The sequence below is a fragment of the Chionomys nivalis genome, chromosome 22, assembly GCF_950005125.1.
Source record: "Chionomys nivalis chromosome 22, mChiNiv1.1, whole genome shotgun sequence".
In the NCBI taxonomy this organism is placed as follows: Eukaryota; Metazoa; Chordata; class Mammalia; order Rodentia; family Cricetidae; genus Chionomys; species Chionomys nivalis.
Window position 1 is genome coordinate 46,447,513 of NC_080107.1, and position 50,900 is coordinate 46,498,412.

At 53.4% G+C, this 50,900-nt stretch overlaps 1 protein-coding gene across 1 annotated transcript; it reads left to right on the forward strand.

Annotated features, from left to right (window-relative positions):
* The first annotated feature begins 915 nt into the window (after positions 1-915).
* Ass1 (argininosuccinate synthase 1) lies at positions 916-50,498 on the forward strand. Its single transcript, XM_057755274.1, has 16 exons — positions 916-982; positions 6,258-6,323; positions 8,044-8,153; positions 9,730-9,798; positions 11,971-12,159; positions 17,748-17,804; positions 19,533-19,607; positions 22,900-22,970; positions 23,622-23,652; positions 28,490-28,580; positions 31,084-31,168; positions 31,750-31,814; positions 39,501-39,632; positions 44,279-44,435; positions 48,784-48,849; positions 50,222-50,498. Exons 3-16 carry the CDS (start codon positions 8,049-8,051, stop codon positions 50,265-50,267), a joined length of 1,239 nt encoding a protein of 412 aa, XP_057611257.1. The 5' UTR covers positions 916-982; positions 6,258-6,323; positions 8,044-8,048; the 3' UTR covers positions 50,268-50,498.
* Positions 50,499-50,900: the final 402 nt, after the last annotated feature.

Genomic DNA, 50,900 nt, shown 5'->3' on the forward strand with positions numbered 1-50,900 from the left:
GGAGACAGAGTAAAGGGTTGGGATGAATTCCAGGGGCACCCAGAGTCAAAGGCTGATGCAATAAGCTGGGCAAGGCATGGGTGTGGGGCGGGCTGAGGGTTAGAAACTAGGCCTACCTGTGGGGTAGTGACCTTGGCCATGGTCCTGGTGTTGGGGTTCACTGGGGCAGGAGCTATTCTGCGGGCTGCATGGCTCAGGTCAAACTGGAAAGCCTCCGGCCAGACTTCTGGCTCACATGGGTCACACAACCACCCCCCCCCCCCAGTTTCATTTTACAAGCCAGCAGCTTCACCTCTGAGAACCTCCACCTTCCCCATCTTCTGACGGGTCAGCAGACAGACGAGCTTTGATTCACCAATTTACTGCGAGCTCAGGGCAATCTGGTCAGGTGCCAGGCTGAGGGGAGACAGTTGGGACCTGAAGCAGGCAACACAGGTCTTCCTCGGCCAACTCCTTTGGGTTTTCTCCGGTGAACCTTGGCTCTGACCTGGGGGCTAGGGAAAGCGAGGGGCTCCGAGGGCAGACGCTTGTCATTAAATTAATCGGGTACACAGCCTCCGAACCTAAGCAACTTCACTTAAAGCGCTTTTGAGGTTTTTTGTTTTTTTTTTTCAAGACGGCTGCTATCAGCCTGCTGGTCACGCAGGTCCCAGCCTCTACCGCCCTCCGAGGCGCCACTAGCCGGCCAGAATCTGGGGACCCAAGCTGCAAGCGCCCACGCCCGTGCGCCCCCGGGAGGCTGTGCTGGCGCCGAGAGAAGTGGGAGGGGCCAGCAGGCCGAGAACGGCGGGCCACGCCCACCCGCAGGTGGCCGCGAGCTCTGAGAGGCTGCTGGCGGGGGCCGGGCCCGTGGGCGGGGCCTGTCGCGCGCCCGTTCCCACGTGTCCCAGGTTCCTGCCCCACAGGCCCTGTGCTTATAACCCAGGATGCGCGCCTGTCCCAGCCCTGCTCCGCCGTCTGCCACTGCTGCCTGGATTCACTGGTAAGAAGTTTCGGGCCTCCGCCGTTATCCTAGGTCCCGTCCCAGGAATCCGAGACAGAGACAGAGACAGAGAGAGAGAGAGAGAGAGAGAGAGAGAGAGAGAGAGAGAGAGAGAGAGAGAGAGAGAGAGAGAGAGAGAGAGAGAGAGAGAGAGAGAGAGAGAGAGAGCGCAGCTGCAAGGGGTGGGCACAGGGAGGCCCCCGAGTGACCGCGCAGTCGGTGGAAAGATTGAGGCTGATGCCCGGGCTCCTGTGACGCACATGTTTCTGCTGCCTAAGGAACCCAGCGGAGGGCACAAGTCATAGAATCTGAGAAGCAGGGGGAGTATCGAGGTCCCGTCTGATTTTCTTTCTTGGATTCTATGTGCTGCGAAGGCACCAAGTAGAGACCCAAGGAGAGTCCAGAGGGTTGGGGGAGAGTAGGCACCAAGGAGAGTCCAGAGGACTGGGGGCTCCGAGTCACTCTCCCTGGATCGGACTCTCTGTTTATCCCCAGGCCTGTTTCTCAAAGTGAGGCAAGAGGTCCAGTCCCTCCTTTCCCTTAGGGTCTTGGGCATGTGGCTTTCTCCCTAGTCTGAGGGTGCCCTGCTCACGTGGACGTGCGGACCCTGCCTACCGGCCTTGTTCTAGGCTGTGACTGGTGTCCCTTCCTGGTGGGGTGCAGTGCGAAGCTCAGTTTGGGTGGGGCTTCTCCTAGCCAGGTTTCCTGCTGGCTGCCTGGCTGGTTCTTTGGGAGGAGCCCCTCCACAGGAAATGTCTGTTTCTGGGTTGTTACCGCCTTGGGCCCCCTCCAGGGAGGCAGGATCACTCTGCTGTGGAGGGAAATCTCCAGGAGAGCCAACTGCAGTCTCAGTATTCCACTCTGTAAAATGGGAATGTCAGACTGTCTGCAAGCTCAGTGGCAGGAGCAGACCTGCCTTCTCCCCAGGGGTAGATCAGGAAAATCCTTCCTTTTGATCCCTTCCCTTGTATATCCTCCACCTGGCCGGTGACCTGGCAGGTGATGTCTGACGTCACCTGCGGGTCTCCCGAGCTGCCAGCCTTGTTCTGGGACTCGTGCCGTCCTAGAGTCGAGTAAACTGCAGAGAGCTATGTGGCCTGGGTCTGCTCAGTTGCTCACTGGGTCTGGAATGCAGACCTGGAAAGACATTCCCCCCCGCCGCTCCCTGGGACTAGACCTTCAGAAGGCGGGGGAAGACAGTGGAGGGAGCCAAGAACTGGGCTGGACAGAGACTGGAATAGTTCCTTTTTAACACCGCTCCCCCCCTCCCCCGCCGGCCACGTTCTCGCTAGGGTCTTCCATCACATTCCAACAAAGGCTGAGAAGCTTCGCCAATGACCTCAAGGGCTTCCCAAGGGATTCTGGCTCTGTCCTGTGTCAGTGGACTCCAAAAATGGAGGGTGACTTCCGTCCACCACCTCCCCAACCTCTATGCAGGGGCCAAGCACAGGAAGCCCCCAGTCTTAACCCTGGGGTATACATGCCCCTCCCCTGCCCCACATGCCTGCCTGCTCTGGGCTATGGAAGCCATGCATTCCCCCCCCCCCCCATCAGTCGAGCCCACCTGCTGCACCAGCATTTTCTCGTGGCCCCTAAGCCAGCCAAATGCCTTCGTCCGGCTGTGAACACTCAGCTCCCGGAGTGAGTGGCTTGCTCGTGGGCACCCATGTAGAAAGAGATGCCTTGCTGAACTCTGGATCTGAGGCACTGATTTTTTCTGAAGGCTTTGGGCAGAGTGGGTTTCCCAGGACCAGGCTCCCTGCCTCCTTTGAGGCTGGTTCCTCCCTAGACCTGAGGAAAGGCCAGGCGCCCAGGGACTCTTTGTTGGTGGCGCTAATGAGTGGGTCAATGTGCTCTTCCAGTGCCTGGAGCTGTCAGCCTTAGAGCTGCCCCTGAAAAGCTGAGCTCTGCCGACTTTCCCCATAAGCTAGTTAAAGAGACAGCAAATAGTAAAAGGTGAGTCAGGCGTGGTGGGCGCGCCTTTAGTCCCAGAACCGGAGAGCAGAGATCGAGGCCAGCCTGGTCTACAGAGCGAGTTCCAGGACAGCTAGGACTACACAGAGAAATCCTGTCTCTCAGAAAACAAAACCAAAGGTAGTAAAAGGTAGACCCTAGAGATCTGCTCAATGTAGACACTGGGAGAGAAACAGAGGTCCAGTGACCACCCCCCAAATCCATCTGACACAGGCTCAGGTTTAAACAGGGCAAGAGGCATTGCATACTGAGCAACTCTGTTCAAGGTGTGGCCGGGCCATCATCACCCAAGCTCTAGTCAGAACTGAGTGACATTGTATCTCCATTCTTTATTTATTTTTGAGACAAAGTCTCACTGTGTGGCCCTGGCTGTTCTGGAACCAGGCTGACCTCAAGCCCACAGAGATCCCCTTGCCTCTGCCTTCCAAGTGCTGAGATTAAAGGTGTGCACCACCGTGCCTGGCCTCTTGGGAGAAAGGTTCTTCTCTGGCTCTCACGGGTGCTTCAGTTTTTCCATTCCTCCAGAATTTCCTGGGAAATTCGATCCTTTCAGTAGTCTGAGAGTCAAAGGAAGGGATACCAGTGTCTAGACGCCCGCCAGGACAGTTACACTAGATAAGAGTTTGAATGCCATTTCACAGTGTTCTCACCCTTCCTGATGCTGCGACCCTTTAATACGCTTCTCATGCTGTGGCGACCCCCAACTATAAAATTATTTCCTTGCTACTTCATAACTGTAATTTTGCTACTGTTATGAATTGTAATGCAAATATCTGATGTGACCTCTGTGAAAGGGTCATTCGACCCACTCCAAAATGGGTGACAACCCCCACCCAGGTTGAGAACCACTGCCATAGGAGGTTGGTGCGCCTCCTGCTGGTCAGTATTGGTATTGCAGGCTAGCTTTATCAGACATAAAGCGGGAGAGGTGAGCCTATGGGGGGCCAGGTACAGTTAGGGTTTTATTAGGAAAGTAATGGCAAACCAATTTGAACTTAATAAGGATGTCATCAGTTGGAGAGGGGATGGAGGAATAGCCCAGGTAGCTGTTGTCTGGTGACAAGTTGTCAGAACAGGAAGTGAAGAGCAAAATGTCCTAGGAGCCAGGGAGTGGAGGGCAGTCTGGGCTTGAAGCCACAAGCCTGTGAGCTGGGCTCATCCCATCTTGGTCGCCGTCTGAATGGGTGGCGGTGGCAGCCTGTGCCTGAAAACAGCATCATGTGACCCATGCTCTTGTCACTCAAATGCTGTTGTTTTAAAGCCATACAAGCTTCCTGGGTGTTGAGGAACAGCCTGGCTGGCCTGATATGTGTTTCCTGGGCACTGGCCACTTGACTTTGGCTGAGGACACAGAGAGTGTCCCCTTCCTTGCCAACTTACACAAGCTGGCAGCCAATTTGATGTGTGGTCATTTGTCCTCTGGCCTGTGTCTATCATGGCAAAGGCTGCCTGCCCTGGCCTTGAGAGCTTGGGAGTTGGGAATGTGGGTTCTGCACTTTTTCTTGGTTCAGCCAGCCTTGGCCACATGCTTTTCCTGGGAAGGAATCTCCGTGTCCTGAGCCCCCAGAGTCAGGGGCAAACTGAGGTTATTATCTTCAGAAGTGGTGTGGGGTGTTTGGGAGGCCCCACACTGGAATCCCATCTCCAGCATGCCCTTGAGCCCTCGAATCCAATGTGAGGGATAAGATGTTCTCACTCCTGCCTGACAGATGAGTGGCCATGGTTGGGGTGCTAAAACAACTCCAGCCCACATCCAGAGTACTCCTTCCCCTCTGCCTCTTCCTATCTCCTCCCCAAGTCAAGGCTATAGCTTCATTTAGCTTTTGATACTGCAGTCTCCTTAACCAAAGGTCCTGACTAGTTTCTAGGCATGTATGTATGAGTGTACACACTTGTACACACACACATACTCGGGTCCGTACCCCTCAAGTGCACGGAGATAATTTCTCAGATACCCAACCTCAGATGCACTAAGATACACACACAAATGCAGCACACACACCGCAAGCCCGCATGTGAGCTTCGAGGCACACGGTCCTTGCTGGGCACACCCTTCACACTACACAGCCCCCAATGTAGGCTCCCACAACCACAGCCTGGCAGATGGAGGTAGACATAGAAGCCCACATTTCAGGGCATCCTAGTTCCTCCTCCCCACCCCCCAACGAGGAGCTGACCGCCAAAGAGTATATCCACTCTGAAGTGCTAAATGCCCGCCGTAGGCACTGGGAGATGACCTCTGCTCCGAGCACAGAAGCAGATCAGAATTCAGTGCCCTGTTGGGAGGGAGTGTTCCACGGGGCCACTGAGAGTGCACAGTACAGATGTTTGGTCTGTCTCTATGGAGACCTACTCCCTTTTCACCCTTTTTGGCGCCAGGTGTCCTTGGAAGGGAAGGAGGAAGTCACCATTAAGAACTGAATGAATTCTCAGGCAACAACCATTCCCCGTGGTACCCTACTCCCTTACCACCTTTTGCCTAGCTCTTCCCTCTGACATCCCCAGAGAGCGTGTCAGCTTCTTATGGGTGTGGTGTTTTAACTGCCTGTATAGTCCCACATGTGAGCATTGCTCTCAGAGGCCAGAAGAGGGCGCCAAATCCTCCGGAACTGGAGTTAACAGATAGGTGTGAGCCTCTGTGTGGGTGCTGGGAATCGAATCCAGATCCTCCCCTGTGCTCTTCACTGTGGAGCCGCCTCTCCAGCCTCCTCCCCACCTTGCTTCAGTCTCCCACTGAATCCAGACCTTACAGATTTGACTAGACTGACTGACCAGTGAGTTCCAGGAATCTTCCTATCTCTGCCTCTGGGGTTATAGTGCACACCACTATACCGGCTTTTATCAGAGACTTTTTTTTTTTTTTTGGTTTTTTCGAGACAGGGTTTCTCTGTAGTTTTGGAGCCTGTCCTGGAACTAGCTCTTGTAGACCAGGCTGGTCTCGAACTCACAGAGATCCTCCTGCCTCTGCCTCCCGAGTGCTTATACCGGCTTTTAAAATGGTTGCCAGGGATCTGAACTCAGGTCTCAGGCTTCTGCCGCAGGCATTTTGCCATTAAGTTACTTCTTCAGCTCCTGTTTATCGTTTGGATTGTGACAGAGGCTTCCAGGGTGATACATACAAAACTTAACGAACTGGATGATTTACATCCGTGCAGCTAAGGGGTAGAGTGCCTGCTTAGCAGACACACGACTCTAGATGTCATCCTTGACACCATGTCTCCTGTCTCAGTCGGGCCACTCATAGCATCAAGTGGCCACAGAAGCCGGATTCGGGATCTCAACATCACATTTGCTTCTACAGAGTGGTTCACCGGACCAGGGAGACAGACCGCGGACTCCATCCAGGAACCTGTACCTGCAATCGCAGGTATTTTCCACCTTGATCCTTCTCCCTCCTTCCCTTCATCCTCTATGGCCAGTTGCCTAGCTGCAGTTGCCATGGGCACCAAGGTCAGGGCCTGCTGAGTCACTGACTGCCTAGGTCCAGGGCAGCTGGCTGGGCATAGGCAGACAGTTGCTGCCTGCTAGAGACTGCAGGAAGCAGGGAGAATCGGCCCTTGCACCATCCACCTTGTTCCTGAGGTGTTTGCCTCCTGAAGTCCAAAGGGCATCAGGGCCTTCAAGAGACCCGCTGGGGCTGACTAGAGAGTGGGCCTGGCGGAGTGTGAGGACCTCCATAGTCTTGGCTCAAGCTCCAAAGTCCACGTGCAGCATGGCACTGGATGGCCTGGGAAAGCCACTGGAACCCAAGGGACAGCACTCAACAGTCTCCATGGTAGTGGTGGCAACCAGGTGACCCTGCTGAATTCCTGAGGCTTGTGGAGGGCTGTCCATCACCCTTCCCAGCAACATCTAACAAGGACCCTAGGTGCCTCTGCCCTAAGGCAGGAGTTCTCCACGGCCTAACACTGCAACCCTTAATAATACAGTTCCTCGTGTTGTGCTGACCCCCCGACCATAAAATTATTTTCGTCGCTACCTCGTCACTGTAGTTTTGCTACTGTTCTGAATCATAATGTACATGTCTGCTATGCGACCCCTGGTTGAGAACCACTGCCCTCGTGAAACTGTGAGACACGGAGGCCTGGGTCCACATCTGGCCCTGCTGCCCACTGACAGATTATAATCACCGAGTTTCAGACTCTGAGTTTCCTCTTCAGCGTGGTGGGCACTCAAGGAGTCGTCTAGACAGAAGAAACAGCTGCAATGGCCAAGAGACAACTGTAGTACTTTCTGGAAGTTTCTGTTAGTTGAAGAAGGGGTTGTATTGTGGTAGGGCTTCTGGGAAACCCAGACTACGGAAAGGTGTTCTGCCTGTCCTCTCTCCGTACCCCTTTCTCAGTCTACATACAAGACACTGCGCCCTTGTGGGTTTGAATTGACAGATACTAGGGGGGTCTCTTGGGGTCCCTTGAAAACAGGGTGTCAAGCTCCTTTGAATTCCAGTGAGGGAAGGAGGGAGAGGTGCCCAGGACCAGGTGGCCGATCCTGTGGCTTTTTCTCCCAAAGGCGGGAGGCGACATCACTTATCCGGCAAAAAGCCAAGTTCCAAAGCCAGGCTTTCTCTTTGCCCTTGAACTGTTTGTTCTGTGACCTTGACCGTTGACCTTCCTGTGCACCGTCCACCTACTTCTGGGATCCTTGTGAAGACTCGGGGTGCCCAGGGCCCTATCTGACGCATCTTGCTTGGCAAGGAACAGTTCTAAGGGGGCATATCAGCTGCCTGCAGCTCCAGCTCAGGCCCCCTCCCAGCCTCCTGATACACACATCCCTCATGCTGGCTTTGGTCCAGCCCTCAGCCTCTGTCTAGCTGGTGGGGACTGGTTCCCAGACTGACCTCCTTATCACTGGCCCCGACCCCTGCCATGAGCATTCTTGGATCCCGTGTGGAATGTGTTCAGAACAGTCAGGTCAGGGTCTCCCAGGAAGGGTAGATGCAGGAAGGTGGACATTCTGTTCCCAGTGCTTTACTGTCCCAGGGATAAAGCTGCCCAAGGCCTCCCCCGCCCCCCCCCCCGTGGGCCCCAGCCAGGAGGGACTTTGCAGGGTTGGACTGTTACACTCACCATTCCTTCCCGCTCCCCCAGACAAGATGTCCAGCAAGGGCTCCGTGGTTCTGGCCTACAGTGGTGGCCTGGACACCTCCTGCATCCTTGTGTGGCTGAAGGAACAAGGCTATGATGTCATCGCTTACCTGGTAAGGAGGTGCCCGGCATGCCTGCCATCTGTTGCTCTCTGTCCCTGCTGCCCATGGGTCACTGTCCCTCCACCAAGTCTCGCTTTTCTCTCTCTACAACTGTCCCGAGACAGAAAGGGAAATGGCCTCTCACTTCCTGAGCTGCCTCCATTTCTTTGGCCTTGAGACGCCCCTCAGAACCAGAGAAGGGGACAGGATGAAGGGAACAGGGGCGTGCCTTTAGCTATGCCTCTGTTATCTCTGTGCTTCGACGTGGCACACAGTCTTGACTTCTCCTCTCCCTCTAAGTGGTCTTTAGTTCTAGGGCGGCAAATGGATCATCAGAGAGAGGTTGTGCTTTGTGCTACTTCTGCACCCAGGGCCTAGCACAGACATCACTAATTGAACTGGCTGCCCTCAGGATCCTCAGCAGCCTAGGAATCCAGTCCACAGCTGTGCTCGTCAAGACTCTGGGTTAGAAACCCTTCAGCTCCAGCCTAGAGCAGCTGAAGGCAAAACAGAGCAAAAATCGAAAAGCAGTTCTTGCCTCTCATAGCGATGTCCAGGAGTAGGGCAGCTCCGGACACGGCTAGATCAAGGTGCTGTCGGGAGCTGTGCTTCCTTGGCTTCATTCCTGGTCTCTCCACAGCAAGCAAAATCCTAACCCAGCTGTGTCAGGCTCACACACTGGTAGTAGAACCCAAGGCCCCTCCCATTGGCTGGAGTCAGGCCTTCCAGGCATTTTTCTCTGTGGCTCCACCTTAGGAACATGGGTCTGTCGTGCAGGTGTGGGTGGGGGGTGGAATAATAGTTCCCACCATCCCCGGGCGGGGCGGGGGTGAGGGATATCCTCTCAGGGAAATGAGCTGAAAAATCCTCTGAAGAATTTGGAATTTGTTGGCGGTCTCTGAATAGTCAGCTGACCTGCTACACAGGACTGGGATTATGGAGGGAGGTGGGGAGGGGGGAGCCCTTTGCTCAAAGCCACCTGGTGAGTGGCAGCTGCGTGTGTGTCAGGCAGGGTGGTCCTAGCTCTACAGACCCCAGATTTGACATCTGGCAGATTGAAAGCTGGGTAATCTCAGACAGGAACCTACAGTAGCTGGGCCTTAGGAGAGCAGAACCCACCTGTGGGTTCAGGTGGGGACAGGCAGTGGGCTCAAGTCCACAGGCAGAACTTTATGTGTGCAAGCTGAATGCCTCTGACCTGCGGCCTGCAGCCCACTAGGGCACTCGGATAAGCTGGTCCCTGCCTCTGGCCAGGGTGATGGTGCAGGGCAGGCCTCAGAGGAAGCCTCAGCTTTGTGGATGATTACGACACATCTGTGTCCCGACGACTCGGGCGCCAGGAGCAGCTTTGCTACCCTCTCAGCCCAGGGGAACCAGTGCCATGCACACCCAGCCACACGGGGCCAAGTGTGAGCTGCTGGGGAGCCCCAGCCTCCAAGTCCCCCTGCAGGCCCCATCCTTCCTTCTGCCACCTCGTCATCATGAGGCACCGCTTCTGTGATGACTGCCTGGGTTCACCCAGGGGCCTCGCAATCCTCTCGCGCCCTCTCCGCCCCTCGGCTTACTGGCCTCTGTTTCTGCTCCACAGGCCAACATCGGCCAGAAGGAAGACTTTGAGGAAGCCAGGAAGAAGGCCCTGAAGCTTGGAGCCAAAAAGGTACGTGTAAGAGGTCAGGCTCGGGGCTGGAGTGGAGCTGTGGCTGGAGGGGCAGCAGAGCTCCTGTCTCCCATGCCCATCCCTTCCAGTTTGCCCTCTTGCTTCCAGGGGGGGTGAGATCAAATGTGCTGCTTTCAGATATATGAACACCACCATCATCTGTCCATCTTCCTATCCACACATCCATCCATGCACCTACTTACCCACTAACCTACCTATCCACACATCCATCCATGCACCTACTTACCTACTAACCTATCTATCCACTTATCTATCCATGCACCTACTTACCTACTAACCTACCTATCTACTTATCTATCCATGCACCTACTTACCTACTAACCCACCTATCCACCTATCCATACATGCACCTACTTACCTACTAACCTACCTATCCACTTTCCATCCACGCACCTACTTACCCACTAACCTACCTATCCACACATCCATCCATGCACCTACTTACCTACTAACCTATCTATCCACTTATGCATCCATGCACCTACTTACCTACTAACCTACCTATCCACTTATCTATCCACGCACCTACTTACTCACTAACCTACCTATCCACTTATGCATCCATGCACCTACTTACCTACTAACCTACCTGTCCACTTATCTATCCATGCACCTACTTACCTACTAACCCACCTATCCACCTATCCATACATGCACCTACTTACCTACTAACCTACCTATCCACTTTCCATCCACGCACCTACTTACCCACTAACCTATCTATCTGTCCATCTATTGGTCCATCCACTCTGTCATCCAATCATCCAACTCCCCATTTGTCCTTTGGTTTGTCCACCCCTCTTTTATCTCTGTTCCATCCACTCCTCCATCATCTACCTGCCCATCCCGCTGTCTGTCCATCTGCTTATCCTTCCATCCTTTTCCATCCCCAGGAAACTCCAGCTGGACTCAGTGCTGGCTGCATCTCTAACCTTTGACAGAGATGCCTATGTTGGGTGGCCCCACTCAGTGCCACCCACAAACTGCTCCTAGTGGAGTAACCTTGCCACTTGAACCCTTTTGCTTGGGGATTGGATAGGAGACATTCCAGCCCACTGCCTGGTCAGAACTGATCCCTTTGTAGGATACTTTTTCAGTTGCTTGTCCCTGCGGGACTCCACAGGTCAGAAAGAGCACTCAGGAATCCAGTCTCACAAACGCAAGGCACCCTGTGGCCAAAGCCTGGAGTGAGACTCTATTCAGGGCTGCCTAGAGGAGGGGAGGAGACGGGAGGGCAGGGCTGCCTTATCCTTATCTAGGCAGAAGGAAAAGCACTGAAGACTTCAGCCAGTTTCTGCACAGGGACTGGTGTGTGGTGCCCTCAGTTCCCCTGGTCTCAGCACCCCTCTGTGTTCCTCTATGGAGTTGGCTTGCTTGAAACATTTGGGTTTGTTCAGCCATCATTACTTTTGTGTTGCCAGTATGAAAGCTACCTTAACAAAACCAGCAACCAGCACTTCAGTACGTGATGTAATGTGTATATATTTAAAATTTTATCATGTGTATGGGTGCATGTATGTCTGTACCACGTGTGTACCTGATGCCTGCAGACATCAGAAGAAGGTGTTGGATCCACCATGTGGGTGCTAGGAATCAAACCTAGGTCCTACAAGATCAGGGGGGTCCTCTTAGCAGCTGAGCCATTTCTTCAGCCCCAATCAATTGTTTTCACTGGTCTTCCTAGACGGTCTTCATTCCTCAGAACTAGGGTGTCAGTAGTTCACACATGGCTACTTGGCCTGGACATTTGGAATGTGGCAGATCCTTGGCTTCATTTACTAGCTGTTCCAAGCTCTGTCCCCTCACCTATTTCAGCAATTGTGACAACTGACAATATCTCCAGGGATTGCCAGGTTCCTTCTAGAGAAGCTCACCTGGTTGATAACTTCTGTTCCAGATCCTAGGGAACAACAGAGGTCTGTTCTGTTGAGAAAGATGCTGGATGGTATATTGGAATTGATTAGTAATGTCTGCCATTTGTGCAGAAAGGGGACTGATAGTATGGTTGGCTGGAACTGATTAGTGTTGTGTATTACAGGGCAGAAAGGAAGGCTATAGCCTGCTCTGATCTTGTATGGACTTCCAGGGCTCTGGGTTCATGTTGGGCCCCAATCCTTGCTAAGCTCCCTCTCACAACTGCCCTCCCTTTAGGTGTTCATTGAAGATGTGAGCAAGGAGTTTGTGGAAGAGTTCATCTGGCCTGCTGTCCAGTCCAGTGCGCTCTATGAAGACCGCTATCTCCTGGGTACCTCTCTGGCCAGGCCTTGCATAGCCCGCAAACAGGTGGAAATTGCCCAGCGCGAGGGGGCCAAGTATGTGTCTCACGGCGCCACGGGAAAGGTAAGGCTAGAGATGGGTGGATGAGTCTAGTGGCAGGAAGGAGGGCTACTGAGGATTTCAGAGGTGGCCAGGGTGAAGGGCTGGGCTGCCTGAGCAGCAGTGGTCATCCCTTCGGTCTGTGTGCTCAGCCTCCCAGGGAAGCCTTGTCACCCTCGGTAGGCCTGACACAGCCCCAGATAAAGTCACAGCAAATGTCATCACGGGATGTCACAGAAAGGGCTAGAAAGAACTGGAGAGCAGGGTGGGTTCTGAAGGCCAGAACTTCAATGACACAGTGTAAGGACCTGCTCCTTCCTAAGGCCCAGAGAAGGACTATGTTTGAGATCACCCCTATCCCCAGAACCCAGGCATTCAGTCCTTGCCTCATAGAGACCTCAGTTGTGTTCCCATCATTGTGAGATATCTGTTTGTCTCCTTTCTATGGGGGCGGGGGGCTGGTCTTCCTGGACACCCTAATAGCCTCATCAAAACCCAGCTACTCTGTGAAGACCAAACAAGGTCACATCTGGGGATTTAGACCTGGCACCTGGCTGTTTTGTTTTTGTTCGTTCTTGTTATTCCAAACAGGGTTTCTCTACCTGCCTCTGCCTCCTCCCCAGTGCTGGGGTTAAAGGGATGTGCATCAACACCTGGCTATGGCACCTGGCTTTGAGGGACGCTTTGCCTGCATGTATAACACAGACTAGAAAGGACCCCCGGGGGCAGTTCCCAGCTTCTATCCCCAGATGGCCACACTCAACAATATTGATGGCTCCTAAGACCAGAGCTCTCTCTGGGTGAGGTGGTGCACGTCTTTAATTCTAACACTCGGGAAGCAGAGGCAGGAGGATCTCTGTGAGTTCAAGGCCAGCCTGGTCTACAGAGCTAGTTCTAAGACAGCCAGGGCTACACAGAGAAACCCTGTCTCGAAAAACAAAGAAACAAAAAGACACAGACTCTCAAACAGTGTACGGCATGGCAATAGTCTAGGACAGGGCACAGCTGTCAAATTTGTCTGCTGTCTGTAACCCACGAGGCTTGCCACCTTGCTGACATGGGGCTGTGATGTTGGGGGTACAGGAGACATGCAGCTAAGGCAGACCTGGTGGTGGCCCTGGAAACACCAACCACCAGGGTAACACTGGTGTGAAAGCTTGGCTGCTCCTTTGTTGTCTTGGATACTGCTCAGCTAGCTGTGTCTGACATGCCAAGGGTGGGCACCTGCTGGGTGGCAGACGCAGTTGAGTCCTTCAAGGCTATTGGCTGTCCTTAGGAAACCCGAGGCTGCTGAAGGTCAGGGGTCAAGGGCCTTGGGTCAAGGGTCAGGAGGAAGACCGCTTCCTGTCTTCATGACATCTGTACTCTGGCTATGAGCACAGGAAGACACATTGCAGAACCAAGGAGCAGTGTGTCCCTGAGACCAGAGACTGTGATAACAAATGTCCCGACTGGGGACACAGAGAAACTATGGAAGAGGTAGCAGGGTCTGACCCCGGCTCAGACAATTCTCCAGAGGATATTGGAGAACAACTCTCCTGGGTAGTAGCCATGAAGGGGAGCAGACTGGTCGGCAGTCTTCACACCCAAGAGGGTCCCACTTTTCACTGGTACCCAGTCTGCTTAGCTGGATTTTAGGGTACCAATGAGGAGAGGTGGGTGCTATGGGCTATCTGGGCAGTCCGTAAGTACCATCTTCCCTAAGAGCCACGTTGGGAAGTCAGACCCAGGGATCAGAGCTGCACACTTGGCTCAGATTGAGCACCATGGTCTCCACGTTGTTCACTTTCCCTTGGGGGTCTTTGCTTCACCATCTACAGATGGGTGTGAAGGTAGCACCCAGCTCCTGAGCCATTTACAGAGATGAGTGAGGATAGGCAAAGGTCTCAGTGCAGAATAAAGCCCCCCGAGCCACTGAACCTTCCCATATGAAATGAGCAAGCAATGAACCTCCCCATCCTGGGAAGCTTGCAGACTGAAGCCGAGATCAGGGCTCTGAAGGTCCATTCTATGGGGAATCAACTACTCAGGCTACTAGAGCAAGAAACTGCATCTCCTTCTGGTTCATTCTTGAGATTGACCACATGCTGTGCTATATGCATATGGCCACCAGAGGGCACCAGAGGCTTAGGTTTGAGGATGCTATGGTCTCAGGGTGTAGACAGGGAGAGCGACCCAGGGTTTGAGTTCACTGCCAAGGTTTTTCAGGGCTTCACCAGCAGGGCTCTAGATCTTTCCACATGGGCCCTTACAGCTACTTTGATTGGGCTTGGGGCTCTCTCCACTGTTCACAGGGAAGATGGTCCAATTTGAAGCATCTCAGGGTCCCTGATACCAGCAGCCAGAAGGCCAGTGAGACGCTGGGGAGCCAGAGCCGCTCTGTCTCTGCTCTCCCTGGTCTGGGTGTTCTCCACATGTGTACAGCACCTCACCTCCTCCCCCAGCACATGGCCCTCGCTGACAACTTCCAAGAGCTGGAGAGTGGAGAGGTCCTGGGATCAGCTGGGGCTTAGCACTGGGTTGCAGTATCGGCCTCTCTGGAACATACCGGTGACTGCACATCTCAGGAAGCGGTTGTCCCGGGAGAATGGTGGACAGGGTGATCAAGAGGCAGAGCCACACTGCCACACTGGGTTATAACAGGTTATTGGCAGAGTTCCGCTAAAGATGTAGGGGTCCATGGCCAAGGTATGAGCAGGCTGCTGGTACCCCAGACCAGAGAGGTCCCTGGGTAACCTCAAGAGTGAATCTCTGAGGAGCCAGGCTCCTTGCTGTTGTTAGTAGTCTCTCTATATATCCCAGGCTGGTCTTGAACTTGTTATTCTTCTGCCTTAGCACCGATCTCTAAGAGTTGGTACAATAGTTTAATTTTTTACTTATGTGTTTGTGCATGCACCACACAGGTGAATTAACCCACAGGGGTCAGAATAAGGCATTGGATCCCTTGGAACTAGGGTTACGTTACGTGTGGTTGTGAGCCACCAAGTATGTGCTGGCAACCTAACCCATGCTTTCTGTTTCTGCCAGAGCAACGAGTGCTGAGCCATCTCACCATGCTTCCTAGGCAGTAGCTCTGTACAACCAGATGGGGGCGCTGTGGGACTGAGACACGAAGCCAGCAGGAACAGTGGCAGGATGCGTTCAGATAGCCTAGAAGGGCAAGAGTTAGCCAGAGACATTGAATGAAGCTCAGCCCTGGCTGTAGGCGTGGCCTGTGCTAAAAACCCACACACACACACACCACCCCCCCCACCCCCCCACCCCCCCCCCGTCCCCCCCACCCCGGTCAAGGTGACTCTCCTACCGGCAGTCCAAACCAAAGAGTGTCATTTCAGAGTGTCATTGTTTCTTATCCTTGGTTGCTGCAAGAGTGAACTCCCACCCACCCAGAGAGCTCGAGCCCCTAGATTTCAAAGAAAAGCCAGGAAATATGAGCCTAAGACTCTGGGGGTGCAGGGGTAGTTTTGTAAAAGGCACCATCTGCAAGGCTACCCCCGGGCAGATGGGAGGCACTCCCCCTTCCTTGCCCTTCCATTCCCATGGGCACTCACAATGTACACGCATGTGCACACGCACCAGTATATGGGCGACATGTGTGTGATATGACTCTGTCCCCCGCCTCCATCTCCCACTTAGGGACGCTACTAGGAGCTGCTCCAGCACCGGGAGCCCGAGGGTCAGTAAAGAAAATGCAAGGCCCTAGACTCTTGCCTAGGACAGATTTTGAATCAAGAAAGCCTGTTTGTCCAGCTTTTCCAAGGCTCTCGACTTTTGAACAGATGGGTATCCATCCCCCTGCCATGTCTGGGTCAGCAGACACCAGCCTAGCCGGGCCTGGCTCGGGAGGCACAGGCTGCCTTTTGTGTCGGTGAAACATGAAGCCTCAGGGAAAGAGTGGCCAGGCTAGGTAGCACTTGGCCATGCATGGTGCAAATCTAAGATGAGGCATGGTTGTGCTAGAGCGTCTGGCCTCCTAAGGGTGCTGCCTCACCTTGCCTCAGTGTCCTCACATCCTCCCCCACCCCATGGGGTGGCTTGTATGGAACCCATGGTCTCAGGATGGATGTGTGGCCTTTGTGACCCTGATCACTGGTTCCGCATCTCTGGCCTTCGTGTCTTCCATCTCTCAAGCATGGCTAAAGGGCCCTCTCGCCCCTGGAACTGTCCCTGCGACAGAAGTAGTAGGCGCCAGTGTGGGACCGAATGGAGACGGAGGGGCTGGCTGTGGGGCCCGGTGTCCAAGAGGCTCAGCAGCCACTCTTTTCTGTGGGGAGGGGCTGGAAGCAGGCTTTCCGCACCACCTGACAAGACTCCGGAAAATAACATGTTATTCCCACTGCTGCCTGGCTGCGCCCGTGCAGTTTTCACAGTAGGCGAAAGGGGCCTCTATTATTTCTCAGTGCCTGAGCCTCCCTCTCTGTGAGTGGCAGAGCAGACAACACAGAGACAGCATCCCCAGTAGCCTGTGCCTGCCCTACCCCTCTTCCTCCTGACTCACGGAGTGGTCAGGATGACCGTCTACAGGCTGTGAGGCATGCGGGCCCGGGGTTGGGGGTCTGTCTCTGCCCCAGGAGGACATGTATCTGTTCGTTTTACAGTACTGTGCCCCTTCTGGGCCTCAGTTTCCCTCTCTGTGCAGAAAGAGGCTGAAAGCAGAAGGCCTTCCCAGGTCAGTTAGTTCTATTCCCCACTCCAAATAACCACTAGGAACTGGGGAAACTGAGACTTGGGGAGTGACAGGAATCACCAGTTCGTGAGTGTGAAAGATCAAAGCGTGAGGCTGGGCCCCTTGGGGGCCCGTGTTTTCCTGCTTGGAGTTTCTGGGATCCAGGTCTCCAGCCCCTAAGGAGCAGCACGTTCCTACAGGACCCTCTAGACTACATCCATGCACACACACATGTATTCTTCCAGACCTCCACCATGTTCTCAACAGTGCACATACTCACAGATGTCTCCGTGTGCCCATGCTCTGCCCTCAGCTTGAACATGGTACAGCTGTGTGCTGTCCTTTGTGTGCTCACCCTTCAGCCGTGCACACACGGTACAGCTGTATGCTGCCCAGTGTGCACTCACCCTTCAGCTGTGCACATACGGTACATCTGTGTGCTGTCCAGGGTGCGGTCTCCCTTCAGCTGTGCACACACGGTACATCTGTGTGCTGTGCAGTATGCACTCACCCTTCAGCCGTGCACACACGGTACAGCTGTGTGCTGTGCGGTGTGCACTCACCCTTCAGCTGTGCACACACGGTACATCTGTGTGCTGTGCAGTATGCACTCACCCTTCAGCCGTGCACATACGGTACAGCTGTGTGCTGCCCAGTGTGCGGTCTCCCTTCAGCCGTACACACACGGTACAGCTGTGTGCTATACCCTTCAGCTAGCTGTACACATGCTTACCCAAGCCTTGCATCTCGTGCATGCCATGTGAAAGCCCTGAGGTCCAGTCGTGGCCCCTCGCATGGAGCAACATCTGCTTCTTTGGTCCCTGGCCTTAAAACAGGCTAGCAATGTCACAGGCTGGCACTGCTGAGAAGGGAGCCCTCTGCCATTTTGTCTTCCATCCCCAGATGCCATCCTGTGGCACTCATAATGTCTTGCTCTCTGTTCCAGGGGAACGACCAGGTCCGCTTTGAGCTTACCTGCTACTCCTTGGCACCTCAGATTAAGGTAAGATGTTGCTCCTCCCCCTAGGGAGTGGACAGTGAGGTCCAGGAGGTGACAAGGGTGGAGTCCTTCTGCTGCTAATGTCTCTGTGTCACTCCATGGTGCCCCTGAGTCCTGTAAAGATCACCAGTAGACAGGAGGTGGCAGTCTCTGGGAAGAGTGCCATCTTCCCAGCCATTCTCTCTCTTCCTGGAGGTGCAGTCTGGGTATGGAGGGGCATTGATATCTCTGGTCATGGGTCAGAGTAGTCTCTTCCTGCTACGTTCTGACCCCTTTCTGGATATTTGTGACTGACCCCCTCCATGTCTCAGAGCCTTCCCCAGGGAACTTTGGCATGTCACCTGGGGTATATACATAAGCATGGAGCAGACTGTTCCCTTCGGTTACCCTTGTCCCTCCAGCCTGACTGACCTGGGCCTCTGTCTACTTACCCCTCCACCCCTTCGCCCAGTCATCCCTGGGTATTTGCTGGGCATTAGTATGATGTGGGCCACATCCTCTAGTTGTTTCAGTTTAAAAAGGTTAAAATCCAGGCCTAGCACTCGGGAGGTAGAGGAAGGCTGTTCACTATGAATTAAAGCCCAACCTGGTCTACATAGTGAATTCCAGGCTAGCCAAGGCTATGTAGTAAGATCCTGTCTTGAGAGAGAGAAAGAGAGAGAGAGAGAGCTAGAGAAAATTGGGTAACATAATTTAATATTTCATTGAACTCCATGTATCCAAAAAGTTATCCAACATGGACTCAGCATTTCCCAAACTGTTATAGAGGTTTTCATGTCCTTTTCACGGGGCCAGCCCTCCAGGTGCGGTTTTGTCAACCGGTGGCTGCATTCTGAATTACACAATCTCAATCTGAGCTCCTTGGTAACCCCAGGAGACCTAATCCTTCTCCTTCCCCTTGGGCTTCTTCCTCTCTGCGGCATGTCTTTCTCTGTCCCTTGCGCGGACTGCCAGCTGTCCCCAGCCTGGGGACGGAGCTGGCCTGGAAGTGAGCGGTAATGAGTTCTGATACATCTGACCTCTGCAGGCCAGGCCTCCAAAGGTGCCCAGCATAGTAGCTGCGCTGCAGGGCCTCTGGCGCCAGGGCCCATGCTTCAGCCTCTGCCTCTGGTTCCCACGGCCACTGTGGGGGATGGGGTGATTAATTTCTGGATCTTTATTTAAAGAGTCAAAGCCCAGGGGCTATGGTGGGATGGGGCAGGGGCCCAAACTGGTTGGTCTCTGGGAGCCTGGCCAATCATGAAGTTTCTCAGTTCTGAGCCTGATTAAGGACTGCTGTGTCTAGGGCTGGACATTGAGGAGCTTACCCTGGTACCACTACACCCCACCGTGTCCACCACACCAGTGACATTGTACTGGGTGATATGCTGAGTTTACTTCTTGGGGACCAGTCCCTGACCCTGAAGGCCAGCAGGGCCCATGTGGAATATGTATAGCTGGGACTCTTCCACTGCAGCATTATGGGGGGGACAAATTACACTCATGCTGTCTCCCTCCCACCCCAGCTCAGTTCACCAAGACTCACTCACACTTTCAGACACTCAGGTCCCAGCTGGAGAAACTGAGGCCCAGAGGGATGCACAGCCATATGCTCACAGAACACAGGTCTCTCCGGCACCCAGTATTCCTTCCTTAGTCTCCCTGCTCCCTCCCCAGGGAGTCTTCTGAGGAACATAGTGGGAAACCCCTTACCCAGGTCCTGACCCTTTGTCCCCTTTGTCCTGCCTCCAGGTCATCGCCCCCTGGAGGATGCCTGAGTTTTACAACCGGTTCAAGGGCCGAAATGATTTGATGGAGTATGCCAAGGTAGGTCAGCTGAGCCGCGGGCTATTGGGGCTAAGGCCACCTTGGTGGCGTGAGACAAGATGGAGCCCCCTCCCATAGCATTCGTCCCCCAAATCAGCCTCAAAGACGTGTGATCCATTTCCTAGGTGGGCCTCTGTGAGGTGACCCAGTTCACTGAGCTGGGAGGCATTGGGTTGCCTGCCCTAAGAATCCTGCATGCCCCTTCTGCAGCATGTAGGCGTGGGTTCCCAGGGGACTGCCAGGAAGGGGGAGCAGGGGAGCTGTTCTGCACCTCAATTACCTGGCCACTGATGTCCCCAGTGCTTTCCCTGGATCAGGGAGACACTCCCAGGCCAATGTCAGACAAAGCTTTTCCTGGCGCTAGCCTTTTTTTGAAATACAAGTTGCAATAAAACATATTAGAAGTTTTGCATCGTGATCCTTAGCTGCTCCCCAGGGCACCTTTCTTTTTAGCGACTCGATGGCAGCACTTGACAAACAGCCTCAATCAATCAGACAGGGGGAAAAGCAAGTCGGTGCACACACCAGAAAATTGCTCAGGTTTTTAAATAGCAGTCGCTGGGGCTGGCTGTGTGAGCTCGCTGCAGCCAAGGTGCCGCGTGGTAGGGGACGCTGCGGGGAACACAGGACTGCAGGGAAGGCAGCCCTGCCCCAGCCGCCAGCATCCCATTAGGCCCCTGAGCGCTGGGAGGAAAGGCGTCCTCCACCATCTGTTGTTTTATTATTAAGAGTGGAGTTTACAAGAGCAAACCCATATGTTGCCAAACAAATCGTCAAATAGTGGTGCTATTAAGGGAGTGGAGGTTGGCGAGGCGTCTTTTTTCCTCCCCCCTTGTCTCCTTGATGAAGAAGAATATGAAGCAGGCCCCGTCTTTAGGGATAATGAATTACAAGCCCTGTGCTTGGCCTCGCTCCCTCCCCTAGTCTGGTTGGAAGCAAGGGCCAGGCCGACCCGCGGCTGCATGTACCCTCCCTCTGGACCCCACTGATCGACAGCCCTGGTTTTTCCCAGCACAGCTGAATTTGTGGCCCCTTTTTTTCTGGATTCTGGGGAGAAGACACTTAGCTTCCACCTTGAATAACCTTCAGAGCAGGAAGAGTTTGTTCAGGAAGAAGGTGTCTCCCTACCTTCTTCCTGGGTGCTAGGTTCAGGATGGGGCTATGGGAAAACTTTAGCATATCCAGCTAGGAGAGGAGACCGCACCCAGGAAGTGACCAGAAGCGCGGCCGGGCGGCTTTGTGTGAGATTCACAGCCAGGCAGGATCTGAGACAGATGAGGGGAAAGAAAATCAATGGGGCTTTGAAAATCTCTGCTTTCAAAGCCCTTAAGTAGCCAGGGTCAAAGGGTGCTGTGGAGGCACGGGGAAGCCTTGGCTTCTGCCTGTCCCCAGACCACTGCTCAAGGCTCAGAACCACCTATGGTCGTCGTTATCTGATTAGAAATGATAGTGTCCTCATGGTGCAGACATACAATCCCAGAGCTGAGAGAGCTGAGGGAGGATCGCGAGTTCAGGGTCAGCCTGGGTAAATTAGTGCAGAAGAAGGGGGCTGGAGTAGATGCCCATTTTACATGATGAATCCCTGGGTTTGATCCTCTCATAACTCAAAAAATTACTACTAAAGGTAACTAATTCTAAACCAGAGTTTGAGGTGGACACTGGAGTAGCACCTGCCCCAAGACCCTGCCTCCACTGCCGCCTGCCCCCTGACTGCTCCCCGCCTGGCCCCTGTGCCCCCACTTGCCCCTTGCCAAGGTTGTTTTTGTCATTAGTTAACCTGGGGGTCCTTCGTGCTGGGGTGAGTGAGGACAGAGAAGAGTGAAGAGACGGAACTCGCGGTGCTGGATTCTGCTCTGGTCAGCATCTGTGGCTCTGCCTAGGGCAGCCACCTGCCCTGCTCCTCCTTGCTGCCCCTTCCCACACTCCTCCCCTTGCTCTGTGGTCGAGGCCAATTGAGAAAGAGGCAAGGGTCCCACATCACCCCCAGAAACAAAGGCTTCAGGGAACCTGGCCAGCCACTTCTCTCGGCTGCCCAGTAACGTGCCCTCAGATGTCATCAGCACCATCTTGCAAAGTTCTGGTCCCCAACCTGTCAGCTCCACATGGAGAGAGCATAGAGCAAGTGTGGGCGTTGGATCTGTGTTGAGCAGCGGGGAAATGAAGTTTTCTGGTTGCCTATGCTGTTTAAACAAAGGACAAACGTCTCAAGGGCAGTTATGGCTTATTTTGCCTTTTTTTTTTTTAAGTTTAGCTAAAGGAACACCAAAGGAACTTCCTCTCTTTTCTTTTAGCATCACTTGAAGCTCAGGACTATAATGAACTCTCACTAGCCCACACCTGGCAGAGGGCTCTAGAATCTTAGGCATCAGCCTGTGAACTGAATGGGCAAACCTATCACCTGAGAGACTCCCTAAATGGTGCCAGTGGAAGTTAAGGTTCCCACTGTGACCCCAGGGTTGAGGTGTAGAGGGACCTCAGAGGCACTGTCTGGCCTCATAAGCTTGAGGGGCCATTGACCTGGCCATCTCTCCCAAGCTCCATGCCCACCAGAGTTGAAAGGGTGTAGCAATTTCCGAGCTGAAGCTCAGAACTCATGTGGGGTTACAGTCGAGTGTCTGTGCACAGAGATAACTGGGACAGTCACCTACCCTGTCCCCTAGAAATTGAGCCCATGAAGGATGGCCAGCTGCTGTCTGGCCTGGGGTCTGGGCATATGTCCTTCAGCAATGGTGAGGACCATTTGGAAATCAAATAGCATCAAGCCACAAGAGATGGAGGTGGAGGCTGCCTGGCTCTATTTTGAGGGCCTGCAGAGTGGTTACATGGCTTGGAGGGACGGCTCCCAGGAGATACCTGCAATGGGGGCTCCTATAGGTGTTCCTCCTTTCATTGGGTTCATTACAAACTTGGGATGGACGCCTCTGTGGCCCACTTGAGGCTGCATGACAGATACTTAGGCTGCTACAGCCCCCAGCTCTTAGGATGTGATGGGTATCAGTAGCAGGTGCCAAGAAATGCTTAGCCAGTTCCTGCCCCTAAGTGCTTCTATGGGTCCTGGGACTGTGGGCTCATGATATCTTCTGGAAGGAACTCTAAGGTCAGCCTCCATTCTGAGTAATGAGGGCACTCTAGTGTTTAAGATCCTCCCTCCCTCCCTCCCTAGGTAGCCTGGGAAAGGGAGAGGGACATTATTTGTGGCTAACTGGCACCTTGAGGGATCCCAGGCAGGGGAGCATGACCTTCATGTACCTTCCCAGGAGCCTCCCCCTGACCATTTTGTCTTCTTCTGCAGCAACATGGAATTCCCATCCCTGTCACACCCAAGAGCCCCTGGAGTATGGATGAGAACCTAATGCACATCAGGTAAGTCCAGCCCCTTCTGGCATTGAGGCGATGGCCCAGTGGTTAAGAATGCTGACTGCTCTTGCAGAGGACCTGGGTTTGGTTCCCAGCATCCTCATGGTGGCTCACAACCATCTGTAACTCCAGGGGATCCAGCGCCCTCTTCTGGCACCCATGGGCACTGCATACATGTCCTGCATACATACATGCAGGCAGTCATACACATACAATACAAATAAGTTGGAGTGAGAAAGTATTAGCCCCTTTGTTCCCAGGCCTGACTTTGCCATGTTCTCTTCACTCAGTGCAGGCAAGCCCTGCGTATTGATCTGGCAGGCCTGGGGTATTGGGAACAACTTCTCAGAGGAACTGGTCTCTCGAGTTAAAACCTCAAGGGTGAAGAGGGCCAGACTGGAATGAGTGTTGAAGGCAGAGGTCCCCATGTGTGGCATCCCAGGGCTGCACCCATAAGACCGAGTGGGGGAAACCCCAGTTCTTCCTTGCAGCCTGCAGCTTCCTTAGCTAACTGGGGTGGCTCAGAGTGTTCTGGGTGGGGTTGGCAGCATAGGCTTTGGCAGAGAGAAAAGGCAGACTGGACCTGTGGGCAATTGGGAGTACAGTAGAGGTTTACATGACACTACTATGTATACTCAATTCACCTCTCTCCTACAGCTACGAGGCTGGAATCCTGGAGAACCCCAAGGTAAGCCCTTTGCCTGGGAGCCAGCTGCCCGTGGTGGTCCCCAGTGCTCACGCTATCTGATGCACGTGAGGCCTAATTGAAATTTCACCAGGGGCCAGGGTAGTTCTACATGCCAATCTCCCAAACTTTCCCCATGGGCCACTCTGCCTGCCGTCTGCATGCTGGGCTCTGACTCCCTCTGCCCATGCCACCCCACACATCCCACTTCCCTGGAGTTCTAACTGCCGTAGAGATGAATACTGGAAGGAGCCATTTCAGGGGAGCCGAGATGATGGGCGGTTGAAAGACAATAGGGAAGCGATTGAGCAGATGATGTATGTGAGGGAGGGTGCGGCCTGTCTCCACCAGCGCTGGGGCTGGGCAGGTGCTGGGCCACTGCCTGGATTGGCGTGCGAGGGTTTGAACCCAGTGAGCCATTTGTCTGGGTCTGTGTTCACACCCATCCTGGCTTGGTCTCTTGGGTTGGCCAGGGTGGGCCCGCAGACCCATTTCAGATGTCAGGTTTCTCTCCCCAGGGGCTTCTTGTCTCCTGCCCACTGTGGGAAATGGGGGGCAGACAGAGCAAAGCCTATCATAGGAAGAGAAAAATCTCTTTGTACCCAAGGGAATGACTCCATTCCTGGCCCAGCCCCACACCCTGGGTGGCTGCTTTGGTGGGGGGGGGGTTAGTCTGCTTGGAAGACATTGGAGAATTTGGCAGCTGGGCCTGAGGGGTCTGAAGGCTGGAGGAGAATCGACTAGGTGGTTTGGATCAGGATCTCCATACCAAGGCCCCAGGGTACCTCCTTGCCCAGGTTTGCACTCTACTGACCCCATTCCTAACCTAGCAGCACCAGGCCACGATGACCATCCTAAAATGTATGACCCCGGACCTGCCTCTGGCATTTTCCTACTTTGATTTCCTTGGATTCTGACTGTGAACAGTCTCATTTTACCGACGGGGAAACCGAGGCCCAGAGAAATGACTCAGCCGAGCAAGACTTGGAGTTGGGACCCTCAGTGGCCTCGTTCTCCCCGTACCTTCCCACAGGCACCCATCCTGTCTGAGCCTCCAGTTTCTCTTACACAAGGTAGCAATAGAAAGTGCTTAGCATGGCTTGGAACAAGGTCTGGGGTAGGGGGATGAGGGTCTTGTCTTCTCTTCAGGCTACTGTTAAGACTAAGAGTCTGAGGTCTGCTCAGAGCCTCCCTCACAAGCAGTAGAACCAGGCTGGGCCAGGTCTGAGGCTGTGGGAGAGGCAACAGCATGGCCGAGCCCTCACTTGTCACGAGGGAAAGCTGGTGCCCGGTGCCCCCACCCCACCCTGGGGACTGACGGCCCGTGGGGCTGCTGCCTGCTGGCCACAGGTTTTTCCAGTTCATGCTCTGCTGACCCCATGACACGCAGGCCAACCACAGCTCATTAGCCAGTCAGTCACACCGAGGGGGGCCTGGAACTGAAGCACTGAGCAAGCCTTCTAGGTCCTTCCAGGCTAGCTCCTGTGAGGCCAGGAACCGGGGGAAACTCCCAGCCTCTTCTAAGCAGCCTGGACCCTATCCTCACTAGAGAAGCAGAACTCCCAAACTGGTCACCTCAGAACGGGGGAAGCAGCCTGGAGCCTGAGATTTAGTGCGATTACCATGTCACTAAAGACGGAGCTGGGTCCCAGAGCTAACATGTCCCAGTCAAAGGTATTGTGACTGCCAGGTCCCAGAGACAAGTGCCCTGCAGCAGAACCCCAAATCCCTGCTGCTCACTGCTGCACAGTCTCTAACCGCACTCCCCTCACCAAGCAGTAGAAATGGGCCGGGCTGGGCTGAGGAGAGGCAACAGCATGGCTACTGAGAGTCCCAGCCATTCCCTCCACTCTGGCCAGGAGACCCACATTGTCCTGTCTCTATGTTTTGGCCATGGAGGCTTTCCCCAATCCTATAGCACCCAGATGCTTTTGCTTCTGTGTCCCCCTGCTCCATGCAGTGCCCCCCACAGCCCTCCCCCACCCTCAGAGAGGAGCACTGGGAGCTTCAAGGGCCCCTCCCCCTCCCCAAAAAAGACCCGAGGTCTGCGGAAGGGAGGGTCTGAGGCAGATGGCTGAGCCATTTTCTGCCTCCGCCAGGGCTGATTGAAGGGCAATGAGGCAGCTAATACGAAGAAAGATAGAAATTTACTTGCTTTAACTTCATACGGCCCACAGTGAAAGAGTTCATTCAGCCGCCGGCCGCCATATCTGATGGGTGAATAAGCCACCCCCACATCCATCATGCCTCTACATCATGGGTTAGTTCATGGGCCATTTGCTGCAATCCTTCCTTCGCAGGCCTGTTTCATGCTTTCTTTCGATCCCCACCCCAACTCCCGTCTCCTCTCTCTCTCTCTCTCTCTCTCTCTCTCTCCCTCCCTCCCTCCCTCCCTCCCTCCCTCCCTCCCTCCCTCTCCTCTCTTCCCCCCACCCAACCCAGATGACATTGGAAGTGAGCCCTCCCGCTGGGGTGGATAAATGGCACCAGATACTCAGCAATGAACTATTTGTCATTTGAACTGGGCTTTTAGGAGGGAGAGTTAAAAAGAAGCCAGGCACCCCCTGAGCTCAGAATGCAAAGCAAACACCAGTTTATTTCTATTTAGTTATTTGATGGAATGGGGCTGACAGCTGCTCACCCCTACCCCGACTCCTGATGTAGAGTGTATGAACTTGTCCTGTCCCTGAGCACCTTCCTGTCTCTTGTCTTTCCCGAGGCATCCTTTCTCTGCTGTTAGGGCTGTGTGACCAGAGAAAGGACAGGTTCAAAACTGAAGAGGCTGCAGTCACTATAGACAGAGGCGGGAGGAGCGGTTTAGGGGCTTGGAGCTCTGGACGTGTGGGGAAGTGATTGCTGTGCTGGTCGCCCTGAAGTCCACCCTCAGTCCGCTCCACCTCTGAGCTGAGCTTCAGGCTTTTCTATGCACTGAGCGGGTCTGGGAACATGGCAAGGCTTTTCTATGCACTGAGTGTGGCTGGGAACATGGCATTTCTCTGAAGTCTGCTCCAGGATGAATGGCGTTGACACTCAACCGTAGGCATCAAACTGTTTCGCAGCCCAGGTTGCCATAGCAGCTGGGAAGCAGTATGAGATGCTGAAAGAGTACTAAGGTGTGGTTTGGTCCAGCTACTTCTCCAGGCCTCTTGCAGCAGGTGTGTGTGTGTGTGTTACAGACCCTTCACACCTCCCTGGGTCTGCCTTTAAGGCCACCCTGTGTCCACCACACAAATAACAAAATAACACTTTAGGGGGGGTGTGGCTGCCAGTCCAAGGTCCCTTGGAGCTCTGTAGTTGAGTGGGAAAGATAAACCTTACCACTGTGTGGCACCAAGGATTCTTGACAGATGACACTTGGTGTTAAATCTAGGAGGGCCCTGGGAAAATAAGGTTGCTAGTCACTCCAGCAGAGAGCTGATGGGTAAGCATAGATAAGCATCCCAGGGTGCCTTTCTGTGGTCTCACTTGGAGAAGGCACAGTGTCCATCTCCAAGCCGATGTCCCACCTGCAGAGTGAGTTTCCATCCACACCAGCCCTTACTTGACATTTCCTGTGTTGCATTTAAACTTTAACGTAGTCAAGGGCACAGATCCCTTCCCCAGATGGAAACTAGAGTTTGAAGAATCACTTCTGAGGGTACCACAGCCTGACATCTGCCTTAGGGGTATTTTCCACAAGTCTCCCACAGTTGAATATGATGGTAATCCCAGCACTTAGGAGTTAGGGGGCAGGAAGATCTAGGGGTTCAAGGCCAACCTGGGTTAATTGAGACCCTGCCTGTAAAATGGCACAAAGTAAAGTTCCCCATAGTTGTTGGGGGCCTTGTGATTTCCCCTCCCATGTGCTAGGTGGCCTGGGCTGTTTGTGGTCGTGTGGAGGAGCATGGTTCGTGCAAAACCTAGCAGTGAACAGTGTCTCCCTGCAGCCTCCATGTCTGCCCCTGCTGATGGGACAGCATTTGTTCCTGCCAGGCAAGGCTGCTGGAGCTCCAAAGTGAGCAGTGGTGTGTGAATGCACTCGAGGTTTGAAAGGAAAGGCTGACGGCTGTGGTTCCCAGACGCCAGCAGGTGGACAGAACAGCTGGGCACAGGATGCCCCCGGGACGAACTTGAGCAGCCAGGCCCACAGGCTCCCAGCCCCGTGGTGGCAAGTATCCAGGCTTCAGACTTGGGTGGTGGGGGAGCTGGAGCCTCTAGAGGCGAGAGGAAATTTCAAGAAAGTCCTGGGTAGCAAGCAGCCCCTCCACCTCCTCCTAAGGAAGAGAGGCCCATTTTCTAACGCACCCAAGAAAAAATATACATAAAGGTTGATGTGTTTTCAAATGGTTTTGCTTTGTTCTTCTTTTCTCCCCGTGAGTATTAACCTCAGGGACCCCAGGGACGGCTTGGCCCGCTAGAGCACCTGCTGGGGTCACGCACCGTCATTAGCTTTGCGGTCAGTGCAGAATAAACCCCAATTCCAGGCAGTGACGCGCGCCTGCGTGCGGCTCCCGGGAAGCCTGTGCAACGCAGTCCTGTGAAGTCCCACTCTTCCCTGCCTGACTTGCTTCTCTCCTGCTATTCTGCCTCCAGCTGTGGGGGCGTCAAAGAAAAAGATGAGATCAAGTTGAGGGGAAAAATTGTCTGATTTCTTGAGCCCTTTGTTTCTCAGGCCCCTGGCAGGCGGGGCTGGCTGGGAGCTGGTAGTCCCCTGGACCCACTGAACTGGTGGGGGAGTGCCAGGGACCAGTGGTCCTGGACAGGGACAAGTTGGTACAGGTACCTGCAGGAGGTGGCGAGCAGCCGTGTGTGCTTGGTGTGGCTTGCGATGCCTCAACTTCCTACCTCTGTCTCTTTTTAGAATCAAGCACCTCCAGGTCTCTACACAAAGACTCAGGACCCTGCCAAAGCACCCAACAGCCCAGATGTCCTTGAGATAGAATTTAAAAAAGGTACGTGCCCATCCATGCAGAATAAGGGTGAGTGGACTGAAGGGGCCACCGCTCCTTTCCCCTCCCTGCCTGCCTCTAACTCCTTGCATTTCTGGAAACAAGAGCACAGGCAGGGCCTTTAAAGGCTCCCAACAGTATGAGCTTCCAAGCTTGGGAGGAGAGTTTCCCAGGCTGTACTCCAGTGCACTGGCATCAGATCTTGTCCCAAAGTAGCTGGCTTTGGGAGAGTCACTCTCTATGTCCTTGAGCCTCAGTTTTCCCCATCTATAAACTGGGGGTGGGAGTACCCGCTATTTTCCTAGCATGCAAGGGCATCCAGCCAGGTGCTGCCACCAGGAAGTACTTAGTAGTGGTTAGCCTGTCACATAGCTGGCCTCAGGGACTCCATTGAGACTCCACTCAGAAAGCTGGGCCCATCTGGGTCATCTGGGGTCCCCAGTACCTGGACTCAAAGCCACTGCCCTTCTGGTTCCCTTCTCTTGCCCTGGAGGAAGGAATGGGACATGGACTTGTGTAGTGATTGAAACGGAGCCCAACTGAGAGGGTATAGGGATACAAGAAGGGGACTCTTTTAGGAAGGCTTCCTGAAGGAGACAGTACCTAGCAGAAGAAGCTAGGGAGGCAGGAGGTTACGCATCCACCAAGTGGCCCCCAGGCTGAAACATAAGCAAGAGACAGTCTCTGATGACTCAAACTCTCTCCAAGGGACCTCAGAATTGGAGGACAGGGTGATGGGGGATGGTAGAGGCTCCGTGTGTCCCTGGCTGCTATGACCTTGTGGAACTTATCTCTCTGGGGCTGAGGTGTACAGTTTACAGGTACCCAGCGTAAGGTATGGATGGAGTGAGGGTGTGGTACCGCAACGGGTCAGCTGCCCCCTCCAGCCTCTCCCAAGGAGCGGCCTCACCTGCCTGGGGCTACCTTCATTGTTCCTCTTCAACTGTGTCAACTTGAATCTCACACTACCCAGGGACCAAAGAGGCCTTGGTTGGGACCCTAAACACGGGGGCAGCCTTGAGTCCCCCTCAAGCCTTCTGTTGGGAAGGGGCCTCCCTGGAGCTTTACTCTGAGCAGATGGTAGGATGTGCCAGGCCACACTGCAGGATTCTCTCACAGGGCCCATCAGCCCCTGGGAGCCGGAAGAGCAGAGGGCGGGAGGTAAGCAAGAGGTGCGGGGAGTCCCGGGCACAAGCCTCCAACAGCCCATCCTGGAGGAGCAGGGCAGCCCCAGGCGGAGTTGGAGAAGAGAGGGCTATCTGAGAAAAAGAGGGAGGCGCCCTCCCTTGCCTAGTCCTCATTCACTCTCTAGTTAATTTATTTGAAGTTTTAATCTAATTATTAACTATTTTAAAAGCTAAGAGGCTTTCTCCGGCGGCAGCACCAACAATGTCAACCTCTCCTCCCAGGCAGGCCCCATCCAAGGCCCCAGCTTTGGGTGATAATAGGACCAGGGATGGAGAGAAAGAGGGAGGCGAGGGGTAGGGGGTGGCGAGGGGGCTTAAGGTTCATTATTGGGCAGACTTACATTTAATAGCAATTTACAACCAAGTTATAAAACCCCTGGAAATGGGGGTTAAGAATGGTGAGGCTGTCAGCGCCCTGAGCAGAGCCCCTCCAAACGGCGCCTGGCTAATAAAGACTCCAAAGCCGCTATTGAGCCCTGATTGGCACCCGATGGCTCGCTACATGGTAATGAGCCAGGCAGATGGGTGGGGGATTAGCCGCCAACTTTGAACGGCTTTTCTTTGTCACTGTTACGGCTCTCTTGTTAGCCCCCTAATACATTTATTACCCATTTCACACCGCTCGAGAAAGTGCCCCCTCGCTATTCAAAGTCAACCCCAAACCCACCCACTGCCCCCTCCCCACCACCCCCCTCGACATGGCCCTTCCCTGGCTGAGCCTCGGCTGTCTCCCTCCTGCCACCCCAGACAACACATTTCAGAATTCATGGGTGTCTGCTGGAGTGAGCACCACCCCCAGATCATCCATCAGGTGGCTTTCTGAGGATCTGGGGTGCAAGGCTGGAACCAAGAGGTCCCTGTCCGCCTGGCAAGCATGGCAGAGCACTGCTTAGATGCATGTGTATGCACGCGCATGCACACACGCCTGTGCGTACTCGAAGGGTCTGGCTGCACCTTGGCCAGGCGGCCCCCGGGTAGCTGGTGGGGACAGAAGGTGCTCACTGGTAAGACAATGACGAAGCGTGAAATTCAATTAGTTCAGGGCCTGGTTCCAATTTCACAGCCCCTAAATGCTAAAGGGGCAGAGAGAATGGGAGGGAGGGGGCGAGCGTTTTTATTGCATTTTTCCCTTTCATTCTGGGGGGCTTTCTGGCCCCTTCTCTCCCCCCAGCACAGGGCTTTGAAGGAGTCATTGGGACTCCATATCTGTCACATCCATTTAAGGCGATGTGGGTGGAGGGAGAGGGTGGGGTGGTGGGCACAGGCTGCTCTGTTGAGCCCCAGCCTGGAGGCCCACTGCTCTCTCTCTGTCTTCACAGGGGTCCCTGTGAAGGTGACAAACATCAAAGATGGCACTACCCACCGCACTTCCTTGGAGCTCTTCATGTACCTGAACGAAGTTGCGTGAGTGTCCATAGACTGCCTGGTCTCCCAGGACTGCCACCGCCGACAAGCGCTGGCTTGGATCGGGGGGACTAGTGGTCACAGCTGAGGTTCATGACCTGGAGGTCTGACTGTCCGGGCCCTGTAGACAGAGCCTCTCAGACCATGTTGGTTTGACAGGAGAGTCCTGGTATCTATTTAACCCACAACCCGTGATGATAAAGGCCCCAAGGCTACCACTACCTCCTATGATCGGTCCAGCTGGGGCTGCAGGCCTTTGGTTGAGCCAGGCATCCAGACACAAAGAAAGATGAGCCTTAATGAGGCCAGGGGACCAAGCAAATCCCACCCAGTTCAGAGGTAACAGGTGAAACAGGTGTCACTCTGCGTGACCCAGACGGGGATTTAGTTTACCCAGCGTCCCCTGGGGCCTGTCTTCCCGACTTGGGTGCTCTCTAAGATGAGCCTTAGAACCTGAGATAGAGCCAGTATGCCCATAAGCTGCTCTGTAGGCAAGCCAAAGCCACCTACCTGCTCAGTGGGTGGCCTCGGTCCCCAAGCCTAGTGGCTGCACCTGAATCCAAGTGACCTGTTCTTCCCAGGGGCAAGCACGGAGTGGGTCGCATTGACATCGTGGAGAACCGCTTCATTGGAATGAAATCCCGGGGTAAGTGTGTGCGGCACCTGCTGGGGCCTACTCTGGCACCTCCCAAAGCAGGCCCCACCCGTACCATTTGGATGTCACAATTCACCCGACACCACCACGGGGCTTACCCATCTTTCTCTCTACCCCATGAAGTGAGGACTGTGGCCTTTGCCACCACCCCGCCCCCCAACACACACACACACTTCCCAGGTGCTGTGAGTGAGGCTGCCTCTGGAGGAGGGAGGAGTCTAGGAGAGAGGTCGGCCTAGAGGTCAGGCTGTCTTGTGTCCCAGGCGGGCCAGCCAGGTTAAGAGGCGGACCATGCAGGGCCAATTTCGTGGTCATTAAGGCATTTCTCTAGCACCAGGCGGGCAGTAGAGTGGGACTCTTGCCAGGGAGGGCGCTGTGAGTTACACACAGGAACCCTGAACAGGCCAGGCCGGTTCTGGCATGTCTCCAAGGCCTTTTTGCCAGGGACAGATAGACCCTACTTTTCTGTGGTATGCTTGCCACTTTGGCTGGTGTAGGCTGCCACCATGGGGCCATCAGATCCTCTTCTTGGCTGGGGGATAGAGAATTAGTTGATCCCAGGGTGATGGGGGGTTGGTGCCTTGGTGTTTTCATGACTTCTTATCATCAGTCATGTGCCATCCCTGGTCCCTGCCAGTTCTGTGTGTGTGTGTGTGTGTGTGTGTGTTGTGTGTAACCAACGCTGCAGTGTTTTTAGGGGCTTCTTCTTATTTTGGCACTTAGGGCCCCTGAACTGGCCACCTGAATGTTTAAATACCAGTGACATACTGGTAGGGACTTCAGCTCACTTTGCTTCCACATTGATTGTAGATGAAAACGGCCAAATAAAATGAGGCCAAGGTTCAGTCCCAGCCCTGGTCCTTGGGGACTTTTCAAATTGAGATTCTAAGTCCCAAAAGAGCTGATGGGCAGATGTCAGCTGTTAGGGGAGATCCGGAGACCTGCCCTGGTGAGCATGGGCTGGTAATCTCTGGGCCTCGGTTTCCCCTAGCGTATCTGCCTCTGCCAGTTGGCCAGAGCTAGAGTTGTCCTTTCTCAGATCGATCATCACCAGAACGGGCACCACTGCTGCTCTCCGAGGCCTTGTAAAGAACAATGCGCTAATGAGTGTTTCTCTTCGTTCCCTGTCTACCTTTGTCTCTAACCTATTTAGCATCTGATTAAATGTCCCTTTGTCTCCACCTGCCCTTGAGAGCCACACAAAGGAATTCCTCCAAGGCAGCTCCACACGGGGCCTTGGGAGAAACTAGCACCTAGTTTTACAGATGGGCAAACCAAGACCCTGATGGGGCAAGGGCTTACTCTAAGTTACAGGCAGGATTCAGAGGGGCATCTGCCCAGGGAGGCCTGGGGAGGAGGTCTAAGAGCCTAGGGTGTGGAGATGGACAGATCCAGGTTCGAATCTATCCATGATAGTATGCACAGCTTCTGTGGAGGTGGTTCATCAATGGCTTCAGTCCCTAGAGGGTTCTGGGGGAGCACCAAAGCAGCCTTATACCCTCTGGGACCCAGTGCAACTCAGGCATGTCAGATACCAATCAGACCCTTCCTGGGCCCGCGGAGGATATCACTAATTGGTTGTGGCAATGTCCCGTTGATCCAAATGCAGCTCAGTGCTACAGGGCGGGGGGGCGGGGGTGCTGCCAATCTAACAGGCTAGTTACTGATGTACTTTCCTGGGGAGATAAGGGCTGGCCAGACCTGACTCTGAAATGTCGTCCTGCCAGGTGGAGAAGCAAAACTGAGAGGAAGGAGGTGATGATAAAGGCCTGGCCTGCAGCAGTCAGGGTAGAGAAGCTGGAGACATGGGTGGAGTATCCCCCACCTGGTTGAAACTGAGGTGGACTGAGGGGATAGAGGAGGCAGGGGCTGGTGGGGACAGCTGGCCTGGTGGTGGCGAGCCCTCTGAAGACCTAATGTTGAAGGACAAGGCTTTGGCACCCAGCCCGAGTCCTGGTCCTGACTTCGTCTGCATCGAGAATCAACTGAGCCTCCTGAGCCTTGACTTCTTCACGTGTGAGATGGGTTTGGGTGCTGTGTCCTGAAGGTAGGCCACCCTCCTGATAGAGACCCTCTGGAAGAGCCACAGCATGAAATCAAGTGTGTCCCAACCGGATTGGCTCCTTGTCACCCACAGAAAAGCCTGGAGCTCAGTCCTCAACTCTGCCTAGATACCGTGAGTGTCTCTAAAAGCTCAGGATTTTACAGTCTCCAGGAGGGAGATTGCTACGTGACCGTAGGCAAGTCGCTTTCCGTCTCAGAAACACCGATCTTCAGAAGGAAGGGGCCAGCCGGGCGGTGGTGGCGCATGCCTTTAATCCCAGCACTTGGGAGGCAGAGGCAGGCGGATCTCTGTGAGTTCGAGGCCAGCCTGGTCTACAAGAGCTAGTTCCAGGACAGGAACCAAAAGCTACGGAGAAACCCTGTCTCGAAAAATCCAAAAAAAAAAAAAAAGAAGGAAGGGGCCAGGCTAGGTGAGCTCCCCAGGAGTCCTTGCTTGCCAGTTTTTATGCTTGGTAATTTTAGGGTATCCCTGTTTTTATTTCTGCACGCCAAACATTTCTCTGTGAAAGCAAAAACAGACAATTAATGAGGGTCCTATGGACTCCCCTTGAGGAGTTTATTAGGTGTACAGTGACAGTGAGACCGTTAATCATTGATTATGCTGAGGGCAGAGCTGGGGTGTTCCGGATCTCCGTGTATGTGGGGGAAATGTCATTTGTATTGATTTTACAAAGCTGGTAATTGACATTCATTAAGAGCCGGATTCTTTTTTCTTAGGAGGCAGGAGCATAGGGAATTGGGCAGCTTAGCACCCTGGGTCTGGGTGCCTGGCTGGAAGGCCCTGTGGGACTGCGGGCTGGGAGAGCCTCATGGTTTGGCTTCGCTGTTTTTGCCTTTTCCCTCCTCCATATCACATTATCTTTTTAACTCTGGAGGGGGGCTAATTAAGTGAAGTAAATTAAATCAGTGGGGAGGAGAAGGAGGAGGCAGGCAGGAGGGAGCCCAGGAAGGAGCCTCCTGGCTATGTCTGTCCCTCCTGCCTGCCTCTATGTGTCCTTTACCTCAGCCTCTCTGACCTGGCTCTCAAACCCTCTCTCCCCTTCCGCCTTGTCCCACCTGGCCTGGCCTTCCCTTCATGGCTGTTCACCCCCTCCCCCTGTCTCCCCATGTTGGCCCTTTCTCCCCTCGCTACTGGCCCCCCCAACTCCACCCACCAAACCTGGTCAGCTCCTTCTCTCACAAGCTTCCTTCTTTTCTTTATCTTTCCATTCTCTCTCCCACTTGCCCCCTGAACTTCATTTCCAAGAGAGTAACAACTCGCTTGCCCTTTGATCCAGCCTTCCTACCTGTCTATCCAGCACCCCCTGCCGCCCACCTGTCCTGTCCGGCCCTCCCAGAAGCTGTGCTCACATGGAGTATGACAGACGACAGCAAGAGCAGACTTGTGAGGCAGAAGACTCGGCCCAGCAGCTCAGGGATGGCTAGTCTCAGAGACCCAATCTGATCCACAGGATGGGCCACCTGGGCACAAGAGCCTAGAGAATAGCTTAGACTCTCACCCTGACTTGCTTCTCATCACCATGGCAACCACCTCCAGCCTCAGCCCTAGTACCTAAGAACGGAGACCTCTATCATCCCTTTATCCTGTCCACCTCCCAGTCCCTTCCCTGGGTGCCAGAGCCTGGGGTTCAAGTACCCTAGCCCCTAGCCTGACTCCTACGTGTCTGGTAGAGGCTATTCATTTCTAGCACGGTTCTCAGCCTACGCCAAGCCTCAGTCTTGAACTGATAAGAATTTGAGCTGCTGCGGCTGTGTGGTCCCCACCTTTTCCTCTTGGTCCACTCTCCACTTCCCAGCACCCCAGCTCCTTGGCCTCCCCAGCCCCCCACCTTTCCTAGCAGCAATTAGGGTGTGATTGAAGCTGCTCCACAGAGGGCGGCTGACACCTCTGTCTTTGCCGTAAACACGGAAAGATGAAAATAGACAGTTGGAGCCGCGGTGCGTGTCACTCCAAAGATATCTGTTGTCTAGTCCGCAGCCGCGCCAGCTCAGCTGTCATTTCCTCCTCTTTGCACGGTGGTTTGTATGCCGACTGTCAAAAGCCCCCAAATCCATAGTCTTTTAGAATCAGGTTTCTGTCACTGATTTTTTTCAGAAGAAATACAGAAATCATCTGTACCCCCTGCCCCTGCCAAGAGAGTGGATAGCTTTAAAATACACACACACACACACACACAAGAGAACTAAAACCAAGCCTTTTGATTAGTCACAATTAACTTTGAGACTACCTGGAATGGGATCGGGAATATTAATTGTTCGCTTGTGACCTTCCAGCTACTGGCTGACAGCCGTGAGGCTGGTGCGGAGAGCTCTAAGGGAGATGTGTTCTGCCCGCCCTTCCGCCCACTCTTTGCTTCTGGTGCTGCTGGCCTCATTTTCTCAAAGACACCTGCCATGGGCAGTACCCGTCGTACCTTGGGCCCCTGGCGGCTCTTTCCAGAATCCTAGACTCTGCCTGCGTTCTCCTCCTCCTGGACTGTTGAGGGTGATGCTGTGGAGACACCTCAGTGGTTCTCTCCAGGATTGGTTGTGAATCTCGATGCTTGCTGTTTGCTGTCGGGGCATGTCTGAGGTTAACCTGTAAGCCGCAATTACTTAGCAACTTCCTGTTTTCCTGTCCGGGCTCAGAGAGGGCGCTGAGTGGGACCAAGGCCACACAGTCAAGCCAGATGCAATGCCAAGTGACTGAGATTTCTGGTTCCAGCTCCAGCTCTGGACAGATAGCTTGGCTGTGTCCCCAGTGGCTTGGGAAGGAGAGACTTGCAAAGAGGGTATGGGTATCTGGGTCCCCAGAACTTGAGAACATGGCAGCCTCAGGCCTAGGATGCTGCCACCACCACTACCTATAGCCAGTGTGAGGACAGGCGTCTCCAAGCGATGACAAAATGGATCCTCACAAGGCTGCCTTAGTGTTAGCACCTGCTCTGTGTCCAGAGGTGACCCACAGGCCGTGCAAAGTCGCTTTGTCACATTGTTGGTCTTCCTAGGGTGACAGAACCTGCCTTGAACCTTATTTTATCGCTGCCATTTTGAAGGCAGGTACTTCCTGCATCTATCTGTCTTTCTGAACAGCCTGCTGGGTCACTGGGCCTTTCCTGGTGACTTGAGACCATCCAAAGACACTGGTAGGTGGAACCATCCTGCCCCAATGAGTGACTTCAACCTCTGTGCTGAGAATTGTGATGTTGGATCTTGTTTGGTCTGGCTTTGTTTTTTGAGGCAGAATCTCAGGTAACCAAGTTGGCCTTGAACTCCTGATCCTCTGGCCTCTACCTCCAAGCCTCCCGAGTGCTGGGATTACAGATATGGAACCACACATCCAGCTCAGAAAGTTACTGGAGTTGTTGGGGAGGGGGTGCAGTACTGAGGATTGAACCCAGGGTGTATGCTGGGCAAGCAAGTGCCCTATCACTTTGTTTTTGGTTTTCTCTGTTATGGGTCACTAGTCGCTGTTTTTAGACACTGTTGTGCTTTGTAGCCCAGGCAGGTCTTGAACTAACAGCCTCCACCACCTGGCTCTACCTCCCTGGTGCTGGAATTACAGGCATGTCCCACCAGGACCTGCCCCTCCCTGCTGAAGTCTTGGGTTCCCTGCCCTCAGGCTGTCAGCAGTGGCTTTTCTTGGTCATCCTGCCTGTCTCTGCCTCCCTGGACGTTGCTATGGGGATGAGGAGGCCCAGGGGTCTCGTGCACAAATGTGAGGACATCCAGGGTGTTGTGGGGAGCAAGGTCACAGGGATGTTCAGGAAGGTGGAGGACATTGTCTAGAATGGCAGCCTCACAAGTAAAAGGGTTACGGGTGTGTGTGTGTGTGTGTATGTGTTATGTGTGTTAAGCATTTTTAAACTATCATAAAAATAAAGACAACATAACTTCTTTTAGAGACAGGGAGGATCTCTCTCTATAGCCTTGGCTGACTTGAAACTCAGAGATCTGCCTGCCTCTGCTTCTGCCTCCGGGTGCTGGGATTAAAGGTACTACCACGCCCAGTTCAAGCATCCCATTTAGGTGCGTAGCCTGGTGATGTTAGCACACCTGCATTACCCTTCCTCACGGGGTTTTTTTCACTTGCTCAGACTGGAATGCTATCTCCCTTAAATACTTGCCCCTCATTTCCCTACGCACCCAGCAGCCACCTGCTATTTGCAGGTCTGGAAATGGAGGAATGTAGGATTTGGCCTTATAAAACAGGTTTTTTTAAAAAAAATATTTATTTATTATGTATACAATATTCTGTGTGTATGCCTGCAGGCCAGAAAAGGGCACCAGACCTCATTACAGATGGTTGTGAGCCACCATGTGGTTGCTGGGAATTGAACTCAGGACCTTTGGAAGAGCAGGCAATGCTCTTAACCACTGAGCCATCTCTCCAGCCCCTATAAAGCAGGTTTATTTCATTTGGTGGACTTCATTAGACTTGAGATGGGATCTTCTGTAATCCAGGCTGGCCTTGAATTTGCTCTGTAGCTGAGGTCGACTTTGAACTTCTGACCCTGCTTGTCTCCACCTCCCCAGTACTTGGATTACAGTGTCGTTCTTTTACACCAGTTTATGTGGTGCTGGGGTGGATCTCAGGACCAGGGCCTCGGGCCTCTTAGGCAAACCCTGTCCTATGGAGCCCCACCCCCGGTCAGAACCTGCCTGCTTGTTGTCTCTGAGATAGGGTCTCATCACGGCATCCAGGCTAGCCTTGAATTTGTGTTCCTTCGTCCTCAGCCTCCATCGGTGCTTTGTAGAACATGGGGATTGGCTAGCATGGCACTGTGGCTGGGTTTGTGAACAAACGGTGCTGGCGTACATGTGTATATCAGTGTGGGAAGATGGTAGCAAGCTGCCAGGACAGCTGAAAAGCTTTCTTCAGCATCGTGCGTTGAGAAGAACAGGTTCAAGGGGATGGTACTGCTCCTGTCCCTCCTCCATCAGGACAGTGGACACAGGTTCTGTCCAAGGTCATACCAGAGCAGGGCCTGGCTCCAGAACAGGTAGAGTCTTGCCTCTTGGCACCTCTGTGTCGCACAGATCAGGGATCCAGGGGCCTGGATTCCATTCCCTCTCTGTCAAGTCCATTTTGGGGGCTCGGCTTCCCCATCTGTACAGTGGAGCCACTGCTCAAGCCCTAAGCAACCCCAGCGATCTCTGGAGAGACATGTGTGTGTGCTTGCATGTTCATGTGTGTGTGCACGCAGCGGTCTCCCCCTCCCCAGACTCCCTGGTGGAAGGAAGGAAGGGATATTTGGGGCCCTGGGCTCCACCGTAGTTGGTTTAATTACAGGTTTTCAACTGCAGGCCGGTGGGCATGCATTGGGGAGGGGGTGCGCTGCTCAGAAACCCTGTCATTTTCCCGCGTCTGAGGGCCTCTTCAAAGGGGGCATCTAGACATTTTCTCCACAAGCCGCAGAGTGGACTGTCGTGGCCCCAGCATGAACATAATGACAGACGCATTTTGCAGCAAGCTGGGAGTGAATGGGTCCGACCGGCTTCTCTCCTGTCAGACGAGTCATTATTTTTTTCTTTTTTTTTTTTTTTTTTTTTTTTTGTCATTTGCTGACAGTTTGGGTTTCATGTGTTTCTTTCTTTTTTTCTCTTTTTCCCCCTGCCTGGAAAAATGGCTAGGTATCTACGAGACCCCAGCAGGGACCATCCTTTACCACGCTCATTTAGACATAGAGGCCTTCACCATGGATCGGGAAGTACGCAAAATCAAGCAGGGCCTGGGCCTCAAATTCGCAGAGCTCGTGTACACGGGTACGTACAACTCAGCTGTCCCCAGAGCCCCACCCTCAGGCCCCAGCTCCTTCAGAACTCAGAAGTACGAGCGAGCCAGCGAGCGGAAGGGTTGGACCCAGGGTGGGGGAGCAGAAGGGACAGTGGGATTGGCCTTTTCAGTGCTCTTCGGTACCCAGTGTCAGAGAAGGACTGTGTCATTACCAGTGTCAGCCAGCCTGAATCCAACAGGTACTGGGTATTGGCAAGATGTATGGACAACCTGCATTGTTCCCACAAGTCTCCCAGGTTGTCCGCAACTCATTTTACAGATAAGGGAGCAAGCAAGTGGGGGGGGGGACCCTGCTAGTCTGTCCATAGGAGATGCTCCCTACTGACCTCCAGTGGGGGACAACAGAGGGGGACATGTGTACCCAGCATGTGTGGCCACATCTTCCAGATGAACAGTGCCCGCTCCGGGACCCAGACTCTAGAAGGCACATACAGTCTTCATAGTGACAACCAAGGGTCTTAAGCCGGAGTCCATGCCAGCCCCTGCTGCCACCCAGTTTTCTGCAACTCGTGAGCTAAGAGTCATTTTAAGCTTTCTTCTTTTAAACTTTTAAAAGGTTGAAAAGGGAAAAAAACCTTTCATGACATATGGAAATTATGAAATTCAAATCCATAAATAGTTCCAAGGGACACAGCCTTCATGCCCCTGTGGTCTGTGAGCTGTTTGAGCTGTGGCGGCAGAGACCTGGGGGTGCACACAACTGCAACGGTGACGCTGGTCCTGGGCGCGATGACACAGCCTGTCATCCCAGCACCTCTAATCTGTGAGTCTGAGGCAAGCCTGGGCTACACAGTGAGACTCTGTTTTTACAAAGAGCAGAACAGAGCTGAGTGTGCTGTTGCACACCTGCAACCCACGCTCGCATGCACGCACACCACAGTCATTTTTAGGAGACATTTCCTGATCTTGTCTGTAAGTTTGGGGAATCCCGTCAGACTGCCAACCTTGGTAGCTCTGAGGACCGGAAGTCTGGGTGTCTGGATAGAGTATGTCGATCACGGGCACCTGGCTGAGCCCTCTGGTCACGCCTGTCCCCGTCCCCATCCTCCCGGGCCTGCTGGAATTCATCCCAGGGTCTCAGGAGAGCACGCTGGCTCAATTGGCTGGCTTTCCTTCTTGCTGCCATTGTTCTCGCAGCTTTGAAGCCCAATCTCCCCCTCTCCAGGTACAGACAGGTGTTTAAATATCATTGTTTCCTACGGGCTCTGCGGGATCTCAGTGCTGAGAAGTGGATTTTGGTTACAAAGTGGGATTGACATTAAGACATGGCAGGGTGTGAGGGAGGGCAGAGAGCACCTGGCCTGAGAGCCCAGGAGGCATCCCTGAGGGCCAAGTCAGGCAGAGGACAGAGAGAGAGAGAGGGCTTCCGGGCCCCACGGTGTCAGCATCTGTCACTGTCCTGCTGGCGCTGGGCACCTGATGAGTCTTACATGACTTCGGCTGCACAGAGGTGGGGAACTGAGGCCCAGGCAAACGAAGATACTTAATTAAAGTTTTTATGGCTGATAATTTACAGTGGTCGAGCCTGAGACTGGCTGGCTTCAAAAGCCAGGGTCACTCCCACGGGACCTGGGAAGCTGCTAGCTAGCAAGGAATGGTTCAGGGGTGCTGTGAGAGACACAGGAAGTCCTGACTGCAGGCCCCGTGCCTGGGCTAAGTCCCTGCTCTGTCAGCCAGCAATGAGCCCCGTAAATCCCAAAATGAGGCTGAGCGATTAGGAGCTTTCAAAGGAAACAAAACCTTGGAGTAGCAAGAGGAGCAAGGCTTAGACCAGGTCATTACCGCTAATATTAACTCTGCCTGAGTCCTATAATGTCCAGGTGTCCACAGAGGTCAAAGCCAGCCCTCTGGCGGTCCAAAGTGCTGTTTGATTGGTCCCTTGCTGGAAGGAGACATGCTGTAGACCCAGCTTAGCTGGATGCTGTCCCTCACCCTCTCTGCTCCTCAGCTTCCCTATCTGAAGAGTAGAAATGGCGACTCCAGGGGCCAAGGCCGTGGATGCACCGTGCATCAGGGACAGTGCCAGCAAGTGCTACATCACTAAGGCCTTGGTGTGGTTTCCAGTGTGGGAGCTGGGAGGCTTTGCCTTTAGTTGACTTAATGGTCTTAGCCCCTGAACCTCAGTTCCCCTCCTGTAAATTTCAAAGGTGCCAGCCCGAAGAGGTGCTGGGATCTCTTCCCCGCCCACTGATTACCCCTGGTTCACAGCCTGCCACTTTGCTGTAGCAGTTTGTTTTATGTGACCTCAGGGCACAAATGGGGAGACTGGGCAGACATAGGAAGTCCTGCTCCTGGGTTCACAGGATTCCAGGACCACTGTCCCCCTGTCTGTGAGTCTCGGTCCACCTAGCTATCTCCCTCTGCCTTCTCCATTTCCAGAGTTCCCTACTGGCTACATGGGGTTCGGGGATACTCTCTTCTTCCAGGTCAGCCTTCAGGACACCCCCCCAAAAAAGGGGGGCCTGGTGGGACATCTTAGTTGGCAGCTGTAGCTCACCCAGTAGACATGGGGCCCCCTCACCTGTCTTCAACATGAAGATATAATGTACAACTTTAACTGACATTTGTCCCCATCAGAAATGGGACCTGTATCCCGGGCCTAGGAGAGGGATGCCCTCTGCAGCTCAGCCCCAAGCCCCTCACAGGCCTGGACACGCAGAATCTCCTTCGTACTGTGGGACCAGGCTCACTGGCCCATTTCAGGCTGGATCCAGTGGGAAAAGAAACTTGAGTCAAAGACCTCTATGGGCTACAGACACAGATCCCAAGAAACAGTAGGGGCCATAGCAGGGGCCAATGGCTCCTTCACTGCTCTCTGCCCTTCCTATCTCCAGCTCCATATTCCAGCCTCCCAGCCTGGGAGTATAATGGACTAATTATCCCAATTGAGAAAAGCAGACTCTAGTCAGGATGCAGAGATGGGGGGCATGTCCCTGTCCAAAGAATCCAATGGTGTGTGTTTAAAGACCCTGTTTAGAAGTATTCCATCAGCCCTGGAATCTGCCATGATCCTGCTGTGTGACTTTGGACAAGTCCTTTCCTTCTCTGGGCCTGTCTGCCAGAGAAGACAGTGACAGTGGGGGGCTGCCAGAGGTCACACAGTGTTGAAACAGCAGAGTTAAGTTCTCATTGGACCCACACATTCCTGAAGAGCAGTTAAGTAATCATATCTTGCTATGTACTGGAGAAAACAGTCCTGAGGAGGTCTATCCTGTGTCAGGGTAGAAGTGACCTGTGAACTAACAAGGCCAGATGGTGGAGGCTAAAGATCTAACACCTTATCTCCCTGTCTGGCTCTCCCAACCTCTGCAAGCCAGAACATTATGCGCTCTCTCTCTCTCTCTCTCTCTCTCTCTCTCTCTCTCTCTCTCTCTCTCTCTCTCTCTGTCTCTGTGTGTGTGTGTGTGTATGTCTGTCTCTCTCTCTCTGTCTTTCTGTCTCTCTCTTTTTCTCTGTCTCTCTCTCATACACACACACACACACACCAGACTGAGCCTCCCCTCTTCCCTGTGCTGTCCCCTCTAGGCCTCTAACTGTAGCTGGGCCCTGCTGACCTACCATCTTATCAGGGCAGGAGATCGCAGGCCATCTGGCCCCCGCAGCTGCCCAGGTGGGCTCACCTTCCTGGTTCTTTCAAAAAAACCTTGTGCCTAGCCTGCCCTTCCCCCAATCCTGACTCCAGCCACCTGCTGTCCCTCAGTCCCAGGCTCCCTGCTCTCACCCAAAGGAGTGGCTGTTCAAGGACAGTGGGCTCTAGGGGGAGGACGTGTACTTTGTTCCCTAGTCCCCTATAGCCTTCAACACCGTGTGCAAACAGCCAGTGCTCTAGTCATAGAGAGAAAAGCGCCTGTCATCATCACAGCAGACAGTCCGTACCCTCTAGCCCAATCCAGGCCCCACTTACAGCCCCTGTCAGCTTGAACAAACTCTTCCTCTCCTTCTGTGGAAATACAGGCTCTCTGAGTTCTTGTCCCTGGGCTATAAGGTTGTCTGTGAGCTGACTTGATGTACATTTGGTAATATTCATGACAGTTCAGGGGTCTGCCCAGGATGCAACTCAAAGGAGCGCTGCATACCACATGCTTGTTGGGTGCACAGGCTGTGGTGTTCCCACTTTGCAAGAAGGGAGACAGCTGAAGACCATGGAGTCCATGGCCTGTCTGACCACAAACCAGGGTGACAGTCCTGGATACCCTCACTTCTTAGCCTCATGACATGTGCCTTTGAGCCCTATCGGAGGATTCCTATCGTCCTCACCAAAATGAAGAACCCATGGGTCAGGGCCAGGTCTTTCTGTGACTCTTGTGCACACCTGCATGAAGCAGGGGCATTCCTCCTCCTGACCCTTATGCAGTAATTGCCTTTGGGGGACAAGGAGGTCACTTCTTGACCCATGTATGTATCCCTTGCATGATTATGGGATGGGGCACAACTGTGGGTTCCTCAATGCATTAACAATGATACATGCCAGCACTCACAAGTGAGTAAGGCGGACCTGAGCCCCAGACCATACAGGGTAAAGCCTGGAGTTCCCCTCCTCTATCCCACCCTTCCTGTTCCCCGGCCTGAGGCCCAGCGGGACCCTCCCAACACCTTTGCGGTTTCCTCCCCACAGGTTTCTGGCACAGCCCTGAGTGTGAATTTGTCCGCCACTGCATCGCCAAGTCCCAGGAGCGGGTGGAAGGGAAGGTGCAGGTGTCCGTCTTCAAGGGCCAAGTGTACATCCTTGGCCGGGAGTCTCCACTCTCACTGTACAACGAAGAGCTGGTGAGGTAGGTTCCCGGTGCCGCAGCCCGTCATCTGTGAGCAGCTTTCCCAGCACATTCTTGTTGATTTCATGTCAAGCTCTCTGTGGGGGACCAGGGGAATGGTTATGATGGACAGATATCTGTAACGTCATGGACCCTACAATAGGCCATTTGGGGAGGAAAGTGTCATTCAAATGACAGGCATGGGCTAGGGACGTGGCTCGGTGGGTAGAGTGCCTGCTTACATGAAGCCCTGGGTTCCAGCCCCAGCGCCACACAAACTGGGTGTGGTGGTGACATCATCCTAGCACTCAGGAGGTAGAAGCAGGAGGATCAGCAGTTCAGTGTCATTTTCTGATGCATATGAAAGTCATTCTGAGCCACAGGAGACAACAAAAGAAAGGAAGCCAGGCAGGCTGAAATGTGGAATTAGGAAAAATTGCAGAGTTGGAAAAGGAGCAAGATAGTCTGGCTGGGTATAAAAGTTAGGCTGTGGAGCAACTGCCTTGATAGGAATTCTCCTGGAGGGTTTGCTAGACTCCAGGGGCAGCACTTCTGATTCTGAGCCTGGGAAGAGCTTGGGAAAATCCAGACATGCAAGGACACCTGGGAGAGAAGAAACTAAGAAGCCAGGTTAAGAGATTGAGTCAGATAATAAGGAGGACAGGATCGGATCTTCTGGTCCTTGTGTCTGCTCTGAGGAGTGGGTTCTCACTGGCGAGGGCAGACACTGGCAAGGTGTGGTCACAAGGGTGCCAGTGAGAAATGCTGGCAGACTGGACTGGGTTGGTGATCTCAGAAAAGCAGACCGAGTCAACCCACCTCTAGGGGTTGTACTGGAAGTGGAGAGTGAAGTGCAGGAACACTCTAGGGATGACAAGGCATGGGGGGGGCGCACATTTTCCCTCATTGGTGCCAATAGAACCCAAGGCACTCACCAGGCAAGTGTTCAGCCACTGACCACACCCCAGCTGTACAGGAGTAAGTGCTGAGGGAGGTCAGAGGTAAGTGTCAAGCACCTTGAGTGTGAGTCTTATCTGAGATAGCCCAAGAGAACCCATCTTGTCTGTTTTTGGGCAATGAGAACAGAATAGAGTGACATTGGAAGGCCTCAAGCCTGTTGTTCTCTATGGACAGAAGGGGCCACCTAAAGCCGAGGAAGGTAAGTAGGGAACTCAGAGGGAGCCTCAAGGAGCTTCCTTCTGGGAGGACCAAGCTGAGGGTGACTGACATTAGGGAAACCTATGGCAGATAGTGAGCTAGCTAAGCTGATACGTTCTAAACTCCTCCACATCAATGCCTAGAGTTTGTTTTGACTTGGGAGACAAGGGAGACACAAGGTTTTCTTGTGACTGAGGATAGCCTGCCCTGGGAAGCCCAGCCATGTCCCCTGGGTGTTACTTGGCCAGGCTGTGGATGGAGACAAGCCCACAGAGCCAGGCAGAACGACCTGAGGAGGACCCCAGCCCCAGCTGGCTCAGGCAAGGCCTGCCCTGCCCTCCCGGGGACCACTTGGAATTAAGTACGAGTTTTGTTTGGCAGTCAATATTATTTTTCTCCTTCCCCTCTCTCTGCCATATTGAGTTTCTTCCCCCCACTTCAATCTCTCTAAACACTTTATAAGCCATAAATATAACCGAATCAGTTTAGATCAGTCGGGGTAAATGTCAAATTATCTTCTCTCTTTCTCTCTCTGGCTCTTTCTCCCCTCCCCCTCCAAATGAACAGCCTCTAATAACCTGCCCAACCCTTCATTAAACCTTACAGTCTCACTCAGGGAGATTAAATGAATAAAGTAAAAAGGGAAAGGGGGGAAAAAAAGAGAAAAGCAGAAGCAGTTATTCTCACTGCGTCTCCGACCATTTCCCTTTTCTTTTTGATTTCTACATCGCTGACTTGAAAGCCCTTGAGTGACAGCGTCACAGGGACCAGCGAGGAAGCTGCGAGAGGTAGCAGAGCTGGAAATGCCGGGCGCAGTAGGTAGAAAGTAATGTAATTACAGAGCAGGTCAGAGCCACTCGAATGAGCAAAAATAAAAGCACAGAGGTTTTTCTGTAGACCGTCAGAGGCGGTAAAAAAAATCATTGTAAACTCTGTTTCCACCCCCCCCCCCCCAATACACACCAAAGCACTATTCAAAAAAGAGGCTTTCCATTCCCAAACAAGCAGGGCTTGGGACTCTGGGCAGCCTCACGGGGCAGGTCTGTCCATGATGCTGCGGGCCTCCTCGAGCTGTTTGTCCAGCTCGTCTTGGACGCAGGGAGGGTTTTGTTGTTTCTGTTTGTTTGTTTCTGTGACGAGGTCTCACGTAGCCCAGGCTTTCTGCAGGTTCCGTATAAGAGGATGACCTTGAACTCCTGTCCTTCAGCCTCTACCTCCTATGGTCTATGATATAGAGAGTTTGTTTTGGCTTGGGAGACATGGAGGTGAAGGGGAAAAGGCCCTATGGCCCAGATGAGGGAAGGGCTCCGTGGCCAGCCTGCTCCCAGGACGATAACTAAAGGCAAGGACTTTGGACAGAGGTGAGGCTGGATTTCCAGAGCCCGCTTGACAGGAGGTGGAGAGCAAGTGATGCTAGCTTGTGTGTTCCCAGCGCTGCAAATGCACCCAGGCAAGCAAGGCTTGTTGACTATAATTGCACAAATTGGTACCCTAGTCTAGACCAGTCGTTCCTGACTATATAGGCACAATGAAGGAAGCCCAGGGCTCGCCTGACATCCTCTCCTCCTGAGGGAGCACACTGGTCACTGGTTAGCTCCTGGTGTCATCAGGACCCAAACTCCAAAGGGAACTCTGGAGAAGAAAGGGAAAAACAGGAGAAAGGTCATGGAAGGCAGAGCATGGGGTGACTTCGGGACCTGAAAAACATCAAGGTCAAAACTCAAAGCCCCCATGGGACGTGGACAGAAACTCCTTTTGGTTTGTAGGGGAGATGAAGGTGAAGAGACAGGGTTTTGCCATGTATGTAGCCTAGGCTAGCTTTCATCTCTCAACCCTGGTGCTGGGCTTATAGGTGAGGCCACCTTTCTTCATTTGTCCTTAGAAAAGGTCCAGAGTTGAGTTGGAGGTGTGGCTCAGAGGTATAACACTTCCCTTGAATGTGCAAAACCAGGGCCACCAGAAACGGGAGTGGGGGTGTTCAAGAGAACCAGAGGCATGACTTTGGTCACGTGGTGGCAGGTACTTCTCACCTGCTTCCCAGTCTTACCTCTTTGGAAAGGACTCCTGAGCAGATAGGCCATCTCCTTGTCCTCAAGAACCTTGAGATTGCTTTGCTGTGAGGCCGGCACTGTGCCAGACTAAAGACAAGGGCCTGATTAAGGACAACATGGAAGTCAGGGGTAACTGAGACTGCAGGGCCCCGAAAGCCGAACTTACCCAGGTGCTGGGTGACAGTGGTGACTGTGCCTGTAGCATGTGACTCTCTTTTGTTGTTGTTTTGTTTTGTTTGTTTTTCGAGACAGGGATTTCCTATGTAGCCCTGGCTGTCCTGGTACTTGCTCTGTAGACCAGGTCAGCCTCAAACTCACAGAAATATGCCTATCTCTTTATCTTGAGTGCTGGGATTTAAAGACATGTGCCACCACCACTTGCCCGGGCCCAAGAGTGCTTAAAAAATGTCTGAATGAATGAATGATGGATGGATGGATGGATGGATGGATGGATGGATGGATGGATGGATGGAAGGATGGGATGCCAATCATAGCAAGTGATTGCCATATCCCAGCTCCATGACTTCATGTGAGCCCTTGACAATGATGAGAGTCACTGGTATTCACATTCCCAAGGTGCACATTCATCGCCGGGAACCGGCATGCTTCCCTGGGCTCTCTGATTTGGCTGGCAGGCATAGTTGCCAGTCCTGGATGGCTGCCAAGGAGGATGGCTGCTACAGTGGGAGCTGCAGGGGGGAGGACAGCTTTACTGAGCCCAACAGCAGGTGACAGATACTGTTAGACCATGGGTATCTGGGTCAGGATGGTTCTGTAAGGTCTGCGTAGTTCGACAAACCAGGGTGAAGGTGACTCTATGGGACTCCGTGCTGTAAATGCCTCCCAGGGTCCCTTGGCTCCAGGAAGCCCATCATCTGCTCTAGTCTGTAAACATCGGATACTATAGGCCATTTCAGGCTCTGTGGAGGAACCTCAGTTTACCAATGGCAGGAGGAGTTCACAGACCCAGAGTTAGCCGAGCTGGGACTCAAAACCTGGTGCCTCTTTGCACTCAGGGTAGAGGCTTCTGGGCGCTACTTGGCCGTCAGCTGCTGGCATGGCACCTGACCCAGTGCAGAGCTCCCAGAATATGCTGAACAGAGAAGGGCTGGGCAGCGGGGAGTGGCCGGGCATTGCTAAGCTCTGCTCTTTCTTCACAGCATGAACGTGCAGGGAGATTATGAGCCCATTGATGCTACTGGCTTCATCAACATCAACTCGCTCAGGTGAGAGACTCTGGGCCATGCCGATCATCAGAGGTCTCCGGCTATAGGCAGCGGGGTCTGATGTTCCATTGACCCCTCACGTACCATGTCCCTGTCCATCCACCTGTAGCTCCTCCATCCAAAAAGTTCCCATTCTCAGTGGGCCTGATAGGCAACAGAATCTGAGGGAGTGGATGGACATTTGACTCCCTGGATTCTGTCCTGGCCTCTAACAATTGTCCTAATGCCTCCAGTCACAAGGACACCGTGAGCTCCTAGACTGGACAGACCATATAGGGAAATGGCCGGAAGGGCAAAAGAATCTTTATGTCACTGTCCTCAGCTGGAAGTCAAGGCAACAAGTCACTAAGGTCTGGGGGTCGTATGCAATACCTGAAGTTACTTAGACCAGGGGTCTCAGACCCCACCCCAAGCTCAGGGAGGGTGGGTACCCCTGCCCCACGGGTGTGATGACGTTCTCACAGGAGCCTATGGGAATCGAGCTCACAGCTACAGATGCTGGTACACAGCAGGGCCCAGCAGCTTGCCCCCCGGCTAGGGCTGCTGTGCTCAAAGCGAGGTCATCGTGACAGCTGTTCCTGGGCTCTTTTCTAGTTTATTTTAGTTCTTTTTAAATTTTTTATTTTATTTACATATTTTTGTATATGGAAGTCAGAGACCACTTTGGAAGGCCAGTTCTCGCCTTCCACCGTGCGGGCCCGAGGTTTCAAACTCAGACCTTGAAACTTGGGGCAGCAAGCACCTTTACTCACTGAGCCATCTTGCCAGCCCCTAGTTTATTTTAATTCGTGCAGAGATTTTGAAAGTTCCTCAGACACAGGCCCAGAAGAGTTAAGTAACTCGACGAGAGTCACACAGGGTCAGTGGTGCTGAGTGAGGAAAACCAACTCTGAGTTTTCCATTGCCAGCTCCTGACACATGGGGTTGTGTCGGGAAGACAGAGATGGCCTCTCCCGGCTGTAGCAGCATGCCTTGGTTCCCTGGAGCCACCCCAGGTCTGCAGAGACCTCTGCAGCCAGACTTCCCAGGCCCCTCCACCTTCTACCTCCTGCCGCCTGTAGTTTATAACCCCATAAACCTTTTGAAAAGGCCAGAACATAATGGCCTCTTCATTTCTCCTATTGCCTGTTAAATGCTTTATCTTTAACAATGACAAACAATGTTTCCCCCCTCTGATAAATTAATTACATTATCCTGATTGGAGGAGCCAGGGGAGGCTAGGGCAGGAGAGGGGACCGAAGAAAAAGACAACTTCACACACATCTTAACAAACAGCTGCCCCCACCGCCCCCATCCCGCCTGAATTAATTGAAGGGAGCACATGTTGTTATTGTGAAATTACATTTTTCTTTGTTTTCCATCTGGTTTACAGGCTGAAGGAATACCATCGCCTTCAGAGCAAGGTCACCGGCAAATAGACCCTGACAAAGAGGAGCTGGCCTCCCCACTCTGCAGCTCTCCCAGGCTTCAGTGCTAATTGTTGTGATAAATTCGTAACTGTGGCTTGTTCTCTCACCACCTGACTGGGGCTGCTGTGTGCCCCCCACCCCAGGCTTTGTTCCCTAGTCCCCTATAGCCTACAAAAATGGTCATCCAAGGGAAGGGGAGGGTGGGGGCAGCTGCAGAGAGGTAAAATGGCAATTAAAAGAAGCCACATTAGTCTTTGTCTCTGCCTGTGTGCATGTGTGCTCATGCCTAGCCCGACCTCTGTGTCTTCCATTAAACAATGTTTTATGTTACACACACACACACACATGCATACATACATATATACCTATGTGTGTGTGTGTGTGTGTACATACACATATGCATACACACACTCACATGCACACACTGGGGATAGGGGTGCACATGAGTGCAGCAGGTAGGTGCCCGCAGATCTCTGAAGCACTGAATCTCCTGGTGCTGGAGTTACAGGACATTGTGAGCCATCAGATATGGGTGCTAAGAACCAAATATGGTTCTTTGCGAGAACAGCAAGCACGTTTAAGCACTTAACCACTGGGGCATCTCTCTCCACACTCGTGGGGTGGCAGTCTCCACACTCGTGG

Bases quoted from the DNA above. Each gene is read 5' to 3' on its own strand.
- Ass1 (XM_057755274.1), top strand. From the start codon at position 8,049: ATGTCCAGCAAGGGCTCCGTGGTTCTGGCCTACAGTGGTGGCCTGGAC. The intron at 8,154-9,729 runs GTAAGGAGGTGC...TCTGCTCCACAG, and splicing joins ATGATGTCATCGCTTACCTG to GCCAACATCGGCCAGAAGGA. The intron at 39,633-44,278 runs GTACGTACAACT...TCCTCCCCACAG, and splicing joins CGCAGAGCTCGTGTACACGG to GTTTCTGGCACAGCCCTGAG.